This window comes from Thalia democratica, chromosome 5 (assembly GCF_965202585.1).
Source record: "Thalia democratica chromosome 5, ktThaDemo2.hap1.1, whole genome shotgun sequence".
Classification (NCBI taxonomy): Eukaryota; Metazoa; Chordata; class Thaliacea; order Salpida; family Salpidae; genus Thalia; species Thalia democratica.
Window position 1 is genome coordinate 72854343 of NC_139169.1, and position 72089 is coordinate 72926431.

General features: G+C 26.0%; 2 protein-coding genes across 2 annotated transcripts; both read left to right on the forward strand.

The window, feature by feature from the left end:
* The first annotated feature begins 17213 nt into the window (after nt 1-17213).
* LOC145835740 (transmembrane emp24 domain-containing protein 1-like) lies at nt 17214-24816 on the forward strand. Its single transcript, XM_082943448.1, has 6 exons — nt 17214-17386; nt 18096-18193; nt 20001-20184; nt 22990-23067; nt 23749-23838; nt 24357-24816. Exons 1-6 carry the CDS (start codon nt 17222-17224, stop codon nt 24405-24407), a joined length of 666 nt encoding a protein of 221 aa, XP_082799574.1. The 5' UTR covers nt 17214-17221; the 3' UTR covers nt 24408-24816.
* A 12322-nt stretch (nt 24817-37138) lies between these two features.
* On the forward strand, nt 37139-53123 carry LOC145836968 (5'-3' exoribonuclease 2-like). Its single transcript, XM_082944736.1, has 23 exons — nt 37139-37260; nt 39070-39197; nt 40442-40553; nt 41008-41069; nt 41683-41832; nt 42333-42384; nt 42575-42716; nt 42951-43162; nt 43988-44179; nt 44782-44910; nt 45304-45474; nt 46454-46525; nt 46958-47025; nt 47325-47434; nt 47984-48180; nt 48434-48590; nt 49113-49305; nt 49597-49722; nt 50146-50217; nt 51128-51241; nt 51511-51575; nt 52245-52444; nt 52754-53123. The coding sequence occupies exons 1-23, from the start codon at nt 37186-37188 to the stop codon at nt 52769-52771; spliced, it is 2817 nt and encodes a 938-aa protein (XP_082800862.1). The 5' UTR covers nt 37139-37185; the 3' UTR covers nt 52772-53123.
* Nucleotides 53124-72089: the final 18966 nt, after the last annotated feature.

Here is a 72089-nt window from a genome sequence, read left to right on the forward strand (position 1 = left end):
TATAAAACAATTTGTACTATTTATTTTGTACTATTTAATTTGTACTTATTTAGTCTAAAGAAAACCAAAGTAAAAGTAATGCTGTAGTTCATTTGAAAGTAGTGTGCCATTTTATGTACAGTACAAAAAGTTATTTTCTTAACTATTTTACTAAATTTTTTTATATTATTACGTCATTATAGAAATACTAATATTTCCGGTTTACCATAAACTAAATGCTACATAAAAGTTATACCTATCAAATACGGCTACTAAAGGGTACCCGCAGTCTGTTTTTAGTTTTAGTCAGTAATACACTGCGCTTTCAGTTGAAAAAATGCAAGCTAGAGAAAGGAGCATATTTTTATGGTCAGTTGTTCATTAAAGTTTAGCTCAAGTAAGATTTAAATTAAATCAAATATATAATGTATTATGCAGTTAAAGTTTTAATGTATTTCTCTAAAAATATAAGTTTAAATCGCATTACATAAAAATAGAAAAATTTTAATAATAAAAAAAAAAATTCAATTAAATATAATTTATAGATACTTTAATTTGTATATTTCTTCTAAATATATTAATATTATAAGTAAAATAAATTTGAACTGAAATATTTCAATTCAATCAAATATATAATGTATTATGCAGCTAAAGTTTTAATTTATTTCTCTTAAAATATAAATTTAAATCGCATTATATAAAAATTGTAAAATTTTAATAATCAAAAAAAACAATTAGATATATTTTAAAGTTACTTTAATTTGTATATTTCTTTTACATAATTTAGTATTTTATTATAAATAAATTAAATTTAAAGTGAAGTATTTTAATTTAATCTAATATGATAATGAATTAAGCAGCTAAAGTTTTAATATATTTTACTAAAACTATAAATTTAATTTTCATTATATGAAAATGGTAAAATTTTAATAATTAAAAAAAAAGGTCAATTAAATAGTTTTTAAAGATACTTTAATTAGTATATTTCTTTTATATATATTAATATTATATTATAAGCAAATTAAATTTTAAACTGTATAATATAAATTAAAATATTTTATTTTAATTTACGTTTTAATGTTGCATGCCGCTAAAGTTTTAATAAAATAAATTAAACTGAGATATTTAATTTTCGTTATATTATTGTCATAAAAATGCAATATTTTAAAAACTATGAATGCAATTAAATGTTTAATATATCAATTTATTTTTTTTAATTTTTTGCATATTATTATAATATATAATAATTACAGTTATATAATAATTTTTATATATTTTAATAGATATCCGTCGTGCAAGACTTACTAATCGAAAGGTTCTTCGTATCGTATAACACGTCTTAGGACCAAAATTTTGTGCGTTTTTTCTTTTGTCGTTTGATAAACTACATTATTAAATTTTCATCTTAAATTTAGGCCCTGGTAAAGATACAATTTGAATATAAGTTTGTAAACATGGATATAAATATCAAAATTATGTAAACAATAAAAAAAAGGGAATTTTACCTAACCTGAAACCCACTGCGCTTCTACTTTACTTTCCATCAAATACTTACCAGTCTTAAGTAACAAAAATGAAAAAAGATTCACCTATATCTAGACTTTTTAAGTCTAACAGGTCTATATTTGTTGATGCTGCAATAGAAGCAATGTTTTTAGAAAATTTGAAAGTAAATGAGAATGACGCTTTTAATTTGTATTTGAATAACATTTACAAAAATCGAACATGGACAAAAAAGCTAAAATATGACTATGTTAAATGTCTCAAGATTATATGGAAAAACAACAAAGATAGTTTAACAAAAGAAGTTTATCAGAAAAAAAAAAGAGAAAAAAGTTCTGTAGCTGGTAGCAAAGTAGTAGAAGGTATAAAGTATGTTAAAAATGATTCTATGAATATTAGAGAATTTGAGCTAGTTGAACAAGAAAGTAATCTTAACAATACAAATGAAATAGACAAGTTTTCACACAAAAAAAGCTTTTGTACAAAAGAAAGCAACAATGACATTGAAATGGTAAGTACTGAATTAGAGGAAATTGAAAATAGCCAATCTAGTGATGATAATTCTTCAGATTATCAAAACACTTCTGTATCTGAAAATCTAACTGCAACAAGCGAAAGTGAAAAAGAGCAGGAAAACATAGAAAATTTATCTTTAAGCTTTAAAAATCTTAGGGCCATTGATAATATCAAAAAATGGTCAGTTTCTAAAGATGAAGTAAAAAAGTTTTTCAATTTTAAAATAAATAATGTAAAGAAAGATTGGTGCAACATTGTTTTTGATAGTTTTATAGTTAAGCACAACCCGTATTGTGTTCTAGTTTTTAAATATAAACATACAAAAGTAGAAAATTCAAGAAAAAGAAAAATGCCATTTTTTAGAGCAACGGCTCGTTGCAAACATTCGAGCTGCAAAACAAATCACACATTCACAATGAGAAAATTGTAAGTTTTTGGTTTTTCTTTATTATTTTTTTAATACTTTATTAAGCAGTTGTATATTTTCACAGAAAAATTGATGGTAAAACCTACATTGAATGTGTTTACACCTACAAAGGAAAAATATCACATCAGGTTGAAGAGTCTCATTCGAGACTCTTAAATAAGAGTAAACGAAGACGTGTCGCTGAAAAAGTAACTAACGAAGGTCAAACGCAACGACAAGTTGTAGAAGACAGCGTTCGTGTAGAGGGAGTAGAGAAACAGCTTCGTGGTGGTAACTCCACTGCTCGGTTATTAAAACACATTAGTACTTAAAAATATTATTTTTATATTAAGTTATATAAATTAATACATACTTTATTTAACTGTTCTTACATTTTTTAGTATACACAATTGGCAACTAAGTCAAATCTTGTCTGAGCAACAAAAAAGTAAACACTACGACTGGTTTGATTTAGTTGAAGCAACTAAAGAGTTTTTTGAGAGAAATGACAACTCGAGTAAAATTCTGAAGGGATATATTCAACAGTTAAACAAAAAAACCTTCGGAATGTACATGTTTACAGAAAAAGGTATTAAAAATAAGTCATTATTAAAGTATAACACTATCTTTAACAGTAAAAGGTTAAATTCAAATGTTTTTTTTCTAGGTATCAAGATTCTGAAACACCATCTAAATTCAGAAAACCTAAGCTTATACATAGACGCCACGGGTGGTGTTGTAAAAAAACCTTCAAAAATGAAGGGAAAAATTTTTTACTACGCCATAGTATTGCCTGGTGCTGGAAGAGGCAGACCATCTTTGCCAGTAGCCGAAATGCTAAGCAACGGTCACACAGTGCCAGATGTTTCAGGATTTTTAAGAAAATGGCTATACAATGTTAGAAAATTTTCAAAGCTGCTGCCATATAAAATTGAAACAGACTTTAGTTACGTGTTCATACATTCGGTATTAAATGTTATGAACACAGAGTCATTAGATGACTATTTATTAAGGTAAGTAACTGTTGTAAAACTACTTTTATAAACTTATTTATCTTTAATTCTTTAACAGATGTTACAAAGGTGAGTACAGAAACGATAAAGTTATCGTTCACGTTTGCGGTGCTCATATAATGAAGGCTCTAGCAAGCCACATCAACAGATCCAGTGAAAATAAAAATGCTATTCTTCTTTACAAACACGTTATGGGCAACATGGTTTGTAAAATTTTGTAATGTCAATAATGATTATTTTTTTATTTAAAAAGAATTATTACAGATTAACTGTGACAGCTTACAACAAATAAAATTAATCTTTAAGCATCTATGTATACTGGCATTGAGCAGAAGCACAAGTAAAGCTACTGCACAAAGCTTGGACTATCTTCAAAAACTAGTAAGCACTGAAATTAATGAAGATAATGTTGAAAACAAAGTAAACAGTGATTTAGATGTGGTAAGCCAGAAGAATATGAATGATATGTCACTATATAAGAGAACTCCTTATGGGCAAATTTTTTGTGGTAAATTATTTTTTGTATAAGTCCCTTCTTACAAAATTTAACTAAAAAAAAACAATTAAAACAGGAATTTACATCGAATTTAATGAAACAATCTCTAATAAAACGGAAATAAATGATAATCACTATTATGCCCCAAAACTACCCGATGCATTGGTCAGGTTCTATATGGGAGTTTTGCCGTTGTGGTGTGGCATACCGTTTCATAACCTTAGAATAAAAAGAGATACCAATTCTCATGTAGAGAATTGGTTTCGAATTTTAAAAAATAATATTTTAGTAGAAACAGAAAACAAAAGAAACAGGTTCAAAAACAAACTACTAAGTATACAAGAGTTTCTACTGGAAGTAGAAAAATCTATAAGAGTAAGGTATACTGTTTTATATTTAGTTATAATAAGAAAAGTAATAGTTTTTGAATAATGTCATTTTGTAGATATATAACGCACATGGCTGATAACCCAATCATTAACTTAACAATTCAAAAAGATGTTGATAATTTTTATAAAAAAGAAAGATGGTCAAAGCGGAGAGTTCAGCCGAAAAAAGAAAAAACAAATAAAAATGCGACATACTTTTTCAAGATTGATTTAGATAAGGTAGATTTTTTTTATACTTTTGTAGATACAAAAAAATTTTACAGCAATAATTTTGTTTTTATTATAGCTCACCAAGCCGAAGAAAAGTCAAGGAACAAAGACTAAAATAAAGAAAAACAGATATCAGCTAAATAAACAAGTAATTTGTGGTCATAACAACAAAAATTTTATTCAAACTTTATCTTAAATTTTTCTTTTTGTCAATTATTAGATACTTTATCGAATGCTTTATGTTTAGAAAAGTCTGTCAGTTATAATTGGAAGAATTTTTTTGTAAAAGTTACAAAACTTTTAAAATACTAAAAGTTATTTTTTAGAAGATTATGAAATTTATTTTGATAGGTCTTTGTCCCTGAAAGCAATCAAATCGAAAATGACGTTAGTTTATTGGTTTTGTAGCTTTAAAAATAGATGTAAACTCTAATTTAATTATTATAACAGAACGACAATAGTTCGGGATCTGACTGCGAAATCGTACCAAACGACGCTAAACAGGTTGTGCTTTTTTTTACCTTACTTGAACCTTATTATACTTATATAAATAATTATTATACTTATATAATTAAATAATTTATAAATAAACTATAATATTTGAGTTTAACAAAATAGTGCTAAATTTTTGCTAACTCGTGCTTTTATAGGTATCAGGCATTTCAAAAGAATCTGACTCACCAACCAAGAAAAAACGGAAGAGAAGAGTAGAACCAAATTTTGAACGGAATCGACCTAGATATCCTGAAAAACTAGTAAGTGGTTAAATTATCTTAATATTTTTGTAAAACAAACTTAAACAAGAGCAACTACTTTGTAGGTCCAATTTCTATGGGATAACGAACCAGATGAAAATAGATATGAACTCATAACAACAACGAGGAGGAATAGCACAGGAGTTATAAGGGAGCTAAACCATTGGGACATATACTCTATGTGCAAAGCTAAAAAAGGAGAGCTTACATCTAATGTATGTTGATTTTAGTTTACAAAATTTTTTAGTAAGTAAAATGTAGTTTAATTATTGGTTTAACAATTGCAAATTTTCCATAATTAACAGATCATTTATGGCTTCTTTTTGACTATTTTAAATGGTAAAAAGGCTAATAGTATACTGGTTGTAAATGATTCTAATGAAAGAATGCAATTAGAGAATCTGTACATGGGAAAGAAAGTAGAGCATAGTTTTCTAAAATTAGTAAGTTATATAGTATAACATTTTGTAAATTAGTCAGATTAAAACAAAAATCAATATTTAGATTGTTGAGAGCGAATCATTTTTCGGGTTCTGTCATCTTGAAGCCAATAATCACTGGATTGGACTAGTTAGTAACTTTTTTATTATAACATAAATTTATTACTTATATAAAACTAAGTGTTAACTTAGGACAGTTTTTTTCTAATACTAATACTTCGTATTTATTTTTGTTGATGAACAAGATCATTTAAAAGTTTAATATAGTTTTACATTTGTCTTAGATTGTATTAGCTGTTTTACAATAAAATAAGGTTATATATTTCATATTTTACAGGGAAGATAGTTCATTTTACGTTTAACAAAGTTTAATTACATTTTAGTCTAGTAGAAGTCTTTTTTTCTCGAAAAGGCATGTATTGTTTTATTAAAGGCTCAATAAAGGCACTAGATAGATTAAAAAAATTTTTAATTAAGTTTAGATAAGTTTCTTCGTTGATATTATTTTATAAAGTCTAGTAAATACAAACATTCTTTCAAAGATATTTCATTTAATTTCATCCATGAAAGGTTGTATTAGACAAAAAAAAAATTTAATTAAAGTTTTGCTTTAAACTTAATTTTTTGGTTAATCTGAATTGTTTTATTTTTAGTTCAAAATTAAAACGAATATAATTGTTTTTGATTCGATGAAAAATTCAGAACAAGAAAAAAATCAGTGCGAGACTTTTTTAAAGTATATGAAGTAAGTTTTATGTTATGTTTAGGCTTGTTTTGGATCCACGGTTTTTCAAACACCACATAGTTATTCGTTTTATTAAGTATCAAGTTTGTATTGTGTTGTATTTAAGCAGTGTGATTTTTTTTTTTTTTGTTTACCGACTGAAAATACTTTTTTACAATATCGTTATAGTGTTAAAATTAATTTCATTTTTTCTTGTTTATTTAGAAATCATCTTGAAAACAAAGAAAAGTTGTTAACAACAGTAAATACATTCAAAGCTATATCAATATACTATAATGAGCAGAAAGACGGAGTTAGCTGTGGGCTTCATGTAGTTGAGGTACAAGTATAATATATAAATAACATGTAAACAAAATTATAGATGACAGCGTATGACTTAATTTAATAAAAAGGTAAGATTCTTTTAGTAATAATTTAATAAACAGGCTGCAGAAGAAGTATTTCTCACTTATCCACAGCTTCCACTATCAAAACAGTTAACAACTGATCCAATGAAAAATCATGAAAAAAGGCTTGAAGTGGCAACTTGGTTAATAAATGAAGGAGGTAAAATTACTTTTTACTACGAAGTTACTTAGTTTTTTATTTTTATAGTTTAACATATATACTTAGCTTGTAATACATAACACTCATATAAACTAAATTATTTTTATTTTTAGTCATAAACACAACTATCTGCTACAAATGCTTTATGCATACTCCAAGTTATAGGAATTGTAAAGAAGATAATTGTGATTGGGTAAGCTGTTTACATTTTTATGCTTAGTTGATTTTCGTTTTAAAATAAAACCTGATAAAAGTCAATATCAAGTTATTTAGACAAGCAATTTTTAGGTACAATGCGACAACTGCCTAAAATGGTACCACAAGTGCTGCCTTAAAATGCTGCCAGAACAGTTTAAACAAATTAAAGACTTAAAATTATATTGGAGTTGCTCATTATGTAAATTTATGTAAGATGGTGATAAGACACAATTAAATTGTGATAAAACGTAATGACAGCATTTAACTTTCTTTTTAATATTCTGTGTAGAATGTTTTTTGATCAATACAGTTTTTCTATCTTTTTTAGAAATTAAAACAAGTTTATGATTAGAAAATATTTAATTAGTTTCGCTTATTGTTTTTTTTTTCGTTGAATACTAATAAAAGTACAACAACAAAAAAAATTCTTAATTTATTTAACAGTTAAATACAAAGTACATTTATCATAAGCTTAAAGTAATTACATTGTATTAAAACAGTTAGTTGAATATACAAAACAAAAACTTAGTCGATTTTTCTAAGAAAATCAAGAGGTCGACTGTTTTTTTTTTTTATAGTGTTTGTTTTATTTATTGAAACTTATAATCCAAAGAAAAAAGGTTTATTAGATTAGCTGTACGAAATATTACAAGGATATTATCAGTAAAAATAGAAATATTTCAAATAGAGTACGATAAATAATGGTTATACAACATTTTCATCTTAAACAGCCGATTATGACGTCAATAATTGTTTTTATTTTTTGAAACTTATAATCCAGAGAATAAAGGTTTATTAGATTAGCTATACGAAATATTACAAGGATACTATCAGTAAAATAAACATATTTCAAATAAAGTACGATAAATAATGGTTATACAACATTTTCATCTTAAACAGCCGATTATGACGTCAATAATTGTTTTTATTTTTTGAAACTTATAATCCAAAGAAAAAAGGTTTATTTGATTAGCTATACGAAATATTACAAGGATATTACCAGTAAAAATTGAAATATTTCAAATAGAGTACGATAAATAATGGTTATACAACATTTTCATCTTAAACAGCCGATTATGACGTCAATAATTGTTTTTATTTTTTGAAACTTATAATCCAAGGAAGAAAGGTTTATTTGATTAGCTATACGAAATATTACAAGGATACTATCAGTAAAAATAGAAATATTTTAAATAGAGTACGATAAATAATGGTTATACAACATTTTCATCTTAAACAGCCGATTATGACGTCAATAATTGTTTTTATTTTTTGAAACTTATAATCCAAGGAAAAAAGGTTTATTTGATTAGCTATACGAAATATTACAAGGATACTATCAGTAAAAATTGAAATATTTCAAATAGAGTACGATAAATTATGGTTATACAACATTTTCATCTTAAACAGCCGATTATGACGTCAATAATTGTTTTTATTTTTTGAAACTTATAATTCAAAGAGAAAAGGTTTATTAGATTAGCTGTACGAAATATTACAAGGATACTATCAGTAAAAATAAACATATTTCAAATAGAGTACGATAAATAATGGTTATACAACATTTTCATCTAAAACAGCCGATTATGACGTCAATAATTGTTTTTATTTTTTGAAACTTATAATCCAAAGAAAAAAAGTTGATTAGATTAGCTGTACGAAATATTACAAGGATATTACCAGTAAAAATTGGAATATTTCAAATAGAGTACGATAAATTATGGTTATACAACATTTTCATCTTAAACAGCCGATTATGACGTCAATAATTGTTTTTATTTTTTGAAACTTATAATCCAAAGAATAAAGGTTTATTAGATTAGCTATACGAAATATTACAAGGATACTATCAGTAAAATAAACATATTTCAAATAAAGTACGATAAATAATGGTTATACAACATTTTCATCTTAAACAGCCGATTATGACGTCAATAATTGTTTTTATTTTTTGAAACTTATAATCCAAGGAAAAAAGGTTTATTAGATTAGCTGTACGAAATATTACAAGGATATTACTAGTAAAAATTGAAATATTTCAAATAGAGTACGATAAACAATGGTTATACAACATTTTCATCTTAAACAGCCGATTATGACGTCAATAATTGTTTTTATTTTTTGAAACTTATAATCCAAAGAGAAAAGGTTTATTAGATTAGCTGTACGAAATATTACAAGGATACTATTAGTAAAAATAGAAATATTTTAAATAGTGTTGAATATGAATCTTAGCTTTTGAATATGGAGCCAACTATAGAATCGTATATTTTTTGATCTATTTCTAGTTTCAAATAAACTTTGAGGTAAAAAGCTGTCTTAAAAAACATAACAACAATGAAAAGATACTGTAAAACTACTTTAATTGTGTTTTTAATAATATAATAAAAAAAGTGATGACAAAACATTTTTATCTATATGATAGATTCTTTGTTTCAAATCGAAATTGTACTACTATACATGTAAAAATTGTTTAAAGTATGTATGTAGTCCTGGACAAGAAGTTAAAATTTATCTGTGATGTGGGACTCAATAACCAAAAGGTTCTTTGTGCACCAGGTTCAAGTATCTTGAGTGTCTTTTTCTTTTTTGTAAAAACTTTGTATTTTTGTATCATGAATAGTGGTGAGCATTGAAGTTTGATTGTCATAACTGGGTATTTTTCTGAATTTTAAAGCATCCGAGACAATCCTACGACCGGTTTCGTCCTTATTAGGACTCATCAGGCAGGAATAGTCGCGAGAAACCGCTATTGTGATCTTAAACAAGCGGGCTTAAGTACTAAGTACTGAAGCGTCCGTTTGTGGGTAAAGTTGAAAAAATTCCTGCCTGATGAGTCCTAATAAGGACGAAACCGGTCGTAGGATTGTCTCGGATGCTGTTGTTGTTGATCTTGCGGTAAAGTTCATTGTTTATTATCGATGGCATAAAACATCTCAACATTGTTGATGATGGCCGAAATAAATATTAGCTGAATTTTAAAGATAAGCATAAAATGGAGTATAACTCAAAGCTAGTTATAAACTTGTACATTTTGTATCGGAACAAAAAACAAAGATTGTATAATATATGTTTTTAATTGTAGTAACTTTATTTATAGTGACTTATAATTCCATTATATAAAATTATATTTGAAATCAAATTATAATTTGAAATCTTAACATAACTGCATACTTAGAATAAAACACAATACAACTAGAGATAGTTTAAATCGCCCTGTACCCCTTATTACGTCATCACACGTCGTCCCTGTTGTTTTTCATACTTTAAAGATTCGTAACTTTTTTGAGCAAGCTACGTCCCTGGTATTCAGTTTTGTCAAAACACCAAATAAAAGCAACGTTTAAGAGAAATAATTGTTTACAATTTATTTTATGTTGCTCTGCACCTTTTTTAACATTTCAGTCCTCACATAATAAAATTTTCACGTTAAATAGAATGAGAAAATTACAGAATATATTTGTTTTAAAGTTTTTTATTGTTAATGTTTATTGAACGAAAAAAAAGCGCTCAAATATTTGGTCTAAGGACCTGGTGTACGAAAATACCTTTCGGTTATCGAGTCATACACCAGGATACAGTTTAAAGTCATGTCCAAGACTAACTTAGACTTAGAATTACTAATTTTTATACATTTTTTAACGTTTTGTATGTTTTGCTAAAAATGATGTTCCTTTTAGTTTGGACAGTAATGCTAAGTTTTTAGGATAAAAACTTAAAACAAAAACATATTAACAATAACTTTCAAAAAATTTCACAATACTTTTTAATTTTTTACATTAAAAAAAGAATTTTGGAGATTTTCTCTTCAGAAAACTAGGTTTTAAAAGGTACAATTATTCAAATCTTATAAAAAAATATAGGGTAGAAGTATTTTTTATGTTAATTTTTAGCTACTTTATAACAAAAATAAAATAAAAGTTTAAAAACAACACATAAATTTTACCTGTAAATAAGAATCAATGTTAAATTTTTATACGCTAATTTATTGAAGTTTTATCAACAAAAAAATAAAAAAAACTTTGAAAAAGCATAAACACAAAAATATAACTGAGAGTATTTTTTGAAATATCTAAAATTTATATCAACGAAATTATTTGTAGATTAATAAACCAAAGAAAAAGGTTTTTGAACGACCAAAAAGCGCTCAAAAATTTGGCACTACTTTCATAATTTATTTTACAAAATTTTTGTTTATTTATTATGAATTTTATTGTTCTAGACAAGACACTCAAAGGTATCCAAGATTCCAAGTAGTGATAACCGTAAGGGTTTTTGTACAGCAGGTCCTAGGATAGGACCAATTTTTTTTTTATAAAAGTAAATGATTTATAGTTTTTTAGCTGATTTGTAAACTTTATTCATATATAGAAATATTAAAAATTAAGATCTTTTTTTTTAACGTGAGTTACTTCTAATTTTCAAGTGTATTAAGTTGTTTTATATTGTTTATGTTACACGTAATTACTTAACTCCAGCAGTCAAAATCCATTTAAGTCAGTGAAGTTGTCACAAAACAATAATATTCATACAATATACTAAAATATGAGTGTACTTGAAGAAAAGAGAAATATTTTGAAATTATTAAAGAAAAACAAAAGTTATATTTCAAAATTAAAAAATATATATTTTAAGTACTCAATATATTTCATTTTATAAACAGCTAGTTTTTATTTAAATTACTTTTTTAATATTTAAATGGTTTACCAAAATTATGATCAGTGACTGATAAAAAACAAAAGTTTCTTGTTTAGATTATATTTAAGAAGAATTTATGATGGCTTTTTTTACTTTTGAACTTGGTAGTAAAAGTTTTCTGTCATTAACTTTGTTTTATTTTTCGATTTTACTCTGCAAATCAAACAAGAAGTGTTGTTTTCTTAATTTTTGTATACGTGTCAACCACTGGGTTTTGATCGTGCAATGTTCAACCTAAAGAGTTTGTTAAGCTGTCATTAGAACCCCTAAGCCAATTATTAAATGTATAAGCTAATTGAATACATAAGTAACACAAGAGCAAGTGTTCTTTGGTTGTTGGATAATGTTAATTACCTAGAGCTAATGTAAATTTGTAATCAGAATTTTTTGAGAAAAATATGTCTCCTCTAAATCTTATCAGTTTCTTATAACTAAAAAAATTGTCTAGACTTAGTCAAAATTTTTGTTGTATCTCTGACAACTTTTTTTATTTTTAATGGTGTTATTAATTTAGTTGTTTAAAATTTTGAAATTGATTTTTAAGCTGATAAATGGTTGCACTCTAGAATAATTTTTGTAAACTTAAATACTTAACTTATCTTGAAACATGTTATGTTAGTGTTTTGATTAATGGTTTTGTCATTGAGCAGAGTTGAAGTAAAAAGTGTTAATTTTTTTAATGAGTCAAAATAAACTCAATAATGGTACTTTTTATTAAAACTTTTGTGATTTTTTTGTTAACTTAAAAACATTTGACAAATACCAGGTTTGCTTGACACTCAATATATTTTAAAACTTAAAAATATCTTAGAATTACTTATCATATTAAAGTTATTAAGAATGACTCAGGCCAGTTTAGTTTTTTAAATAAAACTCAAAAAAAATTAAAATTCCTGGTATCCTAAGGCCAGTTTTTTCTAAATTTCAGTTTTAACATTTTGATTTTTATACCCAATTTGTTTAAGAACCTGATTTTATAAACATAAATTATAATTTTAAAAGAATTGAAAATCTTCCAATGACTCAGATCAATTTAAGGTTGTTTTTTTGATCTCTCAAGACAGTTTTTTGAATCAAAGAGAGGCAAACCTGAAATACTGTAAAAGTAGTGCACTATTATTCAAATGCTATTTGAAGCTAATTAAAAAAAGTGAAATTTGATGGTTGTGTACCTCCTTTGTTTGCAATTATCTTTTATTTACATAAGCCTTCTTAAATTAAGGGCATAGGGGAGTCCACCTTGGTTTTTACAAGTTGATCTTATTTTATAGAGTTTTATCTGAGCTATCAGAAATTTTTAAGGGCTTGAAAAATTTTAAGTATTTTTTGAGATATGAGCAATCAAAGTCAATGACCTCAATAGGCTCCTAATGGAAGGCGCAAACTAAAAACGCAAAAGACTATTTCATTAAAATTCTATCTCCTCCTTCATTTTTTAAGCAATCTTCTTTAAACTTTCACAAAAAGTAAATTATTAAATTTTTAAAAGATCAAATGCAGGATTTTTAAAATTTTTATTAATAAAAAACCATCTACTTTTTGTAATCTAAAATTTTATTTTTTAATTTTGTTGAAGTTTTAACATTCACAGTCTTTTAAACTATAAAAGGAACATTTGCTGAAAGTTTGAGGTCTCTAGCTCAAAAAATGAAAGAGAAAAAGTTTTTTAGTAATTTTTTAAATTTCCAAGAAAATTGACCCCAAAAATTTGAGGTCTATATGTTTGTATCAGAAAGTTTTTATAAAAATTACAATATTTCAAAAGTTAAATTAGATTTTATAATTTTTAAAAACTGGCTTGTAGTTTGTAATTCAAGCTGTCGTATAAGGTCCAATGTTGTTTTTAGTAAAAAAGAAATCTAGGACCCCCCTATGCCCTTAAATGGTTTGGTTTGTATGTTGCTGAATACGTTTACAATTGTAAAAAAATCTAGTAAATCTCAGGATGTTTTGACATTTTTTAAACTGAGTACAGGGTTGCCCCTCGGTCAGGAAATCAGGAAAAGTCAGGAAAAATTTTAAAAAATGACAAAAGTCAGGAAAAAATGAAGGGGTTTTGAAAAAAAGTCAGGAAAAGTCAGGAATTTTAATAAAATCAAAAAAAAAGTCAGATTTTGTCAGTTTAAATTTACAAAATTCCTTGTTTTCCAAAGCCTTCAAATGGTAAAAATTAATTAAAAGTCCTTTAAAGTCACAAAAAATTTCCAAAATTTTCCTAGAAATTGACAAAAATATTTAGTTTAATTTCCAATACCTTCATCTGGTATAATTTAGTTGAATATCCTTTATAAAACTGCAAAAATTTTCTATTAACATATTGAACAAGTACCCTACTTGAACAAGCAGATTTTGTAAGCTTTTTAGTATTGATGATCTGTAGCAAGGACACTTCAATAGTGAAACTGTGATATATACACAAAAGTTTATCTACCATAAGTTTAGAAGTGTTTTTTGTTTAAGTAAACAATTGAGTTCTTTATAACTAAGCAATTAGTTTAGTATTTTATGTAACAAGTTAATGTGTATACTTTACCTCTTTATAATTTTTTCAAAGTTGTTTAAATTTATAAAATAAGTTATAAGAGAGGTATTAGTGGCTGATCGTGCCATCAAAATTTGACCAAATTTTTTTTTTTTTTTTCATTTTTGGAAGTTAGGTCCAAAGAGTAAATGTCCTGACAACAGGTGTTACTGAGTTGTAAGGGATGCAGTGGCTGATTATCTTGTCTTATTGAAGATGCATTTCTTTAGTTATGTAGCATCTCTCATGCAACCTTTTTTGACACTATACTAGAGTACTCAGCCTATTGTTGCCTTTATGCATGAGGAAATTTCGTGCTTGGTGATTAAATTTCTGTGTATTTTTATGAAAGACGGGATAGTTTCGAACCTCAGCCTTCCCAAGTTATTCAAGATTGAATTGAATGATCAAGCCTCCCTAAAACCTGCCCTTGATCTTGGTTGTGCAGCATCCAATTTGCTTTCAATTTTGAGGAAAAAAGACCTAGTTGAGGAACAAAAGATCTTAAATTTTAATAAAGAATGTAAAGTATTTATTATAAAAGCCGTTGAAAGTCTCCGGAGTAGAACGATTGTTTATCTAGATAAATTTATGCTAGGAAATGCTAAAAAATTGAGTCTTTTTTCAGACAAGCTGTGTTTATAAGGTAACTATACAAGTATTTTGCTGATAAAGCTGTTTATTACAAACATCAATCATACACAGATGGTTCAAGTGATGTAGTGATAGTTTGATGACTGTTGTTTTTAACCTGTATTAAAATTTGATTGAAAGCTTTATATAGTTTCAAATGTTAGATTATGTATTTTAGAATAAATTTAATTTAAGAGTTTGATTTAGAAAAGTCAGGAAATTTTTCTCAGCTTGATCAGTGGCAACCATGTGAGTATGAGTCATGACAGTTATGATTTTTTATATAAAATTTAATGGTTTTAAGTTGATTTTTTAATCACAGGATAATTTTTTCTCTAGATCTAGAAAGAGATTCAGTTGATCTAGTTTCAATTCTTTGTTATTTTACATTACCAATTTTTTTAAGAACATGATTTTTATGAATTATAAAATGCTTAACTAAAAATTTTTAGCCTTGAGCTAGTTATTAACTATTATAATAAATAACATTCTAATTTTTTAATTTAAAAGTAGTATTTATCACAATTTAAGTTTGTTTTGAACTATTGATTAGATTTGAAGATAACATTAAAGGGGGTGTCCACTTTGTTTTTTACAAGTTGTCTTATTTTGTAGAGTTTTATTTGAGCTATCAGACCGCTCTATAAAATTCAAAGAAATTTTTGAAATATAAGCTATTAAAGTTGGTCTGCTCAATAAATAGTTTCTTAATGGAAAGTTTAAATCGAAAACGCAAAAAAGACTATTTCACTAAAAATATATCTTCTCCTTCATTTTTTAACCAATCTTCTTCAAATATTTACAGAAAGTACATTAATATTATTTTAGTCAATTAAATGCAGAAATTTTTTCAAGTTTAAGAAATAAAAATTTCATTTAAAAATAATTAACTACTTTTTTTATTTTATTTTTTTTATTTTTTTAAATGCAACACTCAAAGTCATTTAAACTATAAAAGGAACGTTTCCTGGAAATTTGAGGTCTCTAGCTCAAGTAATTAAAGAGAAGATTGATTTTAAGTAAATTTTTGAGAAAATTGACAATAAACAAATTGTGGTACATACATTTGTATAGGAAACCTTTAACAAAATCATCTATATCTCAAAAACTAATTAAACTTTTTAAATTCTGTAAAAACTGATTTATAATTAGTCTTTTTGCTCTAATATAAACACCAACTTTAATTTAGTAAAAAAAAATTGCATATTCCCTATGCCCTTAATAAATATGCATTCAAGTGAGTACTTCATGTAGAAATATTAAAGTTAGTCAATTAGTATTTCAAAAAAGAATTACTATTTCAAATTATCCACAAATTTTGATTAAAACTTTTAAATGTTGAATCTTTGAAAACAGTGTTTTTCATAAGTTTATTGAACATCTAATGCAGAAGCATACACATACAACCTTCCTTTCAACTGTTAAGAAAGAGAATGAACACAAGTTATAAGTAGTTTGCCCCAGAGGCAAAAATACATTTTAAAAGAACTTGAAAAAAAACGAAGGGTGACTCAAGTTTAAGGTCAATTTAAGCTGTTTTTGGTAAATCAGGACAGTTTTTTAAACAAAGAGTGGCAACCATGTCTAATTGTTTAAGCAATTGTTTTATTTTCAGCTCATATTAGTTAAAGTTTTAATTATTATAAAAACTCAGACTAGTTTTTGGCTGCTAAGAATGACTATTTTGCTTCAAAGAGTGGCAATCATGACAATACTATTATTTGCACTATATAAAAAGTACTAGAAAAAAAGAAAATTATCTAATTTTTGTCATGAAATTTAGTAGGCACAAATCTTAAAATTTTAAGAGAGCACAGATAAATGTTCATGACTAAAAATATGATAATTCTTAACAAGTAGTATATAGAAAGGAGCTTTTGTGGTACAAACTATCAAAATAGACTTTAGAGGTTTTATTAAATTGTTATAGTTTATTTTTAAATTGTTGACTAAACGCTATTAAACGCAAACTTGAAGACAAATAACATTATATGAAAAATAAATAAAAGCTGTTGAAAAAGTGCATTTATGTGTAATGTTTTAAAAAGACTATAGAAGTTATTTGTATCAGACTCTAATTTTACACAGAAATTTAACCTAACTTTTTTATTTAATAAACTTTTCAACTGTAACAAATATTCCAAAACCTTGTTTCAAACAGACAAGCTAGATAATGGTAAGTAGAAACTTGGTAGTGTTGCTGGCAGCGGTGCTGTCCTGCACCTGCGTGGTGTCAGCTTTCATGGACCACGACTTGACCGTCCACGTTCCAGCCGGAAGGGTGGAGTGCTTCTACCAGCCAATCAAGAAGGAAAAATCCATGGAAGTTGAATATCAGGTTGAGCTTCTAAACTTGAAAATATAAAAAATGACATTTATTGCAACTATGCTTTCATAATTATTATACTTTTGATCACTTGGCAAAAAGTATATATATATATAGAAATTTTTATTACTAATAATATATACATTTTGGTTAGTATTAAATATATTGCTATAAAATTTATGTTTTTTATTGTTGAAATTAGTTAAAATTAAAATTTATGTTTAGAATATATATACAAAAGGTTAAAAAAAATTTTTTACACTGTTTTTGTTTTTTTCTTAAAAGCAACAACTATCTTAATTAAACAAGTTGTTTAAGTAAATTAAAAGTACTTAAAAAAAAAGTTTGAGTATAAATATTAGTTTTAGTTGATTAAATAAATAGTTCACTACCTGTGTGGCAAAAATTATGAATTCAATTAAAGTTTTTATTATGTTTTAATTTTTTAGTATTCCTCCTATACTATTTTAATAAATTTATTTTTCTAACATTATTTTTTTGTTAATTAGTTTGTTTAATAAAATCTTAAAAAATAAGAATATTATTAATCATCTATATAGTTAAAATCTCTTTGTTTCTTTTATAAAAGTCAAAACATATAATTTTATTAATTGTTTTAACAAATTTTTAAATTTATTAAAATGCAGGGTACAAAAATTGTAGGACTCTATCAAATTCATAAACTAGTTCATTTGAAACTAATACCCAAGTTTAAACACAGGTAATTGCAGGAGGAGACTTGGACATTGACTTCAGAATGGCAAATCCAGATGGTAAAGTTCTGATGGCTGAAAGTAAAAAGAATGATGCAGTGCACACGTTAGTAACATTTTATTTAGTTACAGTCAATTTTAGTAAAAGTAACCCTTGTTAATGCATTTTTTTATTTTTTTTTATCTTTATGAGTCATAATTTTTTCAGACTAGGTTTTTTATGGTCTGTGAACTAATAGAAACAGATATAAAGTTTATTTTAACTAGGTCGTTTAGGTTTAAATAATTTAAGTTTTTTAAAACTCCTGATAAATTGCTGTTTTCAGTTGTAAAAATCTAAATACTATAATAAAAAATAATTATTTCAGACTTCAATTTGAAAAATTGTAATATATTAAGTAGCTTTTACACCTCTACGCTTGTATTCTTTTGCCTTGCAACTTCTAGTTTTATATCCTGTTCTAGATATTTAACCCATACTTAAAATAAACAATAGTTTTTTAAATTGTTTTTTATAACTAAATTAGTCATATCAAGATAAACAATAAAATTATTTTTCAAATAAATTTTAATACACCAGGAGTTTAGATAGTTTTTTAATTTTTACTGCTCACAGATTTAACAACTTATCTTTGACAAAATATTTATAAATGAAAATGTCTTTTTATGCTGCTTAAATGGTTTTTATAGTAAAAATAGAAAACTGGCACAAAATAATAAATGTCGATAACACAGTTAGGTTAACATGTTTCAATGAAATGTATTATTCAATCAAAGGAATAACATTGTAGCATAATTTAATATTTGGAATGTTTATTATTTGTTTCCTACCTGTGCAGTCCTCCCAAGTTGCTAAGAGCTCTCTCAATCATAGACACACAATAACATTTATGCAGATTCGAGGATTTGCGACTGGGCGATTCTAAGGTTGTAAAAAAAGAAAAGTCAGAAAAAGTTTGGTAAAAAGTCAGGAATTTTTTCTCAGCTTGATCAGTGGCAACCATGGGTTGTAAACCTCCAAAGAATAGACAACTTAAATGATTAATAATATTTTTTATTTTGATACTTTTGAGGTATTTTTTAGTCAAAATATTCTGTAATGGAATACCAGTTTTACTGCTGTTCCCTTAGTTGAAGATCAAATAGTATAAGATTAGTCAACTAGAAAGCAAGTTGATCTGATGAATGTTTTTATATATAGCTGTATAAACCAGCCACATAGAGTGAGATGTTTGAGTCAAGATTTTCCAGATGTAGGTAGTTCCAGAATTGAACTTAGATACTATTTATAATGTTTATTGTAAAGTCCTTTTTAAAAAGTGTTTACTACTTTTTACAGTTATTCTTTGATTTAAAATATAAGTAGTTAAATGTCATTTTGTTTTATACATCATTGAAATCTTTCTTTTTGGTTGAAAAAGTGATTTAAGGTTTTCATAACTTTCAAATAAATTTCTCAAGCATAGAGTTTCTAACATTATTATTTTGTGCATGGCTCTTCACTTGTTGGTGATCAATATGTTCTTTAGTACAAAATGTAACCAATAATTGTCATACCTATCTTATGAAGACTAGCCTTCTTAAGTGCTTTTTATTTTGTTTATGTTCAAGTTTGTTATGGTTCATAGCCAGTAAACTACACTATGACCATAAAGTTAACATTCAAGCAACGTTCAATCATTATTATAAATCTGACAAATATGACATTTTTGTATGTTAAGACACGCAAAACATGAGTATGAAAAAGTTTTTTTTTATAATTATTTATACTTTTTGTAGTCTAGTGTGCACAGAATTTATATTTCCGTAGTTTGGTGTACACAGATTTTGAAAAGGTTGAATACCACTGCACTAAACTATGACCATAAAATTCATATTCAAGTAACCTTCAACCATGATTATAAATCCAACAGTTTCGAGGACTTGCAACCGGGCGACTACGAGATCTGCTTCAGCAACCGCTTCAGCAGGATCTCCTCCAAGACGGTCTTCTTCGAAATAATCCTGGACGCCGACGAAACGGACGATGAGGACGAGGACTGGAAGTCGTTCGTGCAGCCGGACGAGGACTACGGCGATAAACTGGCCAGCATGGAGGTTCGTAACACGTATATATATATATTTTGATTTAAATAATATTTTTGTTTATGCAACCCGATCAAGGTCACGCATATATATATATATATATACATATGTATGTTAAAATGTTATTTTTGTTTGAGATGAAGGTCATGGTGATAAACTAGCCGGTGTAGAGGCTTGAGTAAATTTTCAACCAAAATTCAACCATGATTATAAATCTGACAGATTCGAGGACTTGCAACCGGGCGACTACAGGGGTCGGCAAACTGCAGGCCACATTTTTTTTTCAACTAGTTGAATAAATTAATATTCTCAAAAACAAAAATCAAGTTTTAGTGTTATCTTAAAAAGAATAATCTATCGCCTTTTTTTTTTTTCAAAAAAGTTATCTTTAAATGTTTTTTTTAAAGCACATAAAAAACGTTCCTTTTTTGACCTGACGACCCCTGATATATATATATATGTATATTAAAATAGTATTCTTGTATGAGATAAAGGTCATGGGGATAAATTAGCCGGTGTAGAGGTTTGTATAAATTTTATAAACTTATATAGGCTTTTTTTTGCGCTTTATCAAACTTAATTGATAAGTCTCTGTTCTGTTGGGTAATGTGTTATAGTATGTGATTAGGATTACTTGCCAGCATGGAGGTTTGTGGGAATTTTTCGATATAAATCGTGTAAAAGTTCTAAACAAATTTAATATAAAGTATATAAACATTTTGTGAAATGTGTTTGGAAATCTGTTGAAAGTATTTAAGGAAAATAACAGTCTAGTGTGGAGGTTTGGGAGAGAGTTTTATAATTATTTTGTACAAGTATTACAAGATTTAAATAAAAATTATATGAAAGTTTCGTGAAAAATGTGTGAAGTTTCGAATGAATTTAAAGTTTACACGTATTAAAGTGTTTGAGGAAATAACAGTTTAGTTTGTTTAATTTAAAATAAATATTGAACTGCATTTAGAAGTTTGATAAGTTGTTAATAAGTTTAAAAGAATTCTTTTAGATTATTTTAATTTTTTTCACAAAACTATTTATTTAATGTGTAGTTTTTTTTAATATTATTTAAATAGCTTTACTCAATTTTTTTTTTTAATTTTGGTAAAACTAATTATTAAGCTACATTTATTTACCTTTAAAAATACAGCTAACATGACTGATTTTTTTCACTTTTAAAAAATATTCGAAATGATTGTCTTTTAAAAAAACATTGAGGTTAAGAGATCTGTTAGAAATAGCTTCCGAAAAAGTTTTTTTTTTTAGATAGCTTTATATGTATTTTTTACTTAAAGTATTTATTTGATAAGCAAAAACTTTTTATAGTTATAATGTTTTCTATGAATGCAACTTTATGCATAAATTATTAAACGTGTTTTAAATTTTTATAAAAACAGATTTAAAACTATCAGTATTACAAAAATTTTATTGATAAACCATTTTTATTGAAATCAAATATGTTTTGCCTTAATTATCAATATTAATAACTGTCAGGGTTCGTGCGCGTCAGGCTAAGTCAGGCTAAATCAGTTTTTTTGAAAAAAGTTGAAAAACGTCAGGCTAAATCAGTTTTTATATTTAAAAATTTGAGAATCTCAGTTTTTGTCAGTTCAAATGCATGAATTTTTTAAATTAAGATCAAATTGAGATGTGAATTTATTTCTAAATAAAGATTTAGTTATTAAAGACAAAATCAGTCAGTATTTGTAAAAATAAACTCTTAAAACCTTTTGTTGAATCTCTAAAATAATTTTAACAATCTTCATTATTTTGTTTTTAGTGGATTATACACGTCATAATTATAAAAATTCATAAAAAAGTACAGTTTAAACATTACAGTTTAGTTCAACAACTTAGCTGTTTGTCTGAATTTGTTTACATGAGCTTTGTTTTTCAGAGCTTAGTTGGTTAAACTGTTTTAATTCCTTTAATAAAGGCTTTATACCAAATACTTTTTAGATTAATACTCTTAGCAGTTTGTTCATATATTTTATTTTCTGTTTATTCAAAGTTATTAGAGATATTCACAAGACTAAAACTTAGCTTAAAGATATAAGTTTCATAATTAGTAGAATCATAATTTGCAAGTTTATAACATAAAGAGCTTAAACTGTTTTTTTAGTTTGAGTAGTTATTTTAAAAATTATGTTGTTAATGAAAAGATAAGTTTTAGAGTCTATATCATGTGTTTAATACTTATCTTTATGTATTCGTTTAAAAGGATTCTTTGAAATAACTTATGTAATATCATGATTAGTTTAATTAGTTATTTTAAAAATTAAGATGCTTTAATGATAACATAAAGTTTTTGAGAGATGTGTTTAATTACATTTTGTTTTTCTTTTACAGACTTATTCACATTTCTGTTTTAATAAAAGCTTCTGGTTTAGTCAAGTGACTTATAATTGACGAATTTCAAGTACTAATTGACACGAACCCTGTATATGGGTGATAAGTGGTGGATGTAACTAAGCCCCAAAATTTAATAAAGGTATGAAATTCATTGTAGCAGAAATTATAATGACCAGTTAAAAATATTCAAGTTGCTGGGTAAGCGATTGATAGATGTTGAAAAATAATTCATTTAAATTTTTATTTTCTTTAAAAGTAGTTTTGTGAATACTTTTATTGCGTTAATTTGCCAATTAAGACCCCCCGATACCCAAAATGCCTTCTGAAGGTGATTTTTTCTACTTTGAAAAAATGTCAGGCTAAATAGGTCTCTGTCAGGCTAAATGAAAAGGAATTTCGCGCACGAACCCTGAACTGTTGTTAACATCAAGTTATAATTATTAAACGAAAAATAAACCAAATTGTCAGGAAGAAATGGACTCCATCAAGACCAACATGGCCAAAACAATCCAAACCCAATCTCTCCTGAGAGTTTTCGAAGCTAAAGTATGTTTTGAAATATAGTCGTTCGTTTAAAATATCACGTTTATGTTATTACTATGATTTTTCAACATTATTAAAAGCTGCTACAGTATTGATTACAAAAGAGCAAGTTATTTATTTGAACAAATTTTAGAAATGTTACATTAAAAGTACTCTACACGTCTTTTACCAATTTGAATTTGAAAATAATGAATTGATAAATTATTTTGTTTTTAAATTGTGGAACTTAAAACGATCATCATTTCTTTGTTCAGGCTTGCTGAGTGGTATACCTTGTTAAATAATTATCAAATACTGTTAAAATAAGTTTATAAAATGTTGTTTTTTAAAAGTATGCAATCTTTTAAAATTAAATTAATTAATTTTTTACATAACTTTTTAATTTTTCAGGATAGCTAAATTGTTGAATGTAGAAAGTTTATTAAGTGATGACTTTTAACAAAATCGAACACTAGCAAATTTAACAATAACACGCTTAAAATAGTTGTTATAATAGGCAGGGTTGCCACATGGTCAGGAAATAAGGAAAAGTCAGAAAAAATTGAAAAAAATGACAAAAGTCAGGATAAAATAAGGGGTTTTGAAAAAAGTCAGGGAATTTTTCTCAGCTTGATCTGTGGCAACCATGATAAGGCCTCCTTTAAGTACTTTTTACAATATCACAAGTTTTACATATAAACACAGGATCGTTCAATAGTTGAGAGGAACTTCGAGCGCATCAACACCTGGTCGGGTATATACTTGGTTGTCATGTTCCTCGTCTTCTTTTTGCAGGTTCGAATATTCCATTATAAATTAATAAGCAAAAATTTTTGCAATTGTAAAATTATTACTTTACTTGTATAAACTGCAGGCTTGGTAGAATTTATTAAGTTTTGTTTGGTTTTGTTTATCTCTTGGATGCGAAGGAATATAGAAATTTTTTTATTTATGAATTAGTTTTATCAGATATATCATTTTTATTAGTTGTTCTGGTTTTCTTACAAGTTTTAAAATACCATAATAACTTATCAAGCTGTAAATTAGACAATAATTCCTGCTTCGTATGTAAAGTTTATCAAAAAAATTAAAACTTACAATTTGTGTTACTGCTACAGTCTGAGTTACAAAATAATTTAAAATTTTTTATTTTTAAAAAGTTATTTTTTTTAATATGTATAATTAATAGCTGATAATTTTACACTACCACCTATAAATTATAACAAAAAATATTTCAGATGTACGTTTATTTAAATAAATATGAATCATATATATATATATATATGTACATTTAATTAAATATTTTCTTTCAGATGTACATGATCAAAAATATGTTCAGCGATGATAAGAAAGTCAGAACGTAAAAAGTGTTGAGAATTATAAAATCACATTACTATTCGCAGTACTTTTGAAATTTTTAGTACACATTTTATAACAATGTATTTTCTTAAAGTCCTTTTTAGCAGTTGTAAAAATCCAGTTATTTTTTAATTGTATCATATTTTTTAGTATTTTAAAAGCAGTACTTTTTTAATTTGCAGTCAACACAAATAGTACTTTATATTACACTTGTGGAAATTGTTAATTACACTTTTTAAGGCTTCTATAGTACTTGAGAATATTTATTTTACAAACTTATTGACATATTTATTTTTGATAGTTTTTATTAATTTAAGTTGTTATTTATTTCTACTGAAATTTACAGTTTAAAGTTGGTAAAGTAAGAAAGCAAATACTTAGTTTTTATTATGGTTTTTTCTTCGTGTGTAATTTACTGTAAAATAAAACAATTCTAAGCTTCATAACTCTTAAAAGTTTGTTGAGTTAAATTAAAAAGTAAACATTTTCAAACTACGATACATGTTTTTTTTTTAGTTTTTAAAGTTAAGTTTGTTTGTCTATAACTAAATATTTTGTTAAGGTTCTATAATAACTTGTATACGATTTTTTTCTAAAGTCATTTATGCAATAAATCAGTAGGGATTACTGCAGTTTAAATTAGTTGTTTTTACAGATTAAATTAAAGCAAATTTCTATCAAAAATAACTATTTTAGTGTTTTCTTCACGTCTATAACAACATTTTTTAATAATATTGTTCCCGTAAGTAAGTTATTAAACTTTCCAGGTTTGTTTTTACAAGTTTGAACCTGAAAGAAAACTTATTCAAAAAGTTAACTACAAAAAAACAAATTACTGTTTATTGTCCTCTTAACATACATTATTGAAGTTTAAAAAATAGTATCTGTTTTGTTTGTTTCATTGATAGTTTTTGGTTTTTAGCTCAGTTATGATCATTATATAAATAAAAAAGTGTTATACCTTAACTAGGAATTTAATACATTTTTTTTTTTTGCTCTTTACAAATCAAAATTTTTAATAAGAATATATTAAAATTTATTTAAGCTACATGGTAAATTTCAAAACGAAAATTTATAAACATAATAACAAAACATTAAACAACCTCAAACAGCAAGAAAAACCTGCAACTGCAGGAAAGAAAAATGCCCTTTAGACAATAACTGCTTAGCAAGCAACCTAATTTACCGAGCTGCAATAAAAACAAATAACATAACAAAATTTTACGTGGTTTTAACTAGCACAACATTCAAAAGTAGATAGAGTTATCATAAGTCAAGTTTTAAAAATAAATTAAAAAACATAGCACTGAGTTATTAAACTATATGTGGAAACCAAAAAACGCAAACAAAGACTATAATAAAAAATATTTAAATACTCTGCAGAACTAAAACTAAACAAAAAATAACAAAACATGTAATTTATGTAGCTTATAAAAATACAAAACTAAAAATTTTCGCTGAAGAAAACAAATACAGCAACCCTTTCTTCATAACCAAAATATGTAATAAATAAAACAAAAAATATTAAACTGAGCAAACAGCACAAAACTTAAATTAACTTGTGCAGAAGTTGTTTTAAAAATAAGCTAGCTAATTTTTTTGACACGTCATAATGTGTATTTTGTTATTTTTTTAATTTTGCTAATAAATTAATTACTGTTCTGATGATATGCTTAAAGCATAGAAACTGCAGGTAAAATTTGAAAACTAGTTTATTTTTTGTATCATTAATACAATGACGTACATATAATTATAAACAAAAATTTTAGTAACATGTTTATTAGTAGTTAACAACGTGAAGACTGAGTTAAAAGGTTTTCCTTTAGTATAAGTAAAATAAATAATTTCTGTCGACTAATTTTAAGTTAAAAGTTGTAGTTAACAAATTACAAAACCTTCTTTAGAATAACAAATAATTGTATACTTCAATATTGATTGCTTAAATTTACACATTTTATAAGGTTTTGTAACTGGTGTGCAAAAAGTAAAATCAAAGCTTTTGTTATAATTGTCACCCAATTGTTTATTTTCACAGTACTTTTATGTATTTGGTTTAAATTGTCATATTTAAAATATATTTTAATACTTATTTCAGTCGTAAACCTTATTCAATGAACGGATCGCTGTTGCACGAGAGTCACTTTTGCACGGCGACTCTTTTGCATGAGCGTCACTCTAGCACGAGGGGACTCTTTTGCACGAGATTAAAAAATATATATAATAAAAATAAAACTATAAAAAAAACAACATAAAAAAAATAAAAAGACTAATTAATAAAAAAAAAATTACCGACCGAGGGTTAGGGTTCTTTAGTGGTAACAGTCATAATATAGATAGAAAATAAAAGAAAAAATACGACCAAAAAAAAATAGACAAAATAACTAAACAAACTAATAAAAAAACAAAAAAAAAATACTGACTGGGTAAGGGTTAGGGATAACAGTGATAGAAAAAATATATTTACCTAATAAAAATTATGAAAAAAAAACAGGAAAAAAAATTATAAAAATATGTTAAAAAAAAAAATTTCGACCGAAGGTAAAGGTTAGGAGTAGTGGTAAAAGTGAAAAAAAAACTAATTTAAGATAATAAAAAAATTATTATTTTTTAAACTTGTGCAAAAGTTACGCCATGCAAAAGTGTCCCCTCGCGCAAAAGAGTCGCCGTGCAAAACTGTCTATTCGTGCAAAAGTTACCCTTCGTGCAAAAGTGACGCTTCTGCAAAAGAGTCGCCGTGCAAAAGTGACACCCACCCGCAATTAACACAAATGCTTCTTCTTACAAAATATTTATTGTTAAAGTATCTTATAAACGATTTTTATTATTTTTTTAAGGTTCTTTGAAATAAATGCTTGTTAATCTTTTATGTTTAAGAAAAACAATTAATATTTAAACGTCTGTAACAACATTTTATATTCATATTACTATTAAAATAACTATTCAGGTTTAAACTACAGGGAAGGATATTTTAATTTTTTATAATCCAGATTGAGTTTTTGGAGAACTAATTCTAATTAAAAAACAGTTTAAAAACTTGTTTTACATTCTATTTTATATATTAGTTTGTAAAGTACATCAATTGATAAAACATAACTTATTATTTTCGTAAAGAACTACTAAAAACAAAATGTAAGTTATTACTTCTAAAGAAAATTCTATTTCTTTGAAGCTAAACTGTACATTTGTAGGTTAGTTGCATAATAAAATACCAGCAAAAATATTGATTATTGTATTATTTTACTTAAAATTAAAAATCATCAAATTTGGGGCGACAGAGCCTTTTAAAAACTATCTTTTACATAAAAAGTATCTTCAACATATAAAAACACAAAATTCTCGCTTAGAAGTTCTTATAAACTTAAAGTTTTTTAAGAGGTATGTACCGTACGGCCGACCAACAAAATTACGTGTTTGGCTAAGTATTGTTTAAATTGAAAACAACTTGTGCAGTTTGAATTAAGTTGAAACTATCGTTTTTAGAAATAGTTTAGAAAAGCTTGATCTCGATTCCACGTTTATCACATAGCAGTTTTTAGTTAGTAATAACTACAAAAGTTACTCTCCCCTGCGTTAGTTTTATTTAAAAACAAAACTCATTTCTTTTTGAAGATTTGCTTTAATTTTTGAAAAATAAATGAATTATACTTCAACACAATAGTTTAATTTTCTAAAACTACGTTTAAATGATTGGTTCAGTGGTATATGAAACGTTTTGTGCCTCAGCTTTTTATTATGAATGATTATTGTTTAAGGCTTTTTGATTGACCATAACAACTCATAGCTTTTTGTTATTGTTTTTATTGTTATTTATTGTACTTATTCTATAGTAGTTATTATTTAGTCTTAAAAAGCCATGCAGTTGTACAAATGAGGTTCTTATTATATTTAAAATGCTTGTGTTTGACTGAGCTTGATATTAATAATATTTAAAAATATTAAAATTTTATTACTTGTAGTAAAAGTTTTACTTTTTGTGAGACTATGCGTAAACCTCAAATTCATTGTTATATTTTCATTTAAGATTTTTTTGTTAAATTATAAATAAGCATTATTCCTTTTAAAACCTGACTGTGAAAAAGCAAGCCCAATGGTTACCAAGCAACCAATTTGCACCACAACTCTATCGAGCTGGTAGAATCCTCGAAACGATTGTGCAATCTTGTTGAATTGCAACGTCACAATGTGCTGTGTGACTTTGTAAGAACGTTGGAGTTTCAATCAAGTGGAAAATTTTTTGTTTTACACAACCTCAATTGCTCGCGAGACTTGCACGTAGGGCTGCTTGATCAGTAGTTTATTTTTAAAAAACGCTGGAGTCATTCTCGGCAACGTGAAAAATTTTTACTCCTACCACGCGAAAGCGACCCAGCTAAAGTTTGTTTTCGATTTTAACATCTACAAAGTGCGAAGCAACCTTGCCAGCTTAGCAGTGGATATTATTGAGCGTCTGAAAGATTGGTATTAGTTTATCGTTGATTATTGCTTGGTTTTTTGTATAAAAAGCAAGTTATTTATCATGTTTTGTTCCATTTTCAATGATAACTTTTTGTTAATAGATCAGCTTGCTGGGACAAAGTTATTTGTTTTACTTTTAATCTACAGCAAAAGCCACATAAGGTTAGATAATTGTATATCAAATTTTTGGTTTAAGGTATTTATCAATGTATTACGATTTTTTTTTTAAATCTGGCAACTGCTGTCAAAAACTTTAGGACTTGGAATATTTTCTAATAGTCGTTGAAACTACACTTTTAGCTCGGTAAGGTGTATCAACAAAACAATTGTTTATAGCTTGTTGTAGCACATTTGATAAATCACTTATTGACATTTCTATTTATAAAAAACTAACTTATTAAATGTAAAACAGTTATATTGAATTTTTAATACATGAAACTAATATATTTATTTTTTCAAAAATTTATTTTGCAAACTAAGTTTCGGTCAAAGACCTCGTCAGTGCTTAAATAAATCTAAAAAAAGATATGTGACAGTCATGGAAAATAGCATTTAAACAATTAAATTAAAATAAAAACAAATTATTACTAAAAACTTTTACTTAAGAAACTAAACAAATCAAATTTTAATATTAAGACTGAGTTTTAGTAGGAGTTTAAATTTTTAGCTAAGTTTTAAAATCAATATAACAACAATAATAATAATAATCAAAGCTGTATGTAGCTTTCTTTTTTCTTCTAGATAATTTACAGACTAAACATTGCTTAAGCAAAATTGTAATTAATGAAATGAGCTTAAAATTTAATTGAATTTGGTGTAGCTTATTTTAATTGTGACGTAATTATTAAAAATTTGAACAATCTTGTGCTTTTAATCGTTATTAAAATTTAAATTCCCGCTCAAATTCTAGTTAAATTTAAAAATCAAACAACAACACAAATAAATAAGAATAAGGTTAATAATAATAAGTGGGCTTAAGTTAAGATGCATTTTAATCAAGCTAAATTTTATTGTGACTTGAATATTGTAAATTTAAGTAATTTTGTGCTTTAATAGTTACCAAAATTTGAAAATTTTGCTTGAATAATTTAAAAAAAAAAAAACTTTTAACTTTAAGAAAATTATAGTTACAAATATTAAAAAGCATGCATAAAACCTGTATTACTAGTAATTTAAGTTTTGAAGTGGAGTTTTCGGAAGTGCGGGCAGGAATAAAAGAGTTCGTACCGTTTGTTTAGATTATCCCTTCTGTCTGCTTTAGCGATCGCGACCTTTTCTAATATGCAAGTACTGCAAATGCTTCGGGGGTTTTTTGCTTTGCCAATGTGGTGGATAATTTCCCAATCTATTTTGTATTCAATGTTTTTATTTTTAAGCTTCCATATATACTTCGATAATTCTGTTCCGTTCTCTTTATAGTTTTTAAAGTCACTAATATGGTTGTACCATCTTTTTTTAAAAGTTCCACCCGTTGAGCCCAAATAGTTTATAAGCTTTCATATAAAGCTTGTAATAGCATTTAAACAATTTAATTAAAACTAAATTATTACTGAAACAAGAAACGATGATCCAAACGAAACACTTTGCAACTGCCGAACAAAAAACAAATGTCCCCTTAAGAATAAATGCTTAGTTGAAAATGTGGTATATAAAGCGACAATCAAATCGGAAAACGAAACAAAAAACTATTTGAGTTCAACGGGTGGAACTTTTAAAAAAGATGGTACAACCATATTAGTGACTTTAAAAACTATAAAGAGAACGGAACAGAACTATCGAAGTATATACGGAAGCTTAAAAATAAGAACATTGAATACAAAATAGATTGGGAAATTATCTACCATATTGGCAAAGCAAAAAACCCACAAAGCATTTGCAGTACTTGCATATTAGAAAAGGTCGCGATCGCTAAAGCAGACAGAAGGGATAATCTAAACAAACGGTACGAACTCTTTTATTCCTGCCCGCACTTCCGAAAACTCCATATTAAAACTTAAGTTACTCGTAATACAGGTTTTTTGCATGCTTTTTAATTTTTGTAACTATAATTTTCTTTAAGGTAAAAGTTTTTTTTTCTAAATTATTCAAGCAAAATTTTCAAACTTTCGTAAGTATTACAAGCACAAATTACTTAAATTTACAATATTCAAGTCACAATAAAATTTAGCTTGATAAAAATGCATCTTAACTTAAACCCACTTTTTACTATTAACCTTATTCTTATTTAAGCAACGTTTACTTTGAAAATCAACTAGAAGAAAATAGAAAGCTACAAACAAATTTTGTTTTTTACTATTATTATTTGTGTTGTTCTTTGATTTTTAAATTTAACTAGAATTTAAACTTTGCCAAAAATTCAAACTTAGTACCATAATTAAACTTGTTCTGTTTTTAGGTAAAAATTTATTTCAACTATAAGCTTTCATATAAAGCATTTGAGCGGGAATTTAAATTTTAATAACGATTAAAAGCACAAGATTGTTCAAATTTTCAATAATTACGTCACGAACAAAATAAGCTACATCAAATTCAATTAAATTTTAAGCTCATTTCATTAATTACAATTTTGCTTAAGCAATGTTTAGTCTGTAAATTATCTAGAAGAAAAAAGAAAGCTACATACAGCATTGATTATTATTATTATTGTTGTTATATTGATTTTAAAACTTAGCTAAAAATTTAAACTCCTACTAAAACTCAGTCTTAATATTAAAATTTGATTTGTTTAGTTTCTTAAGTAAAAGTTTTCAGTAATAATTTGTTTTTATTTTAATTTAATTGTTTAAATGCTATTTTCTATGACTGTCACATATATTTTTTTAGATTTATTTAAGCACTGACGAGGTCTTTGACCGAAACTTAGTTTGCAAAATAAATTTTTGAAAGAATAAATATATTACTTCTCCTCCAGCAGTTGAGATCTCTCTATTTGTTTTCTAAAAACCAAAACATATAATATACATGAAACTAAAAGAACATTGTTGAATTTAACTATAAGTTTTTGATACAAGTCTGTTTGGATATGAAAACTTAAAAAGGTGTTATTTTTTCGTAAAAGATTTGTTATGTTCCTATAAAAAATTGTCTATTTAAGTTGTACTAAATTTGAAGTTATAGATGATATGTTAAACAGCAAAAATAAAATAAGGTTTAATGTTATGTAAAATATTAAAAAGTGAAGATAATCTATACAAGCTTTTTTTATTTTAAAAGTTATATCCATTATGTAATGAAAGATTTAACTTCTAAATAGATGAAAATAGTATACTAAAAATTAAATGAAATAAATAGTTTTTAAAAGGCATAAGATACATGTATTTTAATTAAAACTGGTCTGATAAAATGATTACTACTTTTTTAAATATCAGAGTTGGCAGAAACTAAAAGTTTTGAAGGTAAACAGCTGATTTAATGTATGTTTTTATTTCTGATGTAATGCTCGAGTAATTTTTGGCGATACGCTCGTTGCCACAATGGCAGCTTGTATATATATCGTAACCAATTCAGTACATGAGGTAAATGTAATACCAAACTTTACGAACCATATAATATGCTTTTTCAAAAATGTATAGAAAATCATAAATATAAAATTTACATGTTTTAAATAGTTTTAAAATATAAACTGCAACTAATTTGAAAATATGTTTTAAAAGTTATAAAACTTTAAACTTATTCAATTAATATTAAAAATAATGTTAATTTGTTTATTTTTCAAACGATACATACAAAAATTATAAAGTTATTCTGTTTATGAGTATATAAGTTGCTTGAAAAGGGTTAGATGCTGAATAATTAGTAGGTAAAAAAGTTATGCTTAAAAATTGTAAGTCATCCCTGGTTCGCCTTCTAATTTGGTCTTCAGATTTTAATATGAATTTGAAATTATGTCAGCTAAAGCAAAAGTATCTTCTATGGAGTTAACTTCTCAAAAATTACATGAAAAAAGTGCAACAAAACAATTTGAATTTGACTAAAAACACTGATGTGAAATTTTTTGTATGTGGTTTTTTGTAAAACTTCTTGAAATTTATTTTTATACTGTATGTATACTATACTTTCTATATATTTGTATAATACCTTTTTAACTTATTATATTTTATGGTTAAAGCATTTTAAACAAAATTAATTGTGTTTTTTTATTTGTTGCTTAATCCTTGTTGCTCAGTTGTAATTTCAATTAGATTTTTTCTTTTAAAAAATATTGTTTGAAGGTTTTTAATATATTAGGTGAGTTTTTATAATCAATGATAAATTTAAAAAATTTTTATTACAATACAATGTTTCACTCGTTTAAAAAAACAAGATTTTCAGTTGTTTAAAATCTGTAAAAATTTATGTAAAAACAAGTACGAAGACATTAGGCTAAACTTGAAAAGAAAGAAATTAAAAAGAAAAAAGTATAACAAAATACTGAGTAAAATCTAATTAAAACTTATAGTTTTTATAATATTTATTCTTTATATATCAATTTTATTTTTTAAACTCCAAGTTTTGATGTTTAATATGTTAAAAAAATTGTTTCACACTATTTCATTTAAAAGGCTTACTTAAATCATTAATTAATTTTATATACAATAATGTACTGTTAATTTTAAATAAAATATAGATTTAAATTTAAATATTTAATATAGATTATAATATAGATTAAAATTAATATAGATTTAAAATTATAAATAAAATAAAATTAATAGCATAAAAATTATAAAAAACTCAATTGATTCATATATTTTTGTATTTCTGTTGACAACTGAGTTTGATCCTGCATTGAGTTTTAATGGCACACATTACAACATCAGACCCCATTGGGTCAATTTAGACAATTCAAGTTCTAAAAAAAATTAAAGGGCTATAACTTATAAAGTATTATATAATTGACAAAAATAGAAAATACATATATTGGTCTTATTAGTATCTACAAGCCATTTTTTCCTTTTTATAAAACATAAATATATTTTTTGATATGGCTATAATAAGTTTTCAAGTATATTTATTTTTATTATTTTTTTGATATCTTTAGAAATATTCAATATTTAAAAACAAAATAAAAAAATTGCTTTTAGTTATTAACAAGACCAACATATTAATTTTTTATTTTTGTCAATTATATAATACTTTTTAACTTGTGGCCCTTTAATTGTTTTTTTAGAATTTAAGTTGTTGGAACTTGAATTGTTGGAATTTAAATTGTTATGTAACCAGCCCATTTCAGGCTAATAAACTTGGAAAAACATGGAGTTTGAGAAGTTTTGAAAAAAAAACCTTGAATTTTTAACAATTTGAACATGTAAAGTAGTAAAATTTTGATTTGACACAAAAAATTTATCCTGTTTTTTATTCACTATCAAACTTTTTTTATACAAAAAAACACATTTAAAGTAGCTTTACAGTATCTTTTCAATTTTTTTTTTATACTATTTAACACAGTTTCCTACCTTAAACTTAACTTTAAACTAAAAATAGACGCATAAATGTATGCTTAAAAAAAACCTGGAGAAAATTTGCCAAAAACATTTTGTAACCCTGACAAAACCTGATACCTGGAGTTGTTTGTCAATTTAGGCAAAAAAAAAAACAGGAAATTTTGAAATTATTCTGAGATTTTCAAAAAAATTTAGTATTTAACAATTTTTTTAATAAAGTTGTAAGCTTAATTGTTTTCAAACTTAAAAAAAGTATACTAAAAGTTTTAAATAGTTATTGATAAATTATTAGTTGCATTGATACTTAAATTATAAGTAGTATAACTTTGCAGGTAGTTCTTAAATGTCTAGGCTAAAAAATGCTATTTAGTTTTGGTTCTAATTTATCTGTTGTGGAATTTACAATAGTTTGGATTTTATTATTAAAACTGGCTGAGTACTATTCCTGAATATAAGGAGACTAGATTGATTTCTCTAAGTTTTACTGAAAGCTGTGCAAAGATAATGTTAGTTTGTCTAGCTTGGGAATTAGCACTTATATCAAAAAGTTCTGAAAGGTGTCTCATAGGGCCACACTTTGCTTCATTTCTTTGGGCTTGAAGTTTGAACAAAAATTTTGCAAAGTAGGTTTTTATACAAAGGTTTGTTTGTATAAGAAAGCTATGGCATAAACTTTACACCCATTTCAAACAATTTTTTAAATCTAATTTAGCATACCAAATTGTAGGTAAACAAAGTCTTAAAGAGAAACCAATTTTTATACTTAGTAATTTCCCCTTACCTAAAATTTTACACTTCTACTTATACTAATTATTTTTTTTCAGGTCAGTTAACAACTAATGCTAAGGTTTAATAGAAACAATTTAAGTCTATAAAAATGACATTAAGTTGAAATTACCTCAAAAATAACAGTTAAACATTCATTATCTTACTAAATTAGATGACTAAACTCTGCAAGTTCAGAAATTACACCCAATGCCCAATTTATAGTCAATGCCTGCAAAATGGTACATATGAAGTTACAATCTCACACCAAAATATAATAACTAAATAGTATAGTCTTGACTGGTGTATCTTTCAAGGCAAAATATAACAAGCTAAAATATAGCTTCAAGTGTAACAAATTCATCCAAACAACATTGTTGGCATATATAAAGAGAAATTGTCTAAATTCCAGGTCTATATCTTGTGGTCCATCATGTACAAAACAATTATTCACAAAAACCGGAAGCTTGTTCAGTATGTAGTTTGAAAAAATTGCTTATTGCATAATCCAAAAAAAAACTAATAAAATATAAGATCAGAGGTTGTGGCCTTATGCCGTTATTTTAAATGTTTCTACTTTTTAACTTATTTGAATTTGAATAAATTTAATGTGTTATTTTATTTGTTGTATTTGTTAGATTTTGTTGAAAGTGCTTCATATAATTGGCCTTTGTCCTGATACTTAAAAATACTCTTAAACACTTATATGCATATAAGTTGTTTTAGATTGTTATCATTTTTTTACCTGAGTATCTGCTCAGCAGTGGAACTTTTAATACTAAATAAACGCAACTGAACACCTGTTTTGTTCTTTGATTGTATGTTGTTATAAATAAAATTGTATTTGAGCCCTAGTGTTCTAAATAAATAAGTAATAAAAACAAATTTTAAATAAAAAGTTATGATCACTTAAACTAAAGGATTATCTACATCTTTATTTCAATCTAAATGAAGTATAATTTTTGTTTTCAATTGCCAAAAACTTATCAAAATGGATGTCTTAAGTTATTATTTAAAAAATACCTACTTTAAGTTTATTAAAAAAATACCTAAAAATAAAACTTTCAAACTCTTTGTTTGGTAAGACTTAGGTTTTGTTAGCACTTAATTTCAATTTAGTTGTTTTATTTATAGACAAACAAGTATAATTATTGAGTTTTATTGGTGTATATATTGCATAGTTTAAATTGTTAAGCTATTTTTGTTATATGCCATTTGATTTGTCAGTGCATTTTTGAAATGCTACCTTTATAATGCATGTTTTGAAAAACAAAACAAACTAAGCTTTACTCAAGGTTGCCACTAATTCACTTGGACTGCTTAAGATAACTAAAGATAATTAAAAACTCAAGCTGATTCAAGGCTAACACAGACCAAGTTAAGTTATTTTTTAATCTCAGACTAATTTTGGATTAATTTTTTTTTCTTAATATTTATTTTATAATTTATGTTATTGTTTTTATTTTTATATTCTAAAGTAATTTACCTTGATCAAGAGTTTTTGTAAAGTTTTTTGATAATATTTTATTTTTCTTCAAATATCTAGTAAACTAAGAACAACTCAGGCTAGTTTGATGTAAATCATGGTAGTTTATGATCACCTAGGCTGCAACTTTTGCCTCTATGAATAGTATCCCTGAGTATTTTATAAGATTAAGCATAAGTTATATAAAAATTCTACAAAAACTTACTTGTACTGTGAATAATTTTCAAAAAGTTAATATTTTTTATGTTTAAGTTTGAACATATACTAAGTTAAAAAAAAATTACAAGTTTAATTTTACCATGTTAGTTTTAATACTATTAATACTTTTAGTTTTACTTAAAAAAGTAACTTTAAATAAATAGTTAAGATTTTTGACAATAACAACATTTTTTTAGTTCAGACTAAGTTCTAAATTATATTAAATGAAAAAAAGTAATTTGTGTTTTTATAAACTTTCATTAAATTTTAATTTTAAATTGTTTAAAGCTAAAATTTTGTTTTACTATATTATCTGAGGTAAACGCTTCAAAAAGATTTTGAGTTTAATAATTTATCTTTTACTACTTTAAATTTACGCACTAGTTTAAAAATAACAAATTTTGAAAAATCAGTTTTATGTTAAGTGTTGTTTTGTTTAACAAATAAGATAATATAAAAATGGGAGTACCAGCGTTTTTCAGATGGCTCAGCAGAAAGTACACTTCGATTGTAATTGAGTGCAATGAAAATAAAGTTAGTTGTTTTTAAATTTATAGTAAATATATTTTAGTTTATTATATTTAAATTAAGCTAATTGTCATAAGTTCACTTTTTTTGTTCTTGAATATAATAGATAAAAGTTGAAGTTTATAAAGAATAAGCAATTACTTGTAGTTATTAATTTTCTCTTACTATTGTTTATATCTATATTCCAATTTTACTTATTGTCACTTATAAATTTTGAAGAGTTTTTTCAGACAAACTAAGTTAGTTGTTTAATTGTTTATTAAAACTCATGTTTTAATTAGAAGTTGTCTCAAAAACATAGTGTTTTTCTAGATTGAAAAAAAAAATAATGTTTTAAAATTATTATTTAAGCTCTTTATTTAGTTTGCAGTCTACTTAATTACTTCTTGCTGATTTTAATAAAATAAGTTGCTTAAACAATACTATAAACACTTATATAAATAAAAATCAATATTGATTTTGATTTTGTAAACTGTATCAATGTGTTTTCTTAAAAGTTATAGTTATGAGTTTTGTAATGTATTATAAAACATTATTAAAAAACATACACAAAACAATGATTAACTGTATGAAATGTTTCACAAGTATTATAATAAAAACAAAATAGTTTTGATATTAAAAATGGCTAGTTTAACTAGAAAAAACAAATAAGTTTATGTTTAACTTTTTATCACAAAAATATTTTTTTATATAATAATGCAGTGTTGCCACAAAACCTGGAATTCTGGAAAAACATGGAATTTTAAATAACTTTTACATGATTAATAGTAAAATTTTGATTTCACACAAAAAATCTATCATATAAATAAAAATTGCCTGTCATCATCAAATATAAAAAAAAACTATTCAACATAATTTTTTACTAAAAACTTATATTTAAAATAAAAATACACCAAAAACGTGTACTTTTAAAAACCTGGTAGAAAATTCTCAAAAACCGGTGGCAATGTAAATTTTTTATTAAAGTAAAATAGAGTTGATTGTACAATAATTTTAAGATTTTTTTTATTATTTCTTCTGAGCTCATCAAAAATAAAACCTTCTAAAACATGTGCACAATTTAATTTTTACTGTATATAGTTTTTATAGGCAGCTTAAAGTAATAATTTAGTTAAAACTGAATTAAAACAATAAAAATTCTTATATACAATAAAAAAAAAAGAAGAAAATTTCTACATATTTACAAAAGATTTTAAAAGCCTAAATCAGTTACTTGAAATAAATTTTTAAGTAAACAAAGTTAAAAACACTTGAAATTTCTAAAGCATTAAACAACAATACAAGTTTAAAAAAATCTAAAACTAAAAGTAAAAAATAAAATAAATAGTTTATAATAATATTTGATGTATATTATAAGAATTAAATAATAGAGCACTAAAAATAAGTATTTCCTTAATATATAAACAGATACTTATAATTTTTGCTAAAAAGCATTGTACAATAAAATACATTAAATTAGAAACAAAAGTTGATAAATTACTTAAGAGTACTTTTCACAAACATAAGTTGCATCAATTTGTAAAAATCGTATAGCAATAATGTAATACTATAAATTGATTTCAAAATATGAAGTAAACATTGTTTAAATAAATTTACAACAGCAGCTAAGTTAAAGATTTTATGAAATAAATTTTTGGTGGAGTAATGCATTAAAATACATGCAGTAAGTCTTAAAAAACAGAAAAGTAAGACACTTGAAGTAAATTTTCAAAAGCCTTTAATTTGTAAAATAATAATTTAAATGATTACTCTTTTTCCATTACAAGTCATAAACACTAACTACATAATAGTATAACACTATTAAATATTATACAGCCACAAGTAGTGAACGGAGTCAAGATTCCAGTGGACACATCAAAACCGAATCCGAACGACATAGAGTTTGACAATTTGTACCTTGACATGAACGGCATAATCCATCCGTGTTCCCATCCTGAAGACAGGTTAAAAAATATTATTTTAAAAATTGTTTATTGTTGATGTTTTAATTTTATCTCTATTGCAATTAATATCTTAACAAAAATATATCTTGAAGACAGGTTAATGTTTAAAACTAAATATACTTAAGAAACAGTTGTTTGTTCTTTATTGACTTCCATAAAATTACAAGAAAAAAAGAATATTATAAAAATAATATAATTAGTTAAAATTGTGTATTGTTTGTCTTTATTGATGTAAATAAGTAAAATCAAACGTACTTAAATAAAAATTATTAGTGTTTACTATTGTTTGCAACTAAAATCATCAACATTCAAAAAAACACAAATATATATTTGTTGATTTCTTCATTATGCTAACATATATTCACTAAATTGTTCTGATATCTCAATGATAAAAGTTTGTGTTTTACAACTATTTTAATTTAACTTCATTTATATACGCCTGACTAATTATAATTGTTATTTCTCTAAACATTGTTACTAATTTTGGCTTTAATGCAAAGTAATAAAAGTATTCAATTAGATTAAATATAAGGGGTAAATGTATTTAGCCAATTTAATAATTTGAGTTTTAAGTAACTTTAAAAAAAAAGAATTATTGTAAAGTGCTTAAAAATAAAGTCTTGTGACTATTTGGAATTCAAGAAAGTAATTTGCAACCTTCAATTTACAAGTAATTCATTTTGAAGCAAGAGTTCTGCTTCATCACAAAATCTTTTTTAAATCTTAAGTTTTATCTTGTTAAAATAGTTCATGCTTTTTGTTTTTATTTTTCTTATCATCAATTCAAAAAATTATTTAGTTAAAAAATTATTGTTTTACTTTTTATTTTGATGAACAATTTTATTGAAATTTGTCAACTTTCTTTTCAACTGTATTTATAATTCCAACACCATAAAAAAAAAATTAAACAAATTGCTCAATTGATGTTTTAGACCTTTAACCTTAGTTTTTGTAACACACAGAAAAAATAATGATTAAATTTAGCATTTTTAAAGTTACCGTATAATTGTTTTTTAAAGAAATCAGTTCAAATTGATTTACGGGTTTGCTCTTAAGAACAAAGTAGTGATTACTTATAAAAATTAGTGATAAGAGTCAATCAACTAGTGAAAAGATTCAATCAATAAATTTTAACATGAAATTGTCTAACTCACAGTTCATTTAATCACTAGATATGGTGTTTTTAACGTTGTCATTTAAGATTTTTCCCAAAATCAATAAATATTTCGATTTACTTTTTACAGACCTGCTCCTAAGAATGAAAAAGAGATCATGATAGCGATATACGAGGCCATAGACAGAATATTCGGAATCGTCAGGCCAAGAAGGCTGCTTTACATGGCAATTGACGGAGTGGTGAGTTTGAGTTAAATAAAAATGATAATGATACTTACATAACCTAATAATACAACACAATAGTTTTCTGTTTTTTAGTATATGTTGTAGGTCTTTTTTGAAATTGATATAAATTTTTAATATTTAGTCTTTAAAAATGCGATTTATTTAAGTATATGTTGTGGGTCTTTTTTGAAATTAATATAAATTTATATTTTTTTATTTTTAGTCTTTAAAAATGCGATTTATTTAAATATATGTTGTATGTCTTTTTTAATACTAATATAAATTTATATTTTAATATTTTCAATATTTAAAAATTTGGTTTATTAGAATACATATTGCCTGGCTTCTAACATTCTAGTAATTAGATACAAATAATTCTCACTATGATTTAACTTTTAATAATTACATGTTGAAAAGGTATGTTTTAATTTTTGTAATAAATTAGCATTTTAGTTTGTTTAAATTACAGGCCCCACGAGCAAAAATGAACCAGCAAAGATCAAGAAGATTCAGAGCTTCCAAAGAAGGAGCGTTAGTTTAAATATTAATTGTATTATGAAAATAAAAAAACTAAAAACAAGATATTAAACTTCAAGTATAAAGTTAATTTTAGATATGTTTAGTTAATTAAATATTGCAATACATTTGTTACATTTAAATAAACTTTTATTTTGATATATGTGTAAAAAAATCTAAAAACTAACAACAACTAAAAAAATACTATAAAGCATTACTATCAACTTGTTGTTATAGTTAATCTTTAATATAAAAAACTGTATTTAATTTTATTTTATTATTGTATTGTTTATTGTGCAATGTTGGATTCAGGCATCAAAACCTGAGCCACTTAAATACAATGAATAATATAAATAAAATAAAATAAAATACATTTATATCCAACAAAAAATAAAGATAAACAAAATATTAAACAAGTTTAAAATTATAAAAAACTCATTAGTAAGTTTAAACTTATTTTCTTGATATACAAGACGATAACTTAATACTTACAAACACGTTTGTACAAAATTAAAAAAAAAGTAAATTATTAGTCTGCTAGGGGGGAGAGGCGTAGGGAAATAAAATTTCTATTAAGTACAAATAAATTGTTCAAAGTTTCAATAAAAAAAAAAATACTATTCCACAGTGAAACATCAGTAATGAAAGCTGAGCTGAGAGCCGAGTTGGAGGCGAGAGGCTGCAAAGTACCTCCCATCGACCCGAACGTAGAGAAGTTCGATTCAAACTGCATCACTCCCGGAACTGAATTCATGCACAGATTGGCCAATTGTCTCAGGTGGTTAAGTCAATAGATATATTTTGTCAAAAAAAAAGTATGTTATTAATAATACATTATAAGTTAAACTGTTGCATATATTGGTCAATTGTCTCAGGTAATTAAGTTAATATAAAAAAAATCAAAAAAGAGTGTATGTTAATAAGTAGTAAATTATAAATTAAACTGTTTTATAGATTGGCTAGTTGTCTCAGAAAATTAAATTTAATGTAATAAATTACTTAAAATTAAAATAACAACTAAAAGTGGTAGATTGGCCAATCGTTTCAGGTTGATAATATATAAACATACTTAATTTCTTTAAGTTATACGTTAATAAGTAATATATTTATATAAATAAATTTGTCATGTAGACTTTTATAAAGGTTAATGATAAATATTGGCTAGTTTTCTCTGGTTAATTTAAGAATTAGTACATTTTCAATAAATCATTGTGTCACAATATTACTTTGAGTAATTTGCACAAATTTGTTGTAAAACAACTACGTTTAATTTTACAGATTCTACATACAAGACAGGCTTAGCAACGACCCCGGCTGGAAAAACATTCAGGTTTGATTTTTCAACAAACATAAATATTGAAGTTTGAACATACTTGATACATGATAATATTATCAGAAAATCTCAAAGTTTTCAGTACTGCTATGCGTTCGCTAAATATATTGAAACCTTTTCTAAACATGAGTATAAGGGCTGCTTTGTAGAACTTTTTTGAAATTATGTTCTCAATCAACCCAAACAGGTGATCTTGTCAGACGCGAACGTTCCTGGCGAGGGTGAGCACAAAATAATGGACTACATCAGAAAACAGAGGGGAAAACCCGATCACGATCCCAACACTCATCACTGCATTTGCGGTGCCGACGCCGATCTCATCATGCTTGGTGGGTAGAATTGAAAAATTGAATTTAATTAATAAATAAAGCCAATATTGTAATGCTTGGTGAGATAGTGAGTAACAAAAAAATTAATACAATATATATCTATACAAATACCCAACATTTATCTGTAGTGCCGACGCTGGTAACATACTGCTTAGTTTTTTTTTAAATAAATTAAAAAGAAAATAAAGTAAAATAATATAAAATTAATAAATCATACACTCGTTAATAACGCAGGACTCGCCACGCACGAGCCCAACTTCACCATCATCCGCGAAGAGTTCAAACCGAACGCTCCACGCCCATGTTCGCTGTGCGGGCAGGTGGGACTGGCGTGCGGCCAGGACATGAAGGAGTGCAACGGGCTGCCCCACGACCACGACCCCAATAAGAAAGAGTATGCTGCGGAGACCAGTTACATCTTCATAAGGATATCCACCATAAGAGAGGTTTTTTTGAAAGTTGTAGTATGTTTAAGCCAGGTTTCTTATAAAAAATTAATTAGAGTTTGTAAAATTCACACTTTTTGCAAAAGTTTCTTCATTAGGATATCCACTATAAGGGAAGTTCGTTGGTTTAAAATAAATAACTTGAGTTGAAAAATATAGTAACTGTTACCAATGGGAAACTTATTTAAATATATTTATAAGGATATCAACTATAAAGAAAGTATTTTGGAGTTTTGAATGTTTATTACGTATTTTTTTCATGTATACATGTAGTTATTATTTTTATGCTGTTATGACTCATTACAATTTCATAAGGATATCAACTATAAGAGAGGTTTGTTGAAAGTTGTTGTTAAAATAATATATTTAAGCTAGGTTTCTCATAAAGAAAATAATTAAAGTTTGTAATATTCACACATTTTACAAAAGTTACATTTTCATAAGGATCCACTATAAGGCAGGTTTGTTAGTTTTTAATACTTTTGGATTTTAATAAGGATTTTAATTTACTATTGTTATCTTTATTGATTTTAATTTGTAAGACCTAACCGAATAGAAGGACTTCCTTCAAAATGTTTGAGCAAATTGTTCCACCAACAGTACGCAGGGTATAGACGGAGATGCCTGGGTTTCCCTTCAAATACAAATAACTGTATAAATATATAATGTAGGATATGAATGACTAAAATATCTCCAACAGTACATCGGCTACGAAATGGAGATGTCGGGGCTGCCGTTCGAGTTAAAATAAATATGATGATATATTTTAGTAATAGATAATTACATGTAGCACAATAAGTAAAATAACTATTGTTTTTCAAACAGTACATCGGCTACGAAATGGAGATGCCGGGCCTGCCGTTCGAATACGATTTCGAGAACATAATCGACGACTGGGTGATGATGTGCTTCTTCGTTGGCAACGATTTCCTCCCCCACCTCCCCTCGCTGGCCATCAGGGAGGGAGCCATCGACAAGCTGGTTTCCATTTACAAGAACGTCGTGTACACAACAGGGGTCAGTTGGTTTTGTTTGTTGTGATATGAGTAATTTAATTTAATTTTGAGTGTTTTTGTTTTCAAACTAGATTAAAACAAGCTAGAAGTTTAAATTAATGTTAAGAATGTAGTGTACACTACTGGGGTTAGTGTTTTTTTATTTATTATAGATTAAAAGTTTTGTTTGATTTTTATATAAGTAAACATTTCTTCAAGTACAACTTAATAATAAGAAAAGTTATATGATCTTCAATTGACTATTTAAATTATTTTAAGTTAAAAAATAAGACCTAAGCGGAAGATGTCAGTAATAAAATTTTCAAAACTAGCTATATTAGGTAATGATTGTCAAAAAGCAAAACATAAAAAAATCAATGTATAATAGTTCCTAATGTTACTAAACTCAATTTTCTGACATCAACAAATTTTAAATTCACACAATCAATGTTTATTAAATAATTCCAGAATCACGTATATAATCAAATTTTACCACATTAAACGGTAAGATCAATCCAAAAAGAGTTGAATTGATAATTATAAAAACAGTAATTTTAATTTTTAAATATAATAAAACATTATTTAAAATATAATAAAATATTTATAAATTTTAAATTTTATCAGGGCTACCTCACGTCGAACGGTCAGATCAACCTGAAGCGAGTCGAGCTCATCATGACTCAGATCGGTAAAATGGAGGATGAAATTTTCAGGAAGAGAAGGGACAACGACGTCAGATTCAAGCAGAGAGAAGTTAGATATAGATATGAGGGAAAATTTTATTTGTAGAATTTCCTTTTTAATTTTAATTGAATTTCATACACATGTAGTAAATATTCTTTTGAGATAATAATGTGAGGTTTGTATTGGTAAACAGCAGAATTTTGTAAAGTAGTATAAAGTATTTTAATGAACAAAGCAGAATAACCCCCTTATCTTGATATGATTCTGTCTATTGTCCTGTTAAAAATAAATGAAAGCAAAAGTGTGATAGATAAAGTTTTTAGCAAATAAAACTTATTTTTTAAACTGAAAACTTATCAAAATAAAAATAAAAATCAACAAAAATGTTTGAAACTCTAATTAAATTAAAATAACAATAAAAGAAATAATAAAATAATTTTAAAACAAGTAAAATGTGTACAGAAATCGAAGAAGCGAAGGGAGGAGAATGAGAAGCGTCAGCACATCTTGGAGGGACAGTTCGCTCCCCAGTTGCTTCAGAGGGGAAACCCCTCAACTAATACCAGCAACACGAGTATGAGGGAAGAAGCGAGGAACATCAGGATGCAGCATCAGCAGGATCAGAAGAACAAGGTTCGAATTTTTAAGATTATTTTGTTTACAATGAGTTTTTAGTTTAATAGAGTATATAATGTATGATAATAGTATGAATTGTAAAATATAAAGTTGTAAAAGTTTTAAAAAGTGTTTTTACTACAAAATTAATCAAAAACATTATAGATTAGTTATTTATTTATAACTGATTACCTTATATTTATTTAAATTAAAATGTTATTTAATAAAGTTAACATAATTTAGTATACTTACAAGATAATATCTACATTATGCTTAGTAACTACAATAAGTGATTCTTATTGCTACTTTAAACTATTAAAAAGTTAAACAACTTAATTAATATTTGTTAACTCATGAATTTTAATTGTTTATCTAAGTACTTTTTGAATTTGTTTAATTTTTATAGAATTAAAAATTATTATGAGTTTATAACTTATTATTTTTAAGCTTCATATTTGTTATGTCGTTTGAATGTTGTAACCTTAGTTTAGTAAGTTTACCTTTTAATTTTATAACCCTAACTTTTGAAAAAAAAAACGAGAAAAAAAATTAGTTCCACCAAAAATATTGTAGTTGTTAAACTTTCAACACTCAAACATACATTTAGCGGTGTTAAAAGTTTACGATTACAATGACTTTAATTGTTTGAATCTATTAATACCAGTTGCAAGTTTGTGTCTGTACGTTGAGTTTGATTGTTACTAACTACTTATACTTGACAATTTAAAAACATGTCGGAATGTGACTAAAGTTTGCATGAGAAAAAGTATTCATGATAAAATAACAGCACAGAAAAAGAAAGCTTTACATTGTTTCATTAGCAAACTTAACAACCATATTTTTAGACCAATAAAAGGATTTAATACGTTAATAAATTACAAACTTTTAAAAGTCTTAAAAAAAGAAATATTTTTCAACTTGATAAAGTTTTTTTTTTAACTTGTTTAAAGTTTTTAGTAAAATAAGAAACATAAAGGTTCCAATTAATACTTTTAAGGAGGCTGCCAACGCTTTGATAAGTCAGCTTAGAGGCTCTAAATCAGAAGATAAAAAGACCACGAAAAGAAAGGTTAGACAGCTTGTTTGTTTGTTGTTTGTTTTTACATTATATTAACAGCTTATGTTTATAACTTAAGTTGAAATCTTCTACTGTATGTTGTGTGGACTTGAAAGTTAATTTTTGAACTTTTTGGTTTCAAAAGTTCAAGTCTTTCAGAGTAGTTTTTTGCTAACTGCTGTGTAAATGTAATGACGATGAAAGGTTTTATTAAATCTTTAAATATACAAGTCTCTTTTAAACAGGCTTAATATGTACACTTTTATATGTTGGGTTGTACAAAACTTTAGTTTTTAAGGTACAAAAGTTTTAGAGTAGCGTTTGATAGTTTATAAACAACTGTATGCATATAAAATTTTTGAAAATTTAAATTTACAAATAAAATATTATTTTTATTGATGATAAAAATTTCATTAATTTTTATTTAATTAATATTTATTTCAGGCATCCAACGAAGAAGATGATGAGCCTCATGACGAAGTCAGGTTGTGGGAAGAAGGCTGGAAAGAAAGGTAATTAAAAAATAAAATGTTTTATTGGGTATAAAACTATATTAAGTTTTAGGAAATGTTGATAACAAAAACTTTTTGTAAATTACATTCTACCAAGTCTTATCACATTTCTCATTTATGATGTATATATTATTCAACATCATAAATAAGTAAAGTAAAACCAATATTTAAAACTTACCATCAATTGAAAAGTAAATACTATATAATTAATTAGTAGTCAAGTAATATAAATACACAAATTACTTAATTTAAAAATGTTGTTCTATTTATCTGTATAATATTATGAATACAAATTTCAGGTACTTCAGATCGAAGTTCAACGTGTCGATGCAGGATTACGACTTCAGAAGGAAAGTTGTTGAAAGTTACGTTCAGGGGCTCTGCTGGGTCCTTTCCTACTACTATCAAGGTTTGATTTTATTTTACTGATAATTATATTTACTGTGATTTGTACTGTTTTGTTATTATCGAGGTTTGATTCTATTTTCAAATTTAGTTCATTTAACTATGCTGGGCATTTTCTTACTGTTGTCAGGATTTAACTTTGTTCTTTTTGATTTTGTTTTATTATTACAAATTTTAAACTTATTTTCTCTACTAACAACTTTTTAATATTTATTATTATTATTTTGTGCGTATTTATGTTTTGTGATGATAGCGTTTGCTTACGATTTTAGTTTTTTTCAGGTGAAAATAAAAAATTTTAATTCTTAAGATATTTATTTTATATAATCGATGCTTGCTAGCTATATAATAAAAGTAAAAAAAATATCATAACCACTTTATGTGCCTTTATCAAATCAAAGTTAGTTTGAGCTTTTTATACTTGATTGGCTACCAATATTAAATTGAATCTGTAAAATAACATGGGCGGAAATAACCAAGAATTTCAAGAAAAAAAATTGTGTGACTCTTCAATAAATTCAGTTTTTCTGCATGTTATCATTTTATTTTCCAGGTTGCATGTCTTGGAAATGGTACTTTCCCTTCCACTACGCGCCGTTCGCCTCGGACTTCACCGAACTCGATACCATCGACTCTTCCTTTCCCGCCAAAACGCATCCGAAGAAGCCGCTCGAGCAGCTCATGTGCGTGTTTCCCGCCGCCAGCGGACAGTTTCTCCCCACCGCGTGGAGGAACTTGATGAGTGATCCGGTTCGTTTGAGTTGTAAATTATTGAAGCGACTAAATTTAGTTATATGAAGATTTATTACAACATTTAAGATAATATTTTTTTACTCATGGATTTTTTGCTGTAAAAAGTTTAATGTTTAAATCATTAGAAGAAATTTTCAATGAAATAATCTCACACGTATTTACAAATTTTCACAGGAATGATAACAAGTACAAAAAATTTAATTAAATGCAATAAAGATTAGAGTATAAGTGTTTGTAATACTTACAACAGGAATCGAACATCATTGACTTCTATCCAGAAGATTTCAAGATTGACCTCAATGGTAAGAAATACGCTTGGCAGGGAGTTGCCTTACTGCCATTTGTGGATGAAGAACGTATGATGGAAACTTTGGAAGCCGTATATCCAACTTTGAACGAAAACGAAAGTTTGTTTTGTTGTATTAAAATTAATACATACTTCACTGTTGTCTTTTAGAGTAATTAATTTTATAGTCATCTGTTGTTCAACGATTTCTTTGATAAGTAGGTTAAATACAAGCTATTTTATCAACTTTAAAGCTTTATTGCTACTAAAATACGTTTTTGGTGCACAATTTTATTTTTGTAAAATTATTTTGCTACCACAATAATTTATATATGTTTATTTGCATATAAGTTTCTAATTCGACATACAGAAATTTGCAACTCTGCCCTAACATAAAAAAGTTTAACTTATTTTTTCTACAATTTTAGTTTAGTCAGTCTTTACATGTAAGAATTAGAATAAAACAAATTATTTACTAAAAACAACACCCCACGGGAATGAGCATCGGATATTCTAATAGTTTATATTAATGTATATAAAAAAATGTTGTTAGTTAAATTTGTTAGCTGTAGATTAAGATTTTATAAAGAGTAGATTAAGTTTTGAAAAAAAAACTAGTTATTTATTAAAAACAACAACACAGGAATGAGGAACAGCAGGGGTTGTGATTACTTGTTTGTCGGATCCAGTCACCCCCTCCACAAGATGATGAAGGACTTGTATCAAGGACCTTGTGACGTCACAAACGAAGAAAAGTACCACCAGATCGACCCTTCGCTCTGTTACGGCATGAGCGGCACTTTCGCCAGAGACGAAAAGTGCAAGCCCGGCAAAATGTTGGTTTTTGTTTGTTGGATATATGTAGAGTTCTAATTTTTGAAGTACTATACTATACAAATAAAGATGTACAAATTAAATATTTTATTTGGGTTTCGGTGACAAAAAAGTACTATACTACAAAAAGTAAGAGAAAGTCAGATGTTAGTTTAAGTTTATACTTGAGTTCGCAATGTCATTAATTAATGCTCATTTTATGGTACTTCAGGGACAAACTGCTAGTATGTTCCTAATGTTTTTTGTGTGCAATATGTAAAAAAACAAGTAATAAATGTTTCTCAACCTAACAGGCACATAATATCGCCCATTAAAGGATACCAAGACATCAACAACTGCAACGTTCTCTCCATGAAGTACGAGGATCCAAAATACCCCGAAGGACACATTTTCAAAGCTAAACTTCTACCCGGAGCAAAGTTTGTAAACTTTTCAAATTTATTGTTTTTCAGTGCTAAAATTTTAATGTAATTCATTGATAAATACCTATTTAAGCTTGATGGTAGCATTTTAATTCTTAAAATATTATTTACGATTGGTTGTATCACAAACGTATTGTTTTGTATAAACTTCTATTAGGAGCTAAATAGTTTTTCACTAAAAACTGTTTAAAAGTTTATCAAAAGATGTTTACTTTAACTGTTCCGTTTTACTTATGTGCGCTTATTTTGTTTTGAAGTTGTTATCACTATCAGTTTTCCTTAAAGTTTACAAAGTTTAAAACACCTACAATTAATGGAACTTGTTAATTAAACAATAAATTCAACAGATTTCCGGAGAGAGTTATTGAATTGATATTTTTTATTTAATGCTCCAATAAATTACAAAGTTTTTTTTTACAGGTTCCCGGAGAGAGTCATCAGCAAGGAGAACTTCGAAGCAGGCAAGAGGGGTGGCTACCGTGGGGGTTACAGGTAAAAAAAATTTATTAATAAATTAAATATGATGTAAATATAATATTTGATTTAAATAATAGTATTTATACAGTAGAAGGTTACAGGTGAACGAAAATTTTTAATAAATAAACTAAATAGGTATAAATATAATATTTGATGTAAATAATAGTATTTATACAGTAGGGGAGGTTACATCTAAAAGAAAATTTTAATATATAAACTAAATATGATGTAAATATGATATTTGAGATATGTATTTATGCAGTAGGGGAGGATACAGGTAAATATAATATCTTGTGTATAGTATGAGTATTAAATAAATTAATAATACAGGTATATAAATATCCTTTTCTTCTATAAGTTTATTAACAATTAACTAACAACAATGATAATTTCGATTAAAATGTCACAAGTTACAACCATACTTACGGCATAAGGGAAACAGATAAATAAATATTTTTCTTGCGTGTAAATTTATTAATAGCAAGAAAATAAGAATGATTTTAAGTTTCAAAACAATGTTTCATTCAAAAAAAGGAATAATCAATTAGTAATAAATTTTATTCAAATAAAATAAACATAGAATTCTAATCAAATGAGAACTTCTCATCAACTGATGATTTCTTTTTAAATCTCAAACATTGAAAGTTATACTATTCTCCTTATCAAAAGTTGAGTTTTTTAACTTTTATCTTCAAGATAAAAGTTTTAAAAGAATAATATTGTAATTTGTTTTAAATTAAACGCTTCAAAGTTCTCGACTTAAATATCTTAAGGAGATTTTTATCTACTATTTATTTTTACAGTTTATTAATAACAAAATGAAACATTGTTTTGTTAATAATAAACTGTAAAAATAAATAACAGACAAGTAACAAGAACAAATATGAGTAAAACAATACAATTAGCAACCGTTGTTATACAACAGGGGCGGTTACCGCGGTGGCAGGGGAAACTTTAGGGGGAATAACCGGGAGTGGAAACCGAGAATCGGGTTCAACCCTAACAGGAGCCAGGCATCGCTGTCACAATCCGGTCACAGGTAAAATATAAAATGAAAATATAAATTGTTTATTAAGTTTTTGCATAGTTGTAAAATAGTTTGTGAAAAAAAGTGATTAAATTATTACTGTATTCTTTTGCGGTCTAAAAATGTTTTGTTTTTGTTTACCTTGTTTGTTTTTAGACTATTTTTTTATTTTTCTTTGCATGGTTGTGTTAATACAAACAGAGAAGTTTATAGAGAACTAATATATATATATATATACAAGTTTGTTTCTTTTTTAAATTAACACTTAATTTTTTTTACAGGCACTTAAACCACCATTTGCCTTCAAACAACTACAGAGGACAAAATCAAAACAATTACCAGCAAGGTATGTTTTAACTTTAAAATATTTCAATTATTGTTGGTTTTTAACCTCAGAGCATTACAATAAAAAGGTCAGTGAATGCAAAAACAACACCTTTTTTCTATCGGTTTTGCGAAAGATATTTGTTTTTTATTTTAGCCGTAAAATTTTTAAACACAACCCATTTAAAAGCTTGTTTAAGTGACCGTAATTTTTTTACAAAAAAAAAAAAAACATGAGTTTTACATATTCACGCGATCCGTTCAATTGCTAACACCATGCCAGTGGTACCTGGTTTGTTCAAAAACCACCTTGACTTTCCGTACAGACTTCTGCAATTCAAAGTAATTACCTGTATATGAAATTTAATCTGCAGTTGGAAGGGCAGCTTCTCAATAATTATTAGCTCTTGTGCATTTCTACGTTGATACATTTATGATATCTTTAGGGAATGTTTTTTATTTCATTCTTAATATAAGTCTACAAAGTTTTATTAACATAAGCTCAACCTCTACATGTTACACTAACTTAATAGCTCCAATTCACGGTAGTTTTGTGGCTGATTGCATTTTGTTTGTAAAACTGAAAAAGTTTTCGAGTCATCTCTTAAAATTAAGGATCACTTACTTTCAAGATATGTAATCAGACCTTTATTTTTGTTGTTTCTTGCAGGATTTTTTTATTTTCCCACAGGTCGTAATCATGGTAACAACAACTACCAAGGAGGATACCAAAATAACCAGAGGGGCGGTTACCAAGGGAACCAAAGAGGTGGTTACCAGGGAAATCAGAGAGGCGGTTACCAAGGTAACCAGAGGGGTGGATACCAAAACAACCAGAGGGGCGGAGGTTACCCGTTTTACAGGGGAGGTCACCGCAACAACCAAAGTCAAGTAAGTTGAAGTTATATATTTTTTTAATAAAACTTTTATTTTCATATATTAAAGAAGTATGTTTACTTTTTCGTTATAACTCTATAAATAATATGTCTGAATCAAATTTATCCTTTTTTTACTATAAAGAAATATAACTTAGTGTTGTAGTTACGTTTTACTTTTTATTATGCTACTCATTTTAAACGACATGAATTAAAATGTTCAAAATTTTTGTTCAAAACTTCGCCCATCTTTGAGTTACAACAATGTAGCTTTGTAACAATTTATTAAGAACTAGATGTTCAATTATATTTATATTATTTGCAGGGAGGCGGAAGATGGTAATACCTACAATGTGGAAAATCATTTTGGTGGAATTTTTATTAAAACCAGCTGGAATTTTGCTGGTCACTTTTATCTTGGACATTTTCAATCAGTGAAAATTCATTTGAATGTTTGATTTATTTTTACATAGAGCGACCTCAAAATTCAAAAAGGTTTTAATCTTTATTTTTAATCTTTATGGCCTTCGAAGAATCGATTATATTTATGAAAATTAACAGAAATAATTTTAAAATCGACCAAGTTTTTTATGCTTTTCTTTGCTTTCTTAAGTTTTAACGAATTTTCGAACCCTAGGAACATATTAATATTTGTGTGTAGTAAATGAATTTACTGTACTTTTCAATAAATTTGTCGTAGCATCTTTTAAGCAATTTTGTTTATTTGCTTGTTGTAGGTAAATAAAATAAACTATTGCCTTTACAAATGTTTTTTATTTTATTTTAAATTTATTTTATTAGTACTTTATAAGAAAACTATCTTTGTAAGATTAATTTACCGCTGTGGAATTAACTCTTTTTGTAGCGCTAAAGCAAAGTTATAATTTAAAATAGAATGAAATTATTTAAAACATTTATATGTTAAATAAAGATTTTTTAGTATTTAAAGTAAATAAGCCTAATCTAAAAGCTATTACAACTATTTTTCTGATTTGTTTATATTTTTTCTCCTAAGTATAAAAATAGTTTATATATTTTCTCCAAATGTAAAAATAGAATCCAAGTTAACGATTGTAGTAAATTCCGCATATGCTTATTTATTAAACTTTATTGAAAATTTTAAATGATGATCACTTGAAACTAAGAACTGCTTTTGAGTCTTCTTTCCTCTGTGCATTGAGCTCAAATTAAGTTCATGAAAAGTTAAAGGTAGTTGCTGTTTTTCAGATTATCAGTCGCACTTATGAAGTTCTTTTACTTTGAATAAAAAGATTACACCGAATTCGTATTCTGATTCAGGGTTGCCACTTTACACGGAAAAACCATGAAAACCCTGGAATTCGACAATTTAGGCAAAAATAACCTGAAAAAACCTGGAATTTTGATCAAAAAACCTGAAATTTTTAATAATGATTTCGACAATTTTAACGTTTTCAGTACTAAAATTTCAATTTGACACAAAAAATCTATCATATAAATAAGATTTTTTTGTCATGATCAAAAACATTTTTATTAAAAAACATATTTAAAGTAACTTTACAGCATCTTTTAAATGTTTTTGTACTATTTAACACAGTTTCTTTTATAGAAATTAACTTAAGACTAAAAATACACCCAAAAATGTATACTTTTAAAAACCTGGAAAAAAATTTGAAAAAATGAGTGACAACCCTGTGATTTCAAAAAGTATATCATTAATAATGCACCAAAATTGAACCTAACATTGTTAGCTTTTTGTTGATTTTTTGTTAGTTTATTTTACTTTAGTTTATCATACTATTAAAACAGATCAGTCTACCAGTAAATGTGTGACTTACAAAGACTTCTAGAGTTTTGTAAGCAATAATTTGAAGCTTATCTAAATTTTTGATAAGATTTAGGTATTTGAAAAATATTAAGTTTTCAAGCAACGTTCTTTTTTTTTTGATAAACGCTATTCAATATTAAGAAAAAAAGTGAAATAAATAGTTTAGGAACAAATAAGTGCTTGTATTTTTGCAAGCTTTAAAAAAAGTGAATACTTTTTAATTAAGTATTATAAAAAACTTATCGGATTTCAACTTTCATAATTTCTGAAATACTTAAACACCAAAATAAAAATAATTTTTAAACCAAAAATTTAGTCACCAAAAATTGTAGTTGGCACAAATTGACTACCTTTTTCAGTATGTCTTTGTAAAGATGTAAAAGTAAGGTTTATTGAAATCATTTAAATTGTGCAGTAAATTGTACATTTGTATTTAAAAATTTATTTGCAGTTTTAAAATTTATTGACCTTTATTTAAAAGAAGCGATTTTATTTTAAACATTATTTCGTGAAAAGAATCGTTTCCAACTTACATTAAGAAGAAGTTAACACGATGGTAAAGAAACTAACAATGCACGCAACTCTTTTGTAGAGCTATTAAAACAAATAAGACGTTATTTATTACTTAGTAAATATTTGTCAATAACTACTATTTTCAAACTATCCAGCAGTATTAAGTAGAGTAATATAACTAGTAATGAAAACTGTTTATTTAACATAATTTAAATTTATAGTTAAAACTCGCCAAGTAATTTTCATAATTTTCAAGCTGTAAACACTTATGTAGGCTAAGCAAGCTCTTACTACATATTATTACCTTACATGCTTATTATGAGTTTAAAAACTTTGTTAGCAAAACAAAGTGAAGCCACTTTTCTAATGAAGCAATTAATAAAGCTTAAAACAACAAGATCTGACCTGAGCCATACGTTGCCTTCTCTAAAAAAGGTATAATATCTATACTTTTATTTTTATTAGAAAAAAAAACGAACTTTTGTTGTTTATTATAAAAATTTCAAAAGTGCTTCTTAATTACACTTTTAATGTTGCGTGTTTCAAACTAAACTTTCAAATGCACAAATTTTTTTTATCTTATCAAGTTCACACCACTCTGATCCATTTAAATCTTAAAAATTTTATAGTTACTTACTTATTATAAAAAAAAAACTAAACTAGAAGTAATAATTTGCTTACATGTTAAAATGAAAAAATACAAAGAAAGTAATTTTGAAAAGTTTATGATTGAAACAAATAAGTTAAGTCTAAAAAATGTTTTGATGTAAATAAGTCATTTTTTACTCACTTGCCTCACCTAAACTTTTCACACAATCAGTTATAAATAAATTCCATTGGTATATTTTTAGTACTAATTTTGTTTTTGTATAACACTGACTCTAATATTTTATTTTACAATATTATAACTAATTTTTTTAAGCTACAGTATTAAAAAAGTATGTTTATTGTTTATATTTAAAGTACAGTAGTATAAATATAAAAGTAAAAAAAAATAGTTAAAATCAAATAAGAAGGTATCAAAAATGAAGAGGTTTCATCAAAAGTTTTTTCCAGCTCATATGTTCAATTGTTTAAACTTTAGTGGTAAACATTTGTGATTGAATACTCTTAAACTATTAAGTCTAAAGTATTAAAGGATGCAAGTTTATTAAAAATAAAAAATATGTAAGCACAAGTAATGTTTCAAAAGTTACAATCATCTGACAGGTATTTCAAAGATTTTGAATTAAATACTTTCAAAAAGTTTTTAGGTTTACTATCAGGAGTTCTTTACTAAGAAGTGTCAGATTAGCTTTTACATCGATATAAAGCTTTAAAAGTTTTTAAAGATTTAGCTTAAACTGTTTATATTTTACTTAAAATTGTTAATGAACGAAAAAAAAAACGATTAGTCCTAGGATCTGGTGCACAAAAAACTTTTTGGTTATCGAGTCGTACACATTTGAGTACCTTTCAATGTCTCAGGACATGCTAGTATTGTTTTATTTACTTTTATTACGAACAAAATTTAAACAACTTTGTGTTTAAATTATTGTTTATTGAACGAAAAAAGGATGCTCATATATTTGGTCCTAGGATCTAGTGTACGAAAAAACCTTTCGGTTATCGAGTCATACACCAGGATACAGTTTAAAGTCATGTCCAGGACATTTAATTTATGCACTGTAAAAGCCTTTTGTCATAAAAGCACTTAATAAAATCCAAGTCTGTGAAACTTGCACACAGCTCAATCTGTTTAAAAATTTTAAAGTTTTGACAAACACGTAAAGATCTGGTCAAAGGTTGTTGTGTCGTATCTTATTTTACCTGGTTATAGAGAGAAACAATGTGGCAGCCTGTAATTTGGATTATTACTAACCTTTTTGTTTGATTACATTGACATTCATAGAATTAGTTATCTTATAAGGTTGAATAAATACGTACTGTAATAAATACACAACAAATACTAGACTTTTTTAAAGTAGAAGCTCAACAAACTTAGATTTATATTTGTAAGTTAAGCTTTAATGTAGATATAAAAAATTGTGTTTCAATAAAGCTTAGTTGAAAGTATAAAAGTGGAAGTTTAAATCATACTAAAAATTTAAGTGCTACTATACTTTTAGTTCAATAGTGTCGTAAGCACATTTCTCAAACTAGACTGAAAAAATTCTAAATGTGAGCATTTCTTAAAAGATAAAACTGTTTAAACACCTTAACTAAATATTGTAAGTTATTTTAAGTTTGTAGAGGTAATTTAATGCCTAATATAAAGATTATTAAAGAACTGTATTTTAAAAAGTTCATATTTGCCAAAAATGCTTGTACATAATTAGTATGAGTTCAATTAGTAAATTAGTTTCTTTCACTTTTTAATTAAAATACTTTGAAAAATGAAATGTATAAAACATTGAGACAAAAATAAATTGTTTTTAATTTTTGATTCTAGAAAGTCAACAATTTATCATGTAAAAATAAATACCTAGTTACGGTACTGTTTTTTTAACGAACTGTTATAAATTCACATTATAAACCTATATCAGTTTATACATGTTGTAATTTATTTGTTCTATTCATTCATTATAGAACAAATGTTTAACACTCATATTTCAGGTCTATGTACGAGTTGTTTAATTAGTTTAGCATTTTAAGTATTTACAGTTAGTTGCCATTTTCTTATTTAAACTAAACATTCAAAAGTAGCCATTTATTTACCTTAGCTCCAACATGTGAGCCAACTTCTTTGTTACATATTATTCTTGTTTTAATTTTCACATACTAACACTTAAAAATATTTTTTGCAGCTCTTAGTTACACTATCAATTTCAACTCACCATGTCAAGCGAAGAACAGCTGAAATCTGATAAAAACTTGGAAAGTAAAAACGAGGTGGCTTCTGATAAAGATCCAGTTGTTTATGACGGATGGCCAAACGTGAACTTTTCGTCGGAAGGTAAGAAAAAATTACAAGTCCCTTAAATTTATACAAAAAAACATTTTAACAAAATAACAATTACAACAAATCGTTTACAAACAAAAATTTAATTGAAAAACCATCATTTGAACAGTTTTATAAAACTATAACAAGTTATCTAATTTTTTCAGGAGTGCCATCTGTTTCCACGCTCCAACCCAGGCGACGCCCCGGTAGCAATTCAGGTCCGCCACCCAATGTTGGAAGTAATCAATCTGGGAGAAGCGACCCGCAAACTAGTAACTCTCCCAGTGACGGAGGCGAGCCGTCCAAAAACGTCGAATCAAACATCGCTGAGACTTCCAAAGGTTTGACTAGAAAAAAAAGCTTGCTGAGCGTGTTCAGGAGATTATTGGTCGCCAAAAATCCGTTTCAAAATTTTAAAGTCGAAAATTTTAAAGTTGGAGGAGGACCAAGCAACGTCGGTAAACGAGGAAAACTGTCCGCAATCCGCTGATGCGTTACATTATCCTGATTATGAACAGGAAGCTATCGTTTTCATGTTCAAACGCAAAGGAGAAGAGTGGATAGAAAATAAGAAAGCAGTTGAAGTCAAAGCTGATCCCGGAGTCTTACCAGGTGCGAAGTCAACTTTCAGTAAACCAGCAGCAAACGATCATTTATATCCTTCTGGTATGAATGAAAATGATCCTCTGACAACATCGCCTGCAGTCGAGAACCCGTCTGAAACTGATCATCCAAAGACTGGCAGTGTTTCCAGCAAAACTTCACTAGCTAAAAGTCGGATTGAAGGTTGTTCTACAGCTGGATCTGAAGCTCCAAGTTCTAATACAAAGAACATCATTGTTGATGTGGAGGCGTTGAAACTTGAAAAGACGTAGAATTCTTGCTTGAGACTTGCTTTGTCGATTGTTCTGGCTTTTTTCATTTATGCTGTGTATGAGATTTTTGAACGTTTGTAGTTTTGATTGTATGTTTTTTTTGCAAAATAATGGTTGAATTAATTCTCTGTCCAATTGTCACTCCGTTTTCTAAATGTGTTAAAAAGAATATTCTTATCAAACTGTTTTATAAAAGCATATTTCTGTTCAAATAGTTTTACGTAATTTTATATCTGTTAGCTGTTTTACGTAAATAAAAATTTGCAAAAATGTCTAAACATTGTCTGTTTTATTGCAGGATAGTTGAGTAAATATATTCCTAAAATTTTATCGTTCAGTGTTTATAAAAACAATAAGTCTAATACATACAAGCTACTATCAAGACGTTTAGAAAAATGCTAGTTTCGTAGACTTTTTGTTCTAGTTATTAAACTTTACTCACAATAGTTTCCCTGAACTACTTTCTAAATATTCTTGTAGTAAATCTTCAAAGCCCGTATTTAAATTGATAAACTAAAGCCTACTTATCACATCGCAAGTGAAATGCAGTAATTTGGAAAAAAATTATGCTTCATTTATTTTTAAGTATATAACTGTAGCCCTTGAAAAACTTTCAGAACAGGCGATCTTTTTAAACCTAAAAAACTTTTAATAAAAATGTTGTCAAAAAAATTAAACGACAAAAAACGGTATTTGAATACATTTGATTACTTAATGATATACTTTTGGGCTAACTTATGGTAAGTACAAAATAATTTGGTTAAAAAAATATTTAAAATTTTCAAATAGCTTAACTTTTCTAGTTTTATAATAGTTTATTGAAAGTTATTCTAACAAAATTTGAAATAATATTATGCATGAAAAAGTTTTAATCTAAGTGAGCAAATATATAAATTAAAGAGTATTAAACAAATGTGTACACAAAAGATTAACCATGACTTGTATATTAATTTATAATAAAAATATAAAATTTGTCGCACAAAAGTTGAGAATTATTTTGGGTTTTAAACTACACAGTGTGTAGTACAAACTATTGCTTATAATGTTTACATTGACAAAAAATTATAATAAAACCTTTTAAACACTTAAACAAAACTTTTTTATTTTGTTCTAGTATATAATCGATTATAAATTTATAAAAAGAAGTTCTTACATTATTTAGAAAACTTAAACGCGATTATAAATATTTCTTTTTTATTAGATTCTAGAGTTTAAAAACAAACTATTTAAAAAAATTTCAACTTTGAATTTGACATGAAATAAAGCTTTTCCATTTGAAAAAAGAATACTCTTGAGTTATTTTTCAGAACGTTTTTTTTTTTAAAGTCTAAGCGCTTTACAAAATGGTAACATTTATTTATGTCTTCAATATTTAATTAAAAACAAAGTTTTCCTAACGGAAGTTTATTCACGAAATTTAATTTTAACTTAGCAGCTTTAGAAAAAATATGAGACAAAAATATAAAAGTCCAATAGAAAGATCTAGTCTCTTATTCTTGAAACTTGGGACTGTTCAGTTAATACGATCTTTGAAAGTAAGTCTTATCAAAGTACGTCTCAAACCAGTTGGTCTTTCTGTTGTACTTTGTGAAAATCTGAAAAAAAATTACTGTTAAAAATTCTATAATTATACTGTCTTAAATTAGATTTCCTTAAATAAAACAGTTAAAAAATATTTCTAAACTTGCTTTTAAAGCTTCAATTAAAATCAAGAGAACAATATTTGGAGCCACTTTAACTTTAATACTTAATTAAATTAATATACTTAAAAGTAAATTAAATTTTTCAGTCATGTGACTGTTTTTTATTCAGAGGTTTAAAAACATAGAATGGATATATACTAAAGCTCTTTTTAGGCCAATTGAACCGTGAAACCTTCTTAAAAAGATGTCATGTGAGTTGAAATTAATAAAATTTACTACTTTTAAAAGTTCAAAGTCTTTTAAAAACTTTAAAACCTTTCATTGAAAACTACTACTATAAACGTTTTGCTTAAAAAACTAAACTGAGCTACTGAAGATATTATAGAATTTGCAAATAAAAACCAAGAATTAGATAAAGTTAAAACAAACTTACAACTGAGTACATTCCCAACGCTTTTTTCCCGTAAATTTTGTCATCAGTAAGCTCGTGGTCTCCGTAAATGTCCAAGTAATAGAGTTGCTCGTACTGATCACTTCCGACCACTCTGCCTTGCACGTGGTAACAATCATCGAACAACATCGAAGTGTAAACCTTCATGAAAACTTCGCCCAATGAGTTTCCGGTCACTTTGAAGTACACGAACTGGAAAAATGGTTGTTTTTAGTAATATAAGTAGCTATCAGAACGAAACAAGGTAAAAAAATTGGGTATTTGAATAAAATTTTTCTCAAGTTAGAATGGCTATATTGCCGAAATTATTTATACACATCAGAGTTGTCATTTAAATCAATGTTTTCTAAAGAGCTGCAAATTGGTAAATACTTATTGTTTATGTTAATAGTTTTTAAACGTTGGTACAAATAATAATTTAAATAACTTTTTTCCATATCTTAGTTATAACAAAAGTGCCATATGTTATTTTCGTGTAGATTTTTTAGAGCAATGTAAAGTTATAATTGAAAGCAACCAAATTTGCAAGTTATAGTATTTTAAAAAATATCTTTAGCTATAACAAAATTACCGTTATATGGTATTTTTGTGTAAACTTTTACATAGCAATATAAAGTTATAATTAAAAGCAACCAAACTTGCAAAATAGTTCAACCCAGACGTAGTTACTTATTATGAACACTAAAAGTTTTAGATATAATACATCTAATAACAATTTTAACAAATACGATTATTTAATATTATTTGAGTATAATATTTCCTAAAAAGAAATATACTTTACCAAACATACCTTTGGCACGGGTTGGCGTCTTGCTGTATAGAAGTTTTTGATTTGGAATTTTGACGACAGAAAGTCATTAGTGATGGGAACTTTGTCAGCAGTCATAATTTCAACTTTCAAAACATCGCTTTCAACTTTGTCAGCAACCTGCAATAAAATAATATTCAAATTAAAAAAGATTTAATTAAACTTTTTTAACCGTAGATTATATAGATAAAACTAAGTATGAAAGAAGATTGAAGTAAGCTAAAAGGAAGTATTATTATATTGTTATGTTATACTGTTTAAAATAAGTTTAATAATTTGAATACACAGTTCAAAGTGTTGTTAAATACATGTTCAAGTTTACAGAAATTTAGCCAGAATCTTTTAACCTTGTACTAAATTTGAAAAAAATCCTTAAAAGATTTTTGTTACTAATGATAACTAAAGCTTTTAAGAATTTAAGACAAGTCAACCAACATTAAGAAAATATAAAAGTTAAAGACATTAAATATTTTACTTAAATACTGAAATATGGCTATTAGTTTTGTATCTTAAAATAAATTCAGATAGTTTGAATACGAAGTATTGTTTTTATTTTATTTTATACTTAATATTAATATTAAATGCTTGGAAGAAACACTTTTAAGTTTGTTTTCTTAATTGCATTTTTCAACAATTAATTTATAACGAATATTTTACAGATGTATTCACTTGTAATTAGTTTGCATATTTAATTGTATACATGATGTATAAAATTATTATTAAAGTTTGTTTTATTTTTTTATATAATTTTTAAAGTCCTACCTTTTTTTAAATTATTTATGTTATTTTATTTTCGTCACAAAATATTTTAGCAATAATTTTTTTCTCGCTGCAGTATCAATCTGAATATAAAATATTAAAATATGTTTACATTAAATAAAAGTTTTAACAAACAAAAATTTCTAAAGTTAATAATTAGAAAAAATCTTACCAGTTTTGCCGAGCAGATTGCGATGATGGACAGAAGACAAATCAAGAAAGCTTTCATTTTGAATTATCCTTTGTAAATAGTTCTTACCACTACTAACTGTTGGGATTGAAATAGAAAATCCGATGAATATATATGGAAACAACAATGAAACACAAATTAAAAAAAGTATTCAGCTTCTCATTACAACTTTTGTGTTAAATGCTTTATGAAGAAAAGTTGAATGCATGAGATTATCTTAAATAATTAATACATCACTTAAAAAAATTATCTAATTGATACATTTTTTTATTCTTTTCGGAACATTATTGAGTTCATTTAGTTAACGTAAACTTAAGTAACGTAACTTCAGTTTAAGTAATTTTAGTTAACAAATAAAAATTTTTCGAAACAAAAGTTATTTAATATTATAGCTTTACACAAATTAAATAAACGTTAGTAATATAACTACTTGACATAAAAGTACAATAACAATATTTTCTTCATTAGTACTGTTTCTTTTTACTAATGCTTACCACGTGACTAACAGTAATTTTCTGTTTAAGGAATAAAAGGTTTTGCAATAATATATTGCTAAAACTAAAGATAATCACTTTCCACAAAACACTAACACAAAAGTAAAAAGTATAATAAAACAACTTTTAAACAATTATTTTTTCTTGTTTGTTCTGCACAATTTAGACTTTTTAATACTTTCTGTTTTTTCGTCATTAAACATTCTAAACAAGATTTCGTAGTTTGCCTTTTAATTGTAATATATTTATTGTTGTATGAAAGATAAACAAGCGCTCAAAAAGTCTGGTCTAAGGACCTGATGTACGAAAAAACCTTTCGGTTATTGAGTCGTACACAACATGCTTTTACAATTTTTTACTAGCTATTTTTTAAAAATTTAAACTATTAAACTTTAAGAAACAAAACAAACAATAAAACTAAAAAATAAAAAGAAGAATTAAACGAAAATTAACTAAGTTATGTGTTTACTTAAAAAAGTTTTATTCATGATGTACTTAAAAACTTGTCTAATAAGATAAAAATGAAAAAAACAGTCTAAACCTAAAACTTAAAAGAATAAAAATAGAAGTACCGAACATTTTTAGACCTAAAAAATTAACTTTAATTTAATTCATAAAACGAGATAAACAATGCTAGAGCAGACATGAAAATATTTGAAATATAGGTCATAACCTTATTAAAGAATGTAAATTTGTAATTTGCTGAAATACTTTCACATTGAGTTTTATCAGTATTTTATGGTTAAAGTTTAATTTTTCTTCTTTTTTTAATAAAACAGCAAAATAATTAAAGAAGTTTATATTTGAATAAAAGAATAAAACATTATTACATATTTTATATTATTTTTTAAAGAAGTGAATTTTACCATACAATCAACTTAACTTTTATAAATAGAATTAAATAATAGGTACTGTAACATTTACACACTGTGCACTTAATGAGAATAAAAAACAATAACATTGAATAGTAGTAACAACAAAAGTATTTCTTTTTTGTTTAATTTTTTTTTGTTTTAAAAAAGTTGTACTTCTGTTCCTCCAATCCAATGAACCAACTTAAGACTTGATCAGCGTTGGTCCACTGCATAAGTTTAGATTTCAGACGCACAGCTTTGTTAATGCGGTCGATTTTGACCTTACATATACGTCCTACATAAGACTAATGATCTGTCGAAATATATAATTTCTCTCTGAAGTCTTATGATTTTTGCCAGTTTATTGTCGATTGGTAAACTAATTTTTGCACAAGACGTTTTGCATGATTTTGATATTTTCAAAATTACGTCATAATCTATTTATGCTTAAATTTAAACTTTCATTTGTATTTTTTTTTTGAGCTTTATTTTGAACTTGTTTTGAAGTTGATGAGTGCATAGGCACGAAACTCGAGTTCTTCAAGTTTTACATCTTGAAATAAACTTTATTATTAAAAAAGCCCTTAAGGTGGGCTCCGTGTGAAAGATTTAATTTATTAAGTTGTTGAACTTATTTATATACATACATATATACGTATATATACTTCTCTAGTATGCTTACGTAAAAGGGTTAAGTATGTATAAATGGTAAGCTGAGATTACTGTTTTAAGTTAACTTACAATAAACAATTCTAATTTTCTAAAGAACCTAAAAAGACTTTCTTAATTTTTATGTTAAGAAATATTATTTGTTTCTTTATATTAACTTTTTTGGGCTTGAAAAGTTGAAAAAAAACTTAAAAAAAGGATTTTTTTTGTTGTTATTCTCATTAATTGTTATCGTTTTTTTTTCTCATTAATTGCACAGTGTGTAAATGTTACAGTACAGTAACCTCTCGCATCTTTACGCACTCATGACGTTATGCACTCTCGTTTAGTTACGCACTTTAGAATTCTAAAAAATTAAAAATATTTTATTATTATATTACACAAATTCGGTTAATAGTATATTTTAATTTAAATATGTTTTTAAATGCTAACTCACCTCTCTATATCTTTAGACTTGTAAATTTATATTCCTTGACTAATTGATGAACATGTTATACCTCAGTATATCAGAAAATTTTGTTAACAATAAGAGATTAAATTTAAGTTTTCTTTATGTGGGCAAAGGTCAAATTAAAAAAGATTGTATTTACATAAACAGTTTTTATTAAATATTTTTTCTTCAAAAGAAGAAATACATTACAGCACCAAATGCATACTTTTATATAAGTTTACGAAAGGGTTGATCATGCCAATACAATCATCAGACCACAAGTTTCGGTAGACAGATACCGGTTTCGTCCTATTAGGACTCTCACGGCAAACAAAAGTCCAGGCTTCTGATTTACAGACTTTCGCCAATTTTTCTGTTGTTTTATGTAAAAGACTGTAGAAACAAATTCAATAGAGACATCAAACCATTTCTTAATTGTTAACAAATACTCAATTATAAGTTGAACTTGCTAAGTACAACATAATGTAAATATTAAGTATCAAATATGTCAAATATAAATAAATATAAAGATAAAACCTATATGTTACTAAAATTCGTAAAATTTTTTTATATAACTATAATTTTATTTTTTATAGATGTATAGTTTTATCTTTAGTTTTCATAATCATAGACAAAGTAAACAAATTGTTAAAAGTAGAAAAGTCCCCAGTCTGCTTTTAACTAGAAGATCAAAAAACAGCCATTATAGTAAGTGTATTTGATACCTCTCGTATCTTTACGATCTCACGTATCTTTACGCTTTTTTTCTGTGGACACAATGTGCGTAAATAAGCGAGAGGTTACTGTACTTATTATTTAATTTTATTTGTAAAAGTTAAGATGATTGTATGGTAAAATTCACTTTTTTAAAAAGTAACGAAAAATATATAACAATACGTATTCTTTAAAAAGGTTCAGACCTACACTTCATGTAATTTCATATCTGTTTTTAGCCTTGTTTATCTCATTTTATAAATTAAGTTTAAGTTAATTTTTTAGGTTTAAAAATGTTCGGTACTTCTATTTCTATTGTTTTAAGTTTTAGGTTTAGAATGTTTTTTCACTTTTATCTTATTAGACAAGTTTTTGAGTACATCATGAATAAAACTTTTTTAAGTTAACATATAACTTACTTAATTTTCGTTTAATTCTTCTTTTTATTTTTTAGTTTTATTGTTTATTCTATTTCTTTAGGTTTAATAATTTAAATTTAGAAAAATATAGCTCGTAAGAAATTGTGAAAGCATGTGGTGTACGACTCAATAACCGAAAGGTTTTTTCATACATCAGGTCCTTAGACCAGACTTTTTGAGCGTTTTTTTTTTATATTTAATAAAACAATAAATATGTTACGATTTAAAGGTAAACTACATAATCTTGTTTAGAATATTTAATGATGAAAAAAACAGAATGTATTAAAAAGTCTAATTTGTGCAGAACAAACAAGAAAAAGAAACTAGTTTAAATGTTGTTTGATTGTACTTTTTACTTTTGTGTTGATATTTTGTTAAAAAGAATTACCTTTTGGTTTAACAATATATTATTGTAGAAGCTTTCATTATTTAAAAACAAAATTACTGTTAGCCACTTAGCAAGCATTAATAAAAAGAAACATAACTAATGAATAAAATATAGTTATTCTACTTTTTACTTATGCTATTATATTACTAACTTTTATTTAACTTGTGTAAAGCTATAATATTAAATAACTTTATTTTAAATAAGTTACGTGAACTAAAGTTACGATACTTAAAGTTACATGAACTCAATAATGTTTCGAAAAGAATAAAAAACTGTATTAATTAGATAATAAATTTGTTTTATAGTGATATATTAACTATTCAAGATAATCTCATGCATTCATCTTTTCTTTATAAAGCATATAACACAAAAGTTTTAAAGAAAAACTGAATACATTTTTCAATTTGTGTTTCATTGTTCTTTCCATATATATTCAGCGGATTTTATATTTCAATCCCAACAGTTAGTAGTGGTAAGAAATATTTATAAAGAGTAATTCAAAATGAAAGCTTTCTTGATTTGTCTTCTATCCATCGTCGCAATATGCTCAGCAAAACTGGTAAGTTTTTCTTATTATTATTTTAAAAATATTCTAATAGTCCAAACTTTTATTTAATGTAAAAATATTTAAATGATTTTATATTCCGATTGATACTGTATAGAGGAAAAAAAAAATGTTGTAAACATTTTTTGTGATGTAAATAAGATAAGGTAAATAATTAAAGAAAAAGTTTCGACTTTAAAATTTATACAAAAAAAAAAAAACTTTAGTTATAATTTTGTACATCATGTATATATTTAAATATGCTAAATAATTAGAAATAGATACATCTGTAAAACATTCGTTTTAAATTATTTGTTAGAAAAAACAATCGAGAAAAAATACTTAAAAGTGTTTTTTCTAAACATTTTACATTTATATTAAGTTTAAAATATAAGCAAAACAATAACTTCGTATTAAAACTACTAAAATATTTAAAGATATACAACTATTTCGCTCAAAAAACAATTAAGGTTTTTAAAAAATTTAGTACAAGGTTGAAAGATTCTGGTTAAATTTCTGTAAACTTGAACATGTATTTAACAAAACTTTGAACTGTGTATTCAAACTAATAAACTTATTTTAAACAAATTACCATTATAATACAAAAATACTACCTTCTAGCTTACTTTAATCTTCTTTTATAGCTAGTTTTGTCAATTTAATCCAAGGTTTAAAATGTTTAATTGAAACTTTATAAACTTGAATTTCTTTTATTGCAGGTTGCTGATAAAGTTGAAAGCGATGTTTTGAAAGTTGAAATTATGACTGCTGAAAAAGTTCCTATCACTAATGACTTTCTGTCGTCAAAATTCCAAGTCAAAAACTTCTATACAGCAAGACGCCAACCCGTGCCAAAGGTCTGCATTTTTAAGTATACTTCTTTGAAGATAATATTTAAATAATATTAAGTAATATTGTTTGTTAAAATTGTTTTTAGATGTATTATATCTAAAAATTTTAGTGTTCATAATAAGCAACTACGCTTGAGTTGAGCTATTTTGCAAGTTTGGTTGCTTTTAGTTACAACTTTATATTGCTACGTAAAAGTTTACACAAAAATACCATAAAGCAGCACTTTTGTTATAACTACAGATGTAAAATACTTTCTAATTTGCAAATTTGATTGCTTTCAATTATAACTTTATATTGCTCTAGAGTCTACACAAAATAACATATGATGGCACTTTTGTTTTAGCTAAAAATAGAGAAAAAATATATTAATTTAATTATTTGTACCAATGTATAAAAACTAAAACACTGCAAACACCAAGTATTTACCAATTTGTAGCTCTTTAGAAAGCATTGATTTTAAATGACAACTCTGATGTGTATAAATAATTTTGTCAATACAGCCTTTCTAGCTAGAGAAAAATTTTATTCAAATACCCAATTTTTTTACCTTGTTTCGTTCTGATAGCTACTTATATTACTAAAAACAACCATTTTTCCAGTTCGTGTACTTCAAAGTGACCGGAAACTCATTGGGCGAAGTTTTCATGAAGGTTTACACTTCGATGTTGTTTGATGATTGTTACCACGTGCAAGGCAGGGTGGTCGGAAGTAACCAGTACGAACAACTCTATTACTTGGACATATACGGAGACCATGAGCTTACTGATGACAAAATTTACGGGAAAAAGGCGTTGGGAATGTACTCAGTTGTAAGTTTGTTTTGATTTTATCTGACCCTTAGTATATTTTATTTGTAATTTTTATAATATCTTCAGTAGCTCAGTTAAGGTTTGAAACAAAACGTTTATAGCAGTAGTTTGCAACGAAAGGATTTAAAGTTTTTCAAAGCGTTAAAAACATTTAAAAGTAGTAAATTTTATTAATTTCAACTTACATGAAATCTTTTTGAGAAAGTTTCACGGTTTAATTGGCCTAAAATGTGCTTTAGTATATATCCATTCTATGTTTTTAAACTTCCTGAAAATTAAAAAAGAAAAAAATCACACGACTGAAAAATTTAATTTAATTTTTTCCAAGTTTTAATTTAAAGTTAACATGGCTCCAAATATTGTTCTCTTTGATTTTTATTGAAACTTTAAAATCATAAAAAAAATTTTGGAAATATTTTTTAACTGTTTTATTTAAGGAGATTTAATTTAAGATAGTTTAATTAAAGAATTTTTAACAGTAATTTTTTTTTCATTTTTTCAGATTTTCACAAAGTACAACAGAAAGGCCAACTGGTTCGAGACGTACTTTGATAAGACTTACTTTCAAAGATCTTATTAACTGAACATCTGATACCAAGTTTCAAGAACGAGAGACTAGTTCTTTCTATTGGACTTTCTAATGTTTTTGTCTCAGTTTTAATTCCGCTAAGTCATAAATTGTTTTCGTGAATAAATTTTAATTATTTAAATGTTTTTTTTTATTTATTAAGATACAAATGCATTTTATTGGTTGCGAAGCTGTAATACTTTGAAAATTTTGCTGTGATTAGGTAGTTAGGAAGAAGCTTTAGTGTTCAATTTGATATCATTGAGCCAAAAACAATTGTTTGTAAGTTATAGTACAAAACATTATATACAAGTATAATCCCTTTAAACTTTTTAAAATAATGTAACAATTACGTGTTTTTTATAAGTTTAAGGTTAAGTGTAAAAAAGTTCAATGTACAGTATGTATAAATAAGTCTGATATAAATTGAGTCTGACCACTTTTTTGGTCACTTAATAAGTAGTTACTGAATTTTAAATGCGATCTTTAGTAGACTCTTATTTATTAATTTATCTTTGAATTAAATTAAGTTTCCTAAATACATGTTAAAAAATAATTTTAAGAATTAAAGATGTTACAAAAAACTTTTAAAACAAGTGCACTAAGATCTATAAAGTTATATTTGTTGACCATATTCATAATAACTCTAGGCATGTAATAAATTTTAGTTTTAATCTTTTGTAAATAGTTGCTGAGGTAGTAACAAGTTTTAGTTTTATTTGCTTTTTTTTGTAATCTAAATCACATAAAAGAAGAAAAAAATTCACGAAAAATAATCAAAAAAACTTAATTGCGTCTGAACTGATAATTAACTCTACCACTCTTTCACATTCACAACAATCGTGCAACAATTGAATACAAAGCATAAATGAAAAAAAAACAGAACAACTGACAAAGCAAGTCTTAAGTAAAACGTCATCGTCTTTTCAAGTTTCAATGCCTCCTCATCAACAATAATATTCTTTGCATCAGAACTTGGAGGTTCATTTACAACATTTGACTTTGAACCCGGCAACTACGCGGGATCGACTTTTTCTCCAACCTCTTTATTTCTCCGACAGCAGGCAAGTTACTAGTTTGTGGTTCGCTATTTTCAACAATAGATGAGGATCCTTGGTCGGAAAAGTTTTCAAAAGCCGCTTCATTTTTACTTTCGACATCATTGTCAGATTTTAGATGTTCTTCACTTGACATAGCGACTTACAGTTGATAGTAAAACAAAGGGCAGTAAAATGTTTTTAGATATTACTGTGAAAAAGTTAAAATAAGAATGTTCTGTAATATATGAACAAGTTCACATGTTGGAACTAACATAATTAAAATGCTACTTCTGTAGGTTTAGTTTAAATAAGAAAATAACAACTAACTTTTATATGTATATTTAAAATGTTTAACTCACTATACAGTTTGTACATAAATCTGAATTATAAGTATTAAACTTAATTTCTATATTAAATGAATAAAAATATAGATCGTAACATGTATAAACTTATATTGGTTTATGACAATACATTAAAAAAAACAGTACTGTAACTAGGTTTTATTTATTTATACATGATAAATTGATAAGTTTCAAGAATAAATTATTTCATTGTTTCACACATTTTATTTTTCAGAGTAATTTAGTTATAAAAGTGAGAGAAACTTAATTACTTCGTGAACTTATACTAATAATGTACAAATGTTTTTGCAAATATGAAAGTTTTAAAGTTTATTTCTTTAACAATCTTTAAAGCAGGCTTTTAATCACCTGTTTAAACATAAAACAACTTACACTACTTAGTTACAGATTGACACTGATGAAACTAAAATGCCCTAGATTTTTTTTTTTAGTTTCTCGCACGCTGTAGAAGAATGGTTAAATTGGTCAGTAGTTTGACGGGGCTTGGCTATTAACAAACTTGTTTTACTTTTTGAAAACAGTGAATATTTGATTATTAGTTGAAACGTGCGAATGAAACAGGGTGCTGAAAAGGGTTCTAACATCAACATACCAGCCTTAATATTAAATGCATTGTTGCGCAGAAAAACGTGATCGCGATTCATAATAACACCTCAATTTTCAAGCATCTCTTTTACGTTTTAACAAATAATAAAGCCAGTAAGAGAATCTTCTACTTTACAGTGCAAAGCTCGGTGTTTTTTAGTTTTGAAATGTATTTCAAATAATATTTTAAATAATTAATTAAATTAACTTTTCTTGTTTTTCCGCAGTTTCACTGTTGACTGCAGCACAGAATACAAATAAAATTTCAAAAACAACTGTAACTTTCATCTTGGATATTGTAAGTTATTATATTATTTTAGAGTCAAGTGAGTTTATAAAAAAATATGAAAAACAATAAAGTTTCCGGTTTATCGTGGGCTGTTTGTTATTGAAAAGTTTTATTCAAATTTGTTTATTCTTCAAGCTTCTAATATACTGCCTTATTGTATTATTGTAATACTTTTACTTAAATTTAATTTGCTAAAGTTACTTTTCTTGTTTCTGATTGAAGACTGTAACACAGAATACAAATAAAATTGCAAAAATAATTGCTATTTCCATCTTTGGTATTGTTAATTATATCAAAAAATTAAAATTTTTGTTTTATTTCCTGTTCACCGTGGGCCGTTTGTTATTGATATTTGAAATTTTAATTAAAAATTAGTTTTTTAATTTACAGATAAATAAGATAATGACCTTTTTGTTTTTTAAATTTAAAAAGCTTAAAGTCCAAAAAACGCAAGTTTTTAGTTAAATATTGTAAAATGTTTAAAGGGAATTACAATACAGCTCAGAAACAACGTCATGTCTATTAAAAACAAGTATTGTTAATATAGATATAACTCTAAATTGCTAAGTTCCTTTTTGTACTGTCTTATATATCCGTAATATTTGTAAAACTTTGATACTTGTATGTATAACCAAGTAACTACATTAATCACAGAAACTGTTGTCTATCACGAAT

Bases quoted from the DNA above. Each gene is read 5' to 3' on its own strand.
- LOC145835740 (XM_082943448.1), top strand. From the start codon at position 17,222: ATGGTAAGTAGAAACTTGGTAGTGTTGCTGGCAGCGGTGCTGTCCTGC. The intron at 23,068-23,748 runs GTATGTTTTGAA...ATATAAACACAG, and splicing joins TGAGAGTTTTCGAAGCTAAA to GATCGTTCAATAGTTGAGAG. The intron at 23,839-24,356 runs GTTCGAATATTC...ATTTTCTTTCAG, and splicing joins TCCTCGTCTTCTTTTTGCAG to ATGTACATGATCAAAAATAT.
- LOC145836968 (XM_082944736.1), top strand. From the start codon at position 37,186: ATGGGAGTACCAGCGTTTTTCAGATGGCTCAGCAGAAAGTACACTTCG. The intron at 37,261-39,069 runs GTTAGTTGTTTT...AATATTATACAG, and splicing joins TTGAGTGCAATGAAAATAAA to CCACAAGTAGTGAACGGAGT. The intron at 49,723-50,145 runs GTTTGTAAACTT...TTTTTTTTACAG, and splicing joins AAACTTCTACCCGGAGCAAA to GTTCCCGGAGAGAGTCATCA.